At 35.2% G+C, this 72,089-nt stretch overlaps 1 protein-coding gene across 1 annotated transcript; it reads right to left on the bottom strand.

The window, feature by feature from the left end:
• Positions 1 to 36,429: 36,429 nt before the first annotated feature.
• Positions 36,430 to 43,632, bottom strand: GMNC (geminin coiled-coil domain containing). Its single transcript, XM_033134724.1, has 5 exons — positions 43,516 to 43,632; positions 41,620 to 41,794; positions 39,829 to 39,917; positions 38,772 to 38,888; positions 36,430 to 37,221 (listed from the first exon to the last, which is right to left on the bottom strand). Exons 1-5 carry the CDS (start codon positions 43,516 to 43,518, stop codon positions 36,604 to 36,606), a joined length of 1,002 nt encoding a protein of 333 aa, XP_032990615.1. The 5' UTR covers positions 43,519 to 43,632; the 3' UTR covers positions 36,430 to 36,603.
• Positions 43,633 to 72,089: the final 28,457 nt, after the last annotated feature.

Raw genomic sequence — 72,089 nt, 5'->3', positions numbered from 1 at the left:
TTGATTAGAAGACAGGAAAGAGAAGAATGGCCTAGTCCCTTAATGATGACAAATAGCAGCTTTGGTCCTTACCTGAGAGGCTGTGGTAACCTGGGCCTGCCTTTTGTGTGTGCCAATGGGTGGCAAGCAGGAATTCAGCGTGGTAGCTGGAACCTGGCTGAGCTCCAATTTGGCGTGTGTCTAACATTGTTTGGGGAACACTTTGTGCCCGCTGAGGCACACTCCTCTCCCGGGGACTAGAGCTAAGAAAACAAAAGCTCCTTGTGCCAAGGCTACCGGCCTTATCTGTAAATCACTTATTCTTTTTTCTTGTCTCCTCAAGGGTGCTTTGACCTCAGCTCAGAGCTTGAGCAGGCACACCTCATCAATTTTTTACTGACAAGTTAAGAGACCAAGTGAATTTAGCTTCCCTGATTGCTGAAACTGTGTCAGGTCTTAAATTTAAGTATATTTTTGACCTATTGGTGACAAGGACATTTGTGTGTGCGTGCACACGTTTCAACTATATGTAAATGATCATTAATCAAAATTGTGAATATGAGAATTAATTCTGCTTGCTTTTTTTAAGAAATCATAGATTATTTAATCCTTTCTATGTCTCTGCATACTAGGCTGAAGATGTTAAAACAAAGAGAAAGAGGCAATGACGTTAGTTTCTGATTTTCATTTAGTGGGGAGGCCACTAGTGAGTGTCTAGCTCTACCTGAACATTTATAGAGATGAAAAGGAAGACTACAGAGTCTTGCAACCATCTCGCAAGGCCAGGAAGCTAGTTCACTGGAGAATTTGACTATCAGGTGAATCTCCCAATTTTAATTCAGTACTCTTTACACCCACTCTCTCAAGGATGACTATCTTGGCATCCGTGAAGCCATTGGAAATTAAAATTGATGTATCTATTGTTATTAGTATAATAATTACCTGAGGAAAAATGACTGGCAGTGTTAACAAGGATTTTCTTTAAGCCACGAGCCTCTTTGGTGACTTTATTATCTTTGATGTTCTCCAAATTTTCTAAAACTTTCACTTAAATATTTATTACTTGAATGACATATTTTAACCTAGATGTTAGCCGCTGTGTTCTGAGAGTTCTGCTAGGCACTTCACACATCACGGTCATTTAATTCTCATAGTCCATCTGGATAATAGGTTCTTGCAAATGTGAGTTGAATATAATAGAATCCAAAAGAAACGGTGCCCAAGGGTTATTCTAAAAAGGCAATCTTTTTCTTCCTAGAATACTTCTTAAGATGCCTGCCTGACTTCAAACCCAAAGTTATCCTGGTAACAGTGAGTGATTCCAGATAGGGCTCAAACATTAACATTTTCCTAAGAAGCCCCGTAATAACCTGAAGAGGAAGGTTTCCATTGTGAATGAGTCTAGACTGCTCCCAGGTCACTGACCAGGGACATTTCCCCCACAGGGTCAACAAATGAATAGTTGGAGCAGAGGAATTTTGTGTTGTGTTTCGGGCCTCCTTTTATTTATGAAGATGCCCCCACCCTCCTTGGCTTGCTGTCTGACACAGGGCTCAAGGTTGCAATTTAAACAACGGAAGAAATCCATTGTGCTTTGAGGGGCCCAGAGCGTGCTGCCAGGGTTAATAACTAACTGTACCGATGGAGCATCATTCATGAAGCTCTTTGGAAGTAACTGTCTCAGTTTTGTCTGGGACGGGAAGGGCCAGGACTCCCTGTGTTCGATCCTGCTCAACCTTGGGCTTTGCAGTGGGGTCTTATGTGTCTTTCAATGGATGTGCCTTACTTGTTTCCCTTGAGTAAAATCCAGACACCCCTGCTGCATTCCTTTTCGGTATTGGATAGGATTTAAAGCGACATGCAGGAGGGATGTTTCTCTTCCAGAATTTGCAGCTCTGAGTTTCAGGTGTTCAAACCTGAATGCACATATAAGTTGTCACCTTATCTCTGAGCCTGCTGCCTGTTTCCTACGACGTTTGTGTCCAGAAAAAGATAGGAACACGATCACTGAGAAGGAATAAAGAAGCAGTCTAGAAGATATGTGAGCACCAAGTACCACACTGACTGCGTTTCCTTAAGTTGGAGTCAGGTCAATATATGTTTGCCCCCATGTACTCTTGTAAAGGGTCAGAGTGAGGCCAATGAATGAGGAAAGCTGCTGGTCAGCTCTAGAGTCTTCTCTGCACCTGCTCCCCGAGGAGCCCAGGTTCCCTCGGGATCTTGAATAGTCTTCAAAATTCAATATAATTCCAACTCTGCCCCCAAAGAATTCAAATGTAAAGTCAGATTCAGCAGACGCTGTTGTAATTAATATCTGGAGTCAGAGGCTATGAAAGCTGATCCTGGTTCAGAATCAAATTTAGATGTTCCACAGACTCTCTGATGTAGTCTGAAAAAAATAAGAGGAAAGGATTCTTCACCTCTATAAGCAACCCAAACCTCCAGCCCTTCACTGAACAGGGTGGCTAGTTTGGACTCCTGGCACCATGACTCTGGCTTTGCTGTTAACAACTAAGGGAGTTCTGTTGCCTCCCTGGGCCCGGGCCCCTGGCCACTGCCTGCCCTCATGCTTAGTCATCACCTGGGTTATCTCCTCCTTGGCCTCCGTGACACAAAACACACGTGTGGATAGACCCTGTTTTCCACATTCTTACCCTTTATTACGTGCAGCTGGGCTAATCCTCATTGGCTGCCTCTCTGCCGTGGACATCCAAGTACTCACTCTCTCTGTTTCACCGCTGATGGAACTTCTGATCCATATCTGTGATCTATATTTGCAAGCCAGACAGTAGCTATTTGGCCATCAGATGCTATATTCTTATGGTGTTAACATTCAACAACCAGAATCATTTGTGGAGTATATATCAAGAAGATTTACAACGCCAGGGTGATACCTGATACTATCAAAACAAAACAAAGCAAAGCAAACACTTGTTGGGGTTCAATATATCTGAGTCTCTGTCCAGTATCATTGTGATATCAGGAGGAAATCTTAGTTGTTTCTACTCTGGTTTTCAGTTTTCTCATCTGTAAAAGTAAATAGTCAGACTCACTGTCCTCTAGATTCTTATGCACAACTCCCTCCAAACCCTTCTTTTCAAAAAGGCAAAATGTGCATTAGCAGGTAATCTTAAATGAGAAGATGGACATCAAAGGAAAGTGTGTAAATATGGCCTAGGGGATGGGATGATGAGCAGCCCCTAACCTGTCCTGTGGGTCCTGTCTGTATGGACAACAGGTGAGGGCAGAGAACGAGGCTGTAATGACCATGAGTTTGTACGCACACATATAGTTTTTGATCACCCAGGAGGGGAAACCACCTCTTTCCAAGTAGAATAGGCTTCTTCTCTGAGTGACTGCCTAGATCTTGTTAACTGCGGCAGTCAGGGGAATGAGAATATTACTCTTGGAGGGATGGAGTATATATTTTTCCCAGAACCATAAGGAGACATATTGATAATCTTTATACTCCATCTTCGTCAACCCAACAATACATCACAGTTGTAATCCCTGCTTGAAATGGAATCAGAGCTGAGATTTAATTGTGCCCTGAAAAGTGTAATCCACTTACACTAACTCACCATGACGGCTACTGTCACTTTTATGTGTTTCGCCTTTCACTGATATTTCCATAGCCATTATCTTGCTTTATTCCCAGAGTAGCACTTGAAGGCAAGTGGGAGAGATTATCATTTAATTGATGAGGAACCAGAGATTCACAAAAGTAAATGTTACTGGCTCAAGTTCCCACAGATAAATCCAGATTTTCTGATTCCAGATGCGTGTGTTTTCTTCAGTCTCAAATATGGAGATATTTTATGTTATTCCTGATGTCACAGTACTATCAGCACCCAGTGTTTATTGACTATGTATTGCAAATCCATGTGTTGTAGTCCATAATATATTTCTAATGGCACACATAAAAGCAAGGATATCATACCGCTTCCCACTCTATAATCCAAGTCACTCAGGTATATCTCTCATAAAGGAGATGGCTTCTCACAGTGGCTTTTGCTAGTTTCCTAATACCATTATGTGAGCAAACATCTACCCATGGCTAGAGCAAAACAAGTCTTTCCACAGGAAACAAGACTCAATCTTTGGGCGAGCCCGCTATTGGTTCCCAACTATTACCAGCAGATGGCGCTGTGCATTAGCAAACAACCCGCTTGTGGACGTATTTATTACTGGGTAAAAGGTGAAGGCGGCAAACACCATATGAGAGAAGTGTTGAAAAACCGATACAGGAAAAAGGCACATCTGCGTGATTTAGGAAAAAGGGTACAAAATTGTGAGTTAACTTTTTAATAAGGCATTTGAAACAACTCCTACTTGTTTTTATCTGTTATTTTATCTATTATTTTTTATCTATTATTTATTCTATTATTTTATCTATTAGCTCCTAGTTGCTTTTATCTGTTAGAATAGTGCTGGTGAGTCAAGTCAAATAGAAATCTATTCATCCCAATGGACAGATGCAAACTAATACACGGGGATATTTGCTCCCTGTTGACATCAGCTTAGCTCTAGAAATGTTAAATTGTTGTCCAGTTATTTGCCAATATGAGAACTTGTTTCTCCTCTGCCCTCATTCTTCCCCATTCCCCATTCTTCCCCATTCTGTTTCTCAAGCTTAGAAAGCTCTCTTCTAAATCCTATATTTTTTTCTATTATGTAAGTATCAGATCTACCTCATATTTTTCTTGAAATGACCTTTGACAGGAGTGGGAGCTCAAAGGATTCTACTGTTTTATCTCAACATTCCTAGCACTTGGCTTTTGCCCAATAAATGTTTGTTTAATGTTGAATAATTGATTAATGAGTCATACTATGGCCTAGTGATAAAGTTTTCTGTGTAAATATTCCATCCTTTTTTTTTCAACATGTATTTATTGAGTATCTGTTAGGTTCATGGTCCCATAGCTGATGATCTAGGAGAGGAAATAAGAGGCACTGAAACAACTAAACTGTGATGTGGTAGGTGTATGATAGTGAGGACCAGGTGCTGTGAAAGGACAGAGTTCCTCACTTCACACTGGTGTTAGAGGCTAGGAGAGCATGCCCACAAGAAACAAGGTCTAGTTGTGTATCTGAATGACGAGTGAGGGATTACTATCTATTAAGACTATTCCATGCCGATCCATTCCAATTTCTTTGAAAAAGACCAGAGGTTAGAAAATATACCACTGGATATATGAACAACCTAAAGAAGTTCATTTTACCTGGAAAATGCAGTGTGACGGGGCGTGTCTAAAGATAAGGTGGGCAGCATATGTCCTGGTAGATCTTGAGATTTTTCTCTAGGAGAAAAAGAAAATTATTATAATAGTTCATGCATGAGATTGGCATTTTTCAGAGATCATTCTGGCTGAAGCATGGAAACTAAACTGTGTGGTGTAGGCACGGTGAAAGGAAACATGGTGCAATACTGGAAGCGGAGACCAGTTCAGAAGCTGTTGCAAAACTCCAAATATGAAATGTTGTGGTTGCGAATTAAATAATGGGCAGAACCTGGGTAAAGGGATGGGCCAGCAAGAAAGTTTTTTAAGGGATGCCAACCTAAAAGAGTAAATAAAATGTCAGAGTTCAGAAAACATTGTTGGAAATGTAAGAAAATGGAGAAATTTGTAAGTATCAAAGCTCTTCCCTTGGAGAATGCAATATGTTTTTGAAGGAGTGCTTTGATAAGCAGCTTAGAGTGAGTTTCTTAAGTGGCACTCTCAAGTGACCACAGATAAAGAGCAACATGCCATTTTAGGATGGTAACTCTTGTCATTTGCTCAGACTTAGTTTTGCTGACAAGTATGCAAGATTGGAGTCAGAGATGATAGTTCAGGAAAGTAAAAGAAAGCAGAAAACTAGCCCCAGTATTCATATTTTTCTGCTCTCCCCTTTTAAAATAATTATTGAGTAGATATATAAAGAGGTATACAAAATAATTAGTCTCCATTGAGGAAATCTCCATGCTCCACTGAGACTTATTAGTGGTATTAATAGAACGATTAGAGAGCAGATGACTTCAAAATATGTTTGCAGAGTTGAAATGATAGTTCTTTGTAATTATTTGGATTTAAGGATAAGGGAGAATAAGGAATAAATTATGATAATGTCCAAGATTCAGACCTGGGAAACAGGAGAATGCCATTCTCTGTTATAAAGAAGAGAAAGGATAGGTTTGGGGTAAACTTGGGAAAGAGTAGGTGAAGAATTAAGTTTTTGTTTTTTATAATGAAAGTTTATTGGGGTGACAATTGTTAGTAAAGTTACACAGATTTCAGGTACACGATTCTGTATTACATCATCTATAAATCCCATTGTGTGTTCACCACCCAGAGGCAGTTCTCCTTCCATCACCATATATTTGATCCCCTTTACCTTCATCTATCACCCCCTTCCCCCCTTACCCTCTGGTAACCATTAAACTATTGGTTATTGGTTATTGTCTGTGTCTATGAGTTTTTGTTTCTCATTTGTTTGTCTTGTTCTTTTGTTGTTTTCGGTTTATATACCACATATCTGTGAAATCATATGGTTCTCTATTTTTCTGTCCGACCTTTTTCGCTTAGCATTATAATCTCAAGATCCATCCATGTTGTTACAAATGGTCCTATTTCATCTTTTCTTACCACCAAATAGTATTCCATTTTGTTTATATACCACAACTTCTTTATCCATTCGTCTATCGAAGGACACTTTGGTTGTTTCCATGACTTGGCCACCGTAAACAAAGCTGCAGTGAACATTGGAGCACACGTGTCTTTATGGATAAATGTTTTCAGATTTTTTGGGTAGATACCCAGGAGAGGGATTGCTGGGTCATATGGTAATTCTATTCGTAATTTTTTGAGGAACCTCCAGACTGCCTTCCATAGCGGCTGCACCAGTCTGCATTCCCACCAACAGTGTATGAGGGTTCCTTTTTCTCCACAGCCTCTCCAACACTTGTTACTATTTGTCTTGTTGATAATAGCCATTCTGACTGGGGTGAGGTGATATCTCATTGTGGTTTTTATTTGCATTTCTCTGATGATTAGTGATGTTGAGCATTTTTTTCATATGTCTGTTTGCCATTTGTATGTCCTCTTTGGAGAAATGTCTCTTCAGGTCCTCTGCTCATTTTACAACTGGGTTGTTTGGTTTTTTGTTGTTGTATGAGTTCCTTGTATATTTTGGATATTAGCCCCTTATCGGAGGCACTGTTTGCAAAAATCTTCTCCCATTCAGTTGGTCGCCTCTTTATTTTGTCAATGGTTTATTTTGCTGTGCAGTAGAAGAATTAAGTTGCGCATTTTTAATATTTAAAGTAGTATGACATTTAAGTGGAGAGACCAAGTAAACAAGCAAGTCTGAAGTTTAATAAAGGGATTTATTTAGGTTAATATGTGTTTAGTAATCAAAAACATGGGACTGGATTGTATTACAAGGTAGAATGTGTAGAATAACATACAATAGAGGATAAGTAAGGATATAGAGAAATGCAATTATTAACATTGAATTAAGAGATATATTAAATTTTAAATCTAAGAAACAGACACATTGTGTGTGTGTGTGTGCGTGCGTGCGTGCGTGTGTGTGTGTGTGCGAATTTTGTAATGGTTAGATACTAGGTCCTAAGACATAACTTAATAAATAACCATATTAGAAATTTGGGGGGTAATATTCTCTTTGCAATAAAATAAGACTGCTTGAGGTGAGTTCAGGACTCTTCCCCCGGAAGGACTTGTGACAAAACACAAGAAGACTGCAAGATCTCAAAATTGAAAGGCTTTGAGAATTTTAGACCTTAAGACTTGTGAAACTTGAGAGCATGAGACCTCAAGGCTGAAAATCTATGAGACATGGAAACTGTTAAAACTGGAGACTATGAGACTGACAATCCATGAGACCATGGGGCTCTTAAACTGCAAGTCTTCAAGACTGCAAGATTTTGAAACTGCAAGACTGAAAGATTGCAAGATCCTTGCTACTTTCCAATGCCACTTCTAGCCTCTTTACTTAGCAAATCTCCTATGTCAGAGAATATCTTAGCAGAGAGGGTTATCGTTGCTTTGGGATCTCTTCCACAATAAATGTTGGTCTACCAGAGGACATGTTAATCAAAAGTTTGGCTGATCTCTCTTCATGTGAGAAGACTGTGCTTCTCTGGCAGATTAGCTTCCCAGCCCAACCTGCTGCTTCCAACCTGACTCCAGGGATGATAGCATCCTCTGTCTCCTGTAATCACCCTTCTTGAGTGTACTTTTATATTTCTACAACTTTGGGTTCATTGCTTTTCAATGAATTTTAAGAAAATATGTTTGTTCCTCTTGTTTATCTGGAGATTTCATACTGTTTCAGTTGGAGTAAAGGGCTTCCACATCTTGCACTTTTATAGTACAAGCAGTCTTGCAGGCTCCAAATGCTCATCAAGGCATTGCAGCCTGAAAATCTAGCAGTTTTATAATTCCATAGTGTCAAGGTGCAGACGATCCAAGGTCTTTCACTTTTCAAATCTTAACCATCTTGCATTATTTATTTACATCCCTGAGCAAGATTTCAAGACAATTAAAGACAAAACTGAAATGACTCTAAAGTTACAACGAATTAAACTCCTAATTATTTTGGCCTTATTGTAGCCCAAGTAACTGGGAGCTGGGCTAAACTTTTTCCATTTCTGGAGATCTAATTCCAAGCCCTGCTTGAAGAGTTAAAGCATTTAACTGTGTACAGCATTTCTGTACACACTTCAATTTCTGCTTGAAGTAATGAACTGGTCAGTCCCTTAGTCTAGCTACCTAAGAAAGTACATTATTTCTTGGAGAATATATATAATATATAATTTCCTTATCCCTTATCATTTCAAATATTTTGTACTAATCTGGGACCTCATACATGTTAGAACATTTCTTATTTTCCACAGTTCTTGAATAATCTCTTCTGTTGCTTGTTTAAAAAACAGAACAAAACAAAACAAAAAAACACCTCTCTCTTTGTTATTCAATTTGGGTAATTTCTACTGACATATTTTCAAGTTCATTGATTCTTTCCTCAACTGTGTCAGGTCTACTGATGAATCCATTGAAGAAACTCATTCTCTCTCTTAGTGTCCCCAATTCCCCCGCCCCAGCATTTCCATTTTATTTTCTTTTGTTTTTATTCATCTGGCGAAATCACACATCTGATCATATATCATATAAACCTTTTCTACTACACTCTTTGATAGTTTAATCATAATTATTTTAATTTCTCTGAACAGTAATTCCAACATCTGTGTCATATTTGCGTCTGGTTTTATTCTGCTTTATAGCAGTGTGTTGTACTTTCTTTCTTTCTTAAGGCTGGGCATCTTTTTCAGGTCAGTAGAAATTAAGAAAACTTGTTTTTATGCCTGGAAATGGGCATGGTTTTCCATCTTCTAGGCTTTTGGTGTGAAAGATGGAGTCAACCTAGTAAGGAGATTGCCCGGTTTGAGGTTTTGTTATTGCCATGGCTCACCTTAGTGCAACACAGACCTTAAATTCCTCTAGTGTCAAATTCCTCTGGTTGTATTTAAGTTGGAAACTGGTTTTCCAGAGGGCTTTTTTTTTTTTTTTTTTTGAATGTCTACTCTGAGCTTTATGTCTGTCTTTTGTACTACACTTCAGTGAAAGTGTCCCTTCATGCTCTTGCTTCTCTCCCGGTAGACAGCAGTTATTTGTTACCCAACTTGTGTTAGTATGCCTGGAGGGAAGTTTGGATGTATTCTTTGTTCTGAATTTGCCTCAGTCTTAGGCAGGCACTGTGTCCCTGGGTTCCAGGTATCTTCTCAGTGTTCCTTCCCCATCCCAAGTTGTAAGTCTGGGCTTAGTAAGTATTCTTGACCTTCCTTCAGGGAGAGATAGTCTTTTTTTTTCCTGTGCCCTTCTTTCAATTACAATGTGTTTTAATTATTGGCCTAAGGATATGGTACTCTTCCGCCATTGGTTTAAGGTTTTGTTTGTTTGTTTTTTAATAGGAGACAGGGGAGACATATTTAAATGGGCTTTGTGTTTTTCTTGCAACAGTTGCTGTCCCCCTCTTCCATAGTTGCACGATGTTGGATGCTTTCTGATGTCTCTTCCCCTGTTCCCCATCTTTTTGGGTGAGCACCCAGTTATGTCTATCGAGAAGAATCCGTGAGTGAGTGTGACCTTCCTTTAAAGGGTTCTATGTTCCATTGCTAGCCCATACTCAGCCTTTAGCAAATTCATGTTATCAATTTTAGCTGAATTTTTCTCACTAAGTCTGGGGTGAATTTTCTGGGTAATTTCCTTGGTGTTGTTTATCTTTTCTTAGATTTGGAGTTAGTTATTTGCCCAGAAACATCAGCTCTCTGAAAGGTTCAAGGAAATATGTAAATTTGAAACTTGTCTGGCAACATTTTACCATTTTTGTAAGGGTAGCTTTTAGCTTTCTGCAGTCTTAGCAGAAGCTGTAAATTTACATATGAGGTCTGACAATTAATGTTGTGAACTTGTTGCAACCATGTTGCTAAACTTTTTTGATATCAGAGGGATTATTCATTATAAATTTGTACCAATTAGACAAACAGTTAACCACATTTACTATTTGGAAGTGCTGAGAAGGATGCATGAAAAAGTTAGATGACCTGAACTTTTCGCCAAAAATTCATGGCTCTTGCATCACATCAATGCACCAGCTCACACGGCACTGTCTGTGAGGGAGTTTTTAGCCAGTAACAAATAACTGTATTGGAACACCCTCAATGACTTCTTTCTTTACCTGAAGATCAAGGAAATATTGAAAGGAAGACATTTTGGTGACATTCAGGACATCAAGTGTAATACAATAACAGCTATGATGGCTACTCCAGGAAAAGAGTTCCAAAATTTTTCTGAAGGATGGATTAGGCGCTGGTGTTGGTGCATAGCTTCCCAAGGGGAGTACTTCAAAAGTGACCACAGTGATATTCAACAGTGAGGGTATGTAGCACTTTTTCTAGGATGAATTCGCGAACTCAGTTGTCTGACCTCATAATATTTATTTAAGAGCACATGTAACATTCATCAAAGCAGTCTGTGTGCTGGGTCATAAAATAAGTCTCACTAAATTTGAGAAGATTGAATCATATGTTCTTTGAACATAATGGAACTAAATTATGACCTATAGTAATATATTGAGATAAGCCACCAATACTTGGAAATTAAGCAACAAACTCTAAATAACACATTATTAAAAAATAAAGCACAAAGAAATTAGAAAATATTTTAAATTAAACTATAATAAAACTTGACATACTAAAATTTATCAGATATACCTAAAGATTTTCAAAAGAAATTTATAGTATTCTTACATTAGAAAAAAATGTATTAAAGCAGTACCCTGTTTCCAACTTAAGAATCTATAAAAACAAGGGTAAGTGCAATTTAAATAAGTATATAAAAGAAAATATTACAGAAAAAGGCAGAAAATAGCAATCAATGGAGAAAAAATAAAACAAAAAGCTGATTTTTAAGAAAATATTAATAACATTAATAAATTTCTAGGTAGACTATTCAAGAAACAGAGAACAAAAAGCAAAGTACTAATAAAGAGAAGGGAGCTAAGACAGAGCTACAGATTATATAGACATAAAAAGAAAAAAGATGTCATTAACATTTTTAAGTCAATAAATTTGACAACTTGAAAGAAATGAAAAAATTTTCTGAAAAATGCAACATACCCAAACTGACCATATTAGCTTTCTATTGTATAAAAGTTACCACAAATTGAGGGTTTTTAAACAACATTTATTTATTACTGTCTGGTCTGTAGACCATCAGTCCAACTAAAGCCCAGCTAAGTTCTCTGCTCCTAGTCTCACAAAGTTGAAACTACCGTAGTTATTGGCTAGGCTTTGTTCTCATCTGATACCCAGGGTGCTCTTCCAAGTTTACTGATTGTTGGCAGAATCCACTTCTGTTAAGATTGAAGCTACTGGGTCCTAAAGATCATCTGGTATTCCCTTCCACGTGGCCATTTCTACACCATAGCTGTTTACTTTTTCAAAACCAGCAGGAGAATCTCTCCAGATAGGATTCAATCCATCTTTTAACTGCTCACATAATTAGATCAGGTTCAGTTATCTCCCTTTCCATTACTCAAAGTCAACTACTTCATTACCTAATTACAGAAGTGACATATCATCATATTCACAATTCCAACCTGGCATTCAAGGTAAGGGGATTATACAAGGCACGTACAACAGAGGGAAAGAATCTTGCAGGCTATTTTAGAATTCTGCCTAGCATACTGGCCAAGTGAGAAATCACATCTGAATATTCCTATATTTATTAAATGAATTAAATTTATAAGTTTCAAAAAATGCCATTAGGGAAACTCCAATCTTAGGCAGTTTCACTCGTAATTATACCAAACATTTAAGAAATAAAACCACTCTTACACAAAATCTTTTAGAAAGTGAGGAGGAAAAATGTCCAGACTTGTTTTACGAAGACATAATAATTTTGATACCAAACTCTAATAAGGGCATTTATAAAAAATAAAAATAAAGACCAGTATTCCCCATGAACATAAACACAGAAATCTTCAACAAATTATTAGCAAATCAAATTCAGCAACATATAAACAAAATGTATTATGACCAATTCAGTTTTATTTCAGAAATGCCAGCTTGATTTATCATTAAAATAAACCAATATGACTCATTAAAAGAACAAAACCAAAAAATAATGTAATCATCCCTATAGATGCTGAAAAGTTTTTTGGCAAAATTCAGCGCCCTTTATGATAGAAATTTTCAACAAACAAGAAATAGAAAGGACTTTTTTCAATATCTTAAAGAGCATCTACAACAAAATACAGCTAACATCATACATGTATCATACTTAAAATGCTGCAGTGTGGAATTCTTTCCCATTAAATTCAAGAAAAAATACAAGGATCTGTTCTCACCACTTCTATTTAACATTGTACTGGCATTCCTAGACAATGCAATAAGTCAATAGAAAGAAATACAAGACATAAATAAAAGTCAGAAATGAATAAAAGTGAATCTGTCATTATTTGTATGGCATAATTGTTGACAGAAAAATTAAGGAACTTAACAGAAAACTACTAGAAGTAATCAGTAACTTTAACAAGACATCAAGGTACTAGGTCAGTAAAATTCTATTCTCTATAAAAAAATTAAAATATAATAACAATCAATTATTCTTCAACATAATAAAGACACTCATTTTAAAGAAATAAACAGTATTTATACTTACTGGGTAAAACAGGAGGTACATTTCTATTAAATTAAGAATGAATACAAAAATAGCATCTATTGCTTTTGTGTTTTAAAATTGTTATGCAATATCTGACTATTACAATAAGTAACAAATGTAAGAGGTATTAATATTGGAAATAAAGAATCATAAATATTAAGTGCAGATGTTATTTGTGTAGCTCTAGAAAATAATAACCAGATAAAAGATAAGCAAATGATATTTCTTTTTATACTATTAACAAAAAAAATAAAGCTAGGAATAACATCTTGAAAGTGTGAAAAAAATAAAACACATTGCAGAATGATATCTTAAAAAGATATTATGTTCTGACCTGTAGGAAATTGCTAAATGCTGTAAAGGTGATATTAATCTTTCCAAATTAATTAAAGCTTAATGTAATTTAAATGAAAATACCAATAAAGCTTGAAAAAAATTCTATAAAAATAAACTTGCACAAATAAGTAATAATATTTAGAAAAGGAATTATAATGAAAGTGAATTTACCTTAGTAGATATTATATTTATGACTATAATAATAAATAATATAAATAATTCTAATGTTGGTAAAAGATAATAAATCTAATAGAATAAAGCAGATAATCCTAAAAAGCAATTATACAAATACAAATGCAATATATGAGGAAGAAGCAGCACAAACTACTGAACAAATGATGATTTATTCAATAAAGACTAGTAAAATCAACATAAAATAATTATTTTTACACATTTCATTTTCATACAAATATTTGTTCAAATACACTATTAATTATTTTATAATACCCCAAACTGCCTTTTATATACAGAATATGGTCTCTCAAAGTTCATCTAATAAGTTTTATAGCTACTGCATGATGGTGTTATTTTGAAAATAATAAGCTTGGTTATCTGGAAAAGAAATATAAAAAAAAATTACTTTTTAAACTTTTTTTTTTTCCATTTTATTGGGGAATATTGGGGAACAGTGTGTTTCTCCAGGGCCCATCAACTCCAAGTTGTTATCCTTCAATCTCGTTGTGGAGGGTGCAGCTCACTGGCCCATGTGGGAATTGAACCAGCAATGCTGTTGTTCAGAGCTCACGCTCTAACCAACTGAGCCATCCGGCTATCTTACTTTTTAAACTTTTGAGTGAGGTCTTCCAGTCCCCCAAATTTGAAAGTAATTTTATGTGTTGTACATCATGCATACTAAACTGAGACAGAACTCTGTTATTTTATCTAACTTTATAAGGATATTTTAACATCATATGTTTTCATTCATTCTGTATATACACATTAGCAGCATTTGTGCTTAATAGAGAAGAAGATCATTTGACATTTAAAAACACTTGTTTTCAAAAGCAACGTTGTCCAAGATGCAATTCAGAAATGAATAATCTTTTCCCCTTTTTGTACCATGGTATTTAAGAGCTTTGTGAGAAAGAAATTGAACCTTTAATTAACGGCATTCAGGCAGTCTGTGTCTGGATCCCGCTGTCCCTTGTCAGAGGATCCTGCAGGGACGTTAGCATATTAATACAACTGTGTTCAAGGGCGTGTCTTTTTCCATTTGCCCATTTGAAATGATCTTTGCAGCCAAGGTTGAAGATTTGTAAGACAGTTAGCGGGTATCAAGTTTCAGTCTGTCAGAGAGAGAAGGGAAGTAGCCATGTAGAAATTACATATGTAAACTTAAGTGTAACAGGGCTAGATGTTCACACATATAGAGGTTACCTGGATTCTCCTGAAGTTCTGGAAACACTAAAAGAAGAAGGGAAATGAAGTAGGGATGGCTATTGCACACACACGAAATAAGTAACATGGAGAGCTTTGTAATTATTATTTATGACCCCATGAAAAAGAAATAATTTTTGTCCATCTTTCTTGGAGCCTCTTTCCATGTTAGTCTCTCTCTTACTAAATAGGTTTTTGTGATAACCTCTTTAGTCTTAAATTCCTCTGGGTGGAATACAAAGAATAATCACCTAGGGTTTAGGAGACCTGGATTCTCTAATCCCCATTGCCTTTCTGTATTCCCATGTCTTTTGCCTCTCTGACCCTCCTTACCCATATATTCAGGAATTTAAGTAAATGATATCTAAAAGCACTATAACCACCAGATTCTGTAAGTAAAAGGAGGACTATAGGGCAGATGGTGTATATTGCACAGGAGGATAGATTGAAGCTATACTTCCCTGGAGTGACACATAAATTAGAAAAAAAAAAATCAATCACCCATATCAAAGCATGGGATATATATAGTTCTTCACTCCAATATTCCCCTAAATGTACCCACTTTCTCAGGTCTACAGCTCAGTCATTTCATATTTCTAAAATTCTTTCCCATGTATTCACTCACCCCACCTACCAAGTCATGTTTGCATGTTGCCAGTACAGTCTGGATGACAGCCTGTGGAGAGAAGCAGTACTAGCCAGTGTGTTTAAGAGTACAGACTCCGCAGTCAGATTTTCTGAGTTCAAATGCTGGGTCCACCCTTTCCTAGCTGTGTAAATTGCCTCTCTGGCAATTTACTTAGTCTCTCTGTGCTGACTTTCTCATCTGTAAAGGGGGATTAGTATCTACATCATCGTGTGGCTGTGAGATTGCATTCATTAATGCATGTAAATCTTTTGGGCCAGTGACTCATCTATAGTAAAGCAGTTGATAAAGGGTTGCTGTTATTAATGTTTATTTTAATTCAATTTTGAATGGCTAAAGATAGGTATTTATGTAATCTGTCTGTATTCTCCCCTTTCATTCCTCTTTCCTCCTTCCCTCCCTCCCTTTCTTCTTTTTTTCCTTTTCCCTCCCCCCACCCTCCTGTCTTTCTTTTTTTCTTTTTCTTTTTCTTCACCTCTATCTGCCCCTGCTTTTCTAGATCGATGTTTTAGGAGGCCTGTACTTACTTCCAGGGGATTGGGGGCTTGCTAAGTCTCGCTGGTGTCCAGGCCATGCTCATTGTAAGCTTCTTCGGGCTTCGATGAGTGCCAGGAACAGATTTCATTAATCCTATCATCAGTAGGTCTGAATTCATTGCAACTAATACAATACCTGTTTCTCTAACTATGCCAACATTTTCTTGACACCGTGTGTGACCTCTTGTTATTTCTCCACAAAAGCTGACAAGTACGACCCAGCAGTGAAGTAAAACAGCTCAGCAGGCCAGAGACTGCTGAGTGCATCCATGCTGAAATGAACAGCATATTCCAAAGAGATCCACAGCAGTTCAGAGGGAAAAAGAGAAAGAAAGAAAAAAAAAGAAAGAAAGAATGCAGAATCACGTAGAGCAATTGTCTAGGCCACCGAACTTCCATACGTGTCTTTCATACATTGAAAACCAGGATGACTTCCACCCTAGAATCCTTGACAATTCTGATTCTAGTGCCATGTTTTGAGATATCATTCCTAACTGTCCCATCAGACTTTATCCTCACAAAAAGGATCACATATGTCCTCCTGATGGGACAAGTCTCTGAAGTCTTTGAAGTTCCTGCCAGCAACACTGAAAGAGAAAACAGCATGCCATATGGATGAGTAGGTTCTGTTATAGCTCAGATTTGAGATGAAATCAGACAGGAAAGATATACCATACATGGTACAAGAAAATACGCAAGGATAAGTCGAGTTTGTTTAGTTTCAAAGGCTTTAACTTTCCCCCCAAGATTTGTGTGAAAAATGAGTATATTAAACCAATTTTCCTGTTCTGTATCTAAGTCTGGTGAGCATAAGGTAGAGTTTTTATTTTCTCGGCTATAAAACAGATCTTCCTTGAAGCACTTCCTAGCAGGAGGATGCGAGGAATATTAGTAGAAAAGGAGAGCATTGAGACAAGCACTTTGGATGGTCCAGACAATCATTCAACACAGTTGCTGGACAATGTATATCCCAGTTGTTGTCATAGGACCTGGCGGGGAAAAAAGAAGATTATCAGGAATTTGCCTGTCCTCAAAGACTCACACTTTAATAAGGGTGATAGACATTAAACAAATTAATTGCTATAATCTGTAGAAATTGCCATAAAAAAATGTTCAACGTACCATGGGAGAGAAAATCAGGAGAATCTAGTTTAATTTGAGAGGCATAAGAAAAGGTTTCTCTGAGGGAAAGGCTGCATCTGGTTGAAATCTGTAGAAAACATAAGAAAGTCTAAAAACTGAAACTGCCATGTGGAATTATTAATAAATTTATCAGTGATGACATCCAGTTATTTTCAAGTAAAGCTAGCTGAAAAAGAAAAGTAGTTTAATGGTATTTAGGGTTTAATCTTCCCAAGGACCAGGGACATCTCTTGCTGTTTATTGAACTAAAAAAGAGTAACTGCTACCTATTTCCTGCAAAACTCTAGACTTTAGCCAAGGTTTTATTCTAAAATCTAGTTCCTCCTCATATTCTTCACTACATTTAACATAGAATTCTACATAGAATGGGTACCAAGAAATAGCTGAGTAATTGTGAGACCCAGTTGAAAGGCTTGCACAAAGCTAGGAAATTAAATTAAAAGTAGAAACAGACATCTGTCGGCTCAGAAGGAAAAGAAATGGCCCATAGATTGACAATAGGGTTTGGAAAGGATGTTTTCTTGGCATCTAATTCTTGAATCTGACCATTCTGCATTTACCTGTACTAATGATACACTCTTTAGTCAATGAAGGAAAATCTGGCTATTTGGTCCTTGTTCCTTTCATGAGTACAAACTATTCACAGAGGTCTGTAATGGTCATTAAGTGATCTTGAGACCTTGAACGAAATGTTAAAAAATGATGTCCATAATAAAATATCCTCACTGAGGGGTAATGGAGTTAACAGTGTAAGAACATTGTACGTCATAGGGGTTCATAAGAATGATAAAGATTATAAATAATGGGATTGTTGTGATGCACATCTAGGAAACTGGATGTGTAGCCACGCACTTTGATCAAGTAGCTTCATTTCCAGAATTGCAGCTCATTCATCTCCGATTAGAAGTTATAACACTTGACTTCTTTTTATACATCATTTTTATATGCAGTCTCTCACCTAATTCTTGCGGTGACACTTATGATAGAAGTTTTATCAACCCCTTTTAGAGATGTGTAAATTAAGATTCAGGTTGTTCACTTGTTCAAAGTTATCTACACAGAAAAGAAATCCAGAAACAGAACTCAAACCTTTATCTTCTCATTCCAAATTTTATGAGTACTCCAGTACAATCATAAACTTTCTAAGTATAAAATTATATTTTGTGTATATTTGAAAGTTTTTAACAAATGAAAAAGTATTGCATACACATGATCACTATAGAATCCATCAATTAATTCATGTATTTAATCTGTCGATTTGTAACAAACACTTTATGAATGTCTATGAAATGTTTTTATCATTGTCCAAGACACTGGGGGAATATGAGGAACTACTTAGCAATCTAGAGCTAGAGATATATTTTGCATATATTTTTTGTTATATATTGGCGCCCTGATCTAGAAAACAGTCATTTGCTAGACAGTCATTTAGAACGATTACTTTTATTATGTGCTGCTGCTTAGAAGCACATTCGTAATCTCAGACACTGGGTTTTCGCCACTGAAGTCATTTAGTTATTGGCCTTAGAGGTTATCTCCTTATTTTACTGTTACGTTCAATTGCATCCGTTGGAATAAAAGTAGATCTCTGTATGCTGGTGTGCACTGACCTAGTTAAATATACAAGTAAATGACAGCTTTTTCAATAAAGTGGTTTCAAGATAAGCAGCAACTATTTATATTCCCCTAAAGTATTGTTCTAAAAGTAATGATTCATAAAAATAAGAAGGCTGAGTGAGAGGTTTTGCTTTATTATGCAGGGCTGTAAGTGACGGTAACTTCACCCTCTAATACATTTTGGAAGACTACAGCGTCTGTGGAGGGTCTCCACCTGAAGGTATTTACTTTTGTATGGAGAGGAAAGCTCTTTCATCCAATAAAATCTGAAAGTTTTTCAGTAACATGCCCATTGTTGGCTAGGTTGGCATTTTCTAATGATGATTAGTTTTACATTTGGACTAAATTCCAAAGTGTATTTAATGGTTACAAATGATATGAATTAACTGTCAATTTTGAAATTAAACAGCACTATTTTATGATCAACACAAGTATTCTCAGAAAAGAAATAATTTCGATTATATGGCACCAAATATGAAGTAACCACTTCTAGCTCTTTGCTTACGTACGCTGTTTACATTTGATTTGCTAAGCATTATCACGTATATATATATATATTTTTCCGTTAAAGTACATTACAAATGCCTATTTAGGTAGATTAAAGTATATGAAATGGGCAGTCTGAGACCATATTGGTCCTGTAGAAATGGAAATGTCAAATGGTTCAACTTGACATATGTACCTGGTGATGAGCGCTGTCTTAGTTATGACAGCCTCCCATGTCTTTCACGATTGGTTTTTCTTCCCGTGGAGCCACTTAAAATGAAATTAAAGAAGTTTGAAAAGCACTCTTCTTTTTTCTTCATTTAATGAAATGAATGGTCCTCTACTTTCAAGTGTGTCCTCAAACCTCTATAAGGACTAATTCTTCCAACCAACCCATGAAAAAAAAACGTTTTTGAAAGGAGATTTTTGCTGCTGAGGAGACAACATTTATTTCTTCACATCATAGAGATGGGAAATGGCATAGAAAGAAGACTATAACCTACATGATATAACAGAGAAAATGCCAAATTATGAAAGACAAAGACATATTTGAATACTTAGAGTTCATTAAAATACAATATTTTGGCCAGTGTCAGCAGTAATGTGAACCCCAACTTATAATCATAAACTAAAAAAGCTTAGTATTTCTCAGAAGAGATTATTAATTAGTGGTATTTGTTTTGATTTTTTTAAATACCAGTTAAAATCAAAATCACAATCAGTTTGCTGATTTCATTTTTAAAAGCTATTTTAAAATTGGCAATATTTCTTATCTCTGCGGTAATTACAGTTGTTCTCTTGTGACTGTATGACTTCATGATGCTCTAGCTTGGCCTCAGTAAATTAGGTTCCAATCTTGCATTAGCAATTTCTCTGTCTTTCTCCACCCACCTTATTTCTGACAGCATAGACTATTTCATCTTAGATAAGTCAGGGTTAATATAATGAGTAATGTTTATGAATTAAAATGGGAGGTAATGGACCAGTGCTAGAATAGGTGATTCATGACCAGATTGTTCTGATCTTTCTTAGTACTGTCTGCTTACCTTCTTGGCAAATTGAATTCACTCTTCTTATTCATGCATAACTGGGGTCACTAAACATTAAAGGGTTGGAACTCCTTTCCCTCTCATCCTTTGACCTAAGTTAAACCTGTTGTTACTCTTTGGTCCAGCATGAAGGAGGATGTGTAGGTATGTGCATACACTGTTTCCCCAAAAATAAGACCTAGCCGGACAATCAGCTCTAATGCGTGTTTTGGAGCAAAAATTAATATAAGACGCGGTATCATATATCATATCATGTCATGTCATGTTATGTCATGTCATGTCGTATCATATCATACCCAGTCTTATATTTTAGTAAAATAGTTAATTTTTGCTCCAAAAGACGCATTAGAGCTGATTGTCCAGCTAGGTCTTATTTTCGTGGAAACAAGGTATGTGAGAGAGAGAGAGAGAGAGAGAGAGAGTGTGTGTTTGAGTGTGTGTGTGTGTGTGTGTGTGTGTGTGTGTGTGTATGTGTATATGCCCAAATTTGTGTACATTAGAAGTGGTGTTCTATTGAAAAATGGGTCCATATCCTACAAAGACATATGCAAACGGGAAACATCAAGTTAACCTAGAATGCCAACAGGTATGCATTTAGTCTTTATAGATAATTATCATTTATAAACCCTCTTTCTATGCCTTGAATGTCTTGCCTCTTCTCTTAAAATATACATAAGGATATCTTGTGTATACATAGTGAAATGGATCCTAAAAGTGTTGGATAAAAGAGGGGCAGAAAATTGATAAGGTGAAGTGATACAACATTTACACTTTAGGAAGAATGCTGAAATAAGGCACTGATTTGCTGTTAAAATGGCTGTCGGAAGCTGGAAATAAATGGTGGCCCACACCCTAATTGAAATAGAAATGCCAGAAATACCAAGGCAGACAGTGAAGAAATGGTGGAAAAGTAGGCATGCTAGATTGGATTTACTAAGGGAGGCTAGAAAACACAACAGCTAATTAGGTTACAAAAGAGAGCCCCCAATGACTGTTTACCGTGGTAATTAGCAATGCACGCATGAGAAGAGCAACGAGTGTATTTCTAAAGCGCAGTGATGGCCATACTCTACATTTCAGGGCAGATGATAGAAGATGCTAAGAACTGGGCTCGTTGATAGCAATAGGAGTAATCAGATCCTAACATCAAGGAGGCCAGAGGACAGCAAGTTAGAAGTCATTGTAATGATTGCCAAGGTCAGTGTGTAGCCCAAGAGCTGTGGAAATGATTCAAAGGACACAGTGTTTCTGAGGAAAAGATAGATGGTCAGCCAAACAGCCACCCTAACAAAATATCCCAGTCTCTTTCCAAGTTTCCAGATCTTAGCCAATTCTCAAGCCCCATTAATTAATCCATTGATTAATGGAGAGGCTAAGTACCCATGTAGAATGGCTTTGAACATCATGGCATATGTATACAGTTATGATTCCCCCAATCTCCCAGCGGACTTACGACTATTTAATCAGATAACTACACTGTGAAAATGTGAATGTGCTGAAATCTTGAGGACTGTGGAACACAAAGTTCAAAGTGATATGAACACTTGAGGGCCTAAATCGTCACCATTGTCTTACTGTTAAAGTGGGTGCATATAAAGGTCTGCTAATAGGAATCTGGCCCAGTTGACACTGAGTTCACTGGGTCTTCAGACATCCCAAAATTTATCTCTCTGATCCTTGAATGCATAATTGGAATGGACATATTTGGTTGTTGAAAGAACCTCATATTGGTTTCTTGGCATGTGAGACCAGAGCTGTCCCCCAACCCCACTCCTGGAAACATGATGCACCAAAAACACCCGTGGGAGTGGACATGTAATATGAAGATCTTTTTATCATACGTTGGTACCCACCAGAGAAAATCTACCATGGGAGAGGCCCATTAACACTGCAGTGCAGCACCGTGGGCTCCCAAATGGAGCAGCCTTGATGATGGAGATGGAAGCTATGCATACTTAGACCCACCAGCATGGCCGTTTCAGCTCCAGAGCCCCCCCATGCTTTTGGCTGAGGGATTTGCTTTGACTGAAATACCACTGGTTTTCTCTTCTCCCAAACTTGCACATAGTCCCCTTAGATGTGTTGTTCCTGAGAACGTTCTGATGAAAACCTCCTGCGTGCAAATCTCTGTATAAGAATCTGCTTCCTAAAGAAACTAATTTAGGACACAAGGTCACACAGACTATAAGTGACAAGAAGTATAACTCATACTTCTAGACTTTCACTACAGTGCTCTTTCCTATATATTATATTGTTAAATCCTCCCAATATGTTTTTCATATATGCTATGATACAGTGATATGAAAAGTAACTGTTTATATATCTGTGCTACAAACTAGGATATAAGCTTCTTGAGGACAAGGGGATGTATCATAGATATATTTATTTCCTAGATTGAGCAAATTTAGTATTTCATATCAAGCACTCAACTAACATTGCACTTGTTCAATGAATAATTACAATGATAAATATTTTCCACTTTATTTGAAAATTGTGATTATAATAAATTAACACTGAAATAATTTCTTTACAGGAATTGCAGTGTATTAGAGGAGTTGTTAAGAAAGCAATGCTGTCCTTTCCGATTTCCTCTCTATTGTTACTGTCAATACAAGGATAGTCACATGACTCCTTGTTGTTCTACTTCCTCCTCATCACCCCCTACATTTATGGCTATCTGTATTTTCCTAAACTATAATTATGAGTAGATAATTCTCTTTCTTAAAAGCCTACATGAACCCTTGTTTTCTAAAGGATAAGTCTAAACCCAATATTTTTTTTCCGACTGGAAGCGTCTCTATACATACCACCTAATATCTCAGTTTTATTTACCATTACTTTACGTCATGTACCTTAAATTTCTTTCTGCATGACTTTGTTCTCACTATTTCCTTTCCTCTCAAGTGTTCCTTCAATCTCCATTAGTCAAAATTTTAATAATCCTTCACGGTCCAGATCAAATGCCACTGCCTCAGTTCTTATTCATACTCTTCTAACAACTGCCTCTCCCCAGCTAGAAGTAATGTCTTTCTATATTAAATCTACATGCTACTATTTTTAATTCTCTTCTGGAATGTGCCATTTTAAACATGTATACTATACCTATTTGTATTTGTCTTATCCCCCATGTTTCCTCCATTTTCCCTCAGCGGGTAGCCTTGTGCATGATAACTACTACGTAACATTTACTGAGTGAATGAGATACAGATAGATGTTGACAACATAATAGCTGAATGATCACATGGAACTGATTTGTCTCTTAAGGTATATGTGTCAAAAGTATTTAGTTACATTTAGATGGTAAACCATGTAAATACTGAGGCGAGACTTAGGGATAGAAAAGATTTCAATAGCAATTGAGAGAAATGCCAGGGAGAGAAAAAACTTTGATAAAGAAGTGGATCCTTGTTTCTTGACTAAATCTGGTACCTAAATTCAATAATAAAAGTAAGAAAATACAACACAATATGTTTTCATAAATTCACTGCCTTATTTAATAACGACATTAAGATTAGAATAATTCTAACATATCTTGAAAATATCTATCTGTAATTTCTGTTGTGTGTATATGTTTGTGTTATGGTCTTCTAAATGTGTCATCTAAGCTTGCTTGTTTTCCAAACATTCACTATTTTTAAATGGATTTAATCTTAATCTTCAAATATAATTTTGGTTAAAGTAGCCTGCTTTCCTTTGTGGGGAGGGTGTAATTGAGAATTATTTAGTACTTTGCTATATACTTCATTTGGATGTGATTAGAAATACAATGGAAAACAATTACCATTTTCTTATACTTCTTGACAATTGAGATAAAATTTCAGGGGCCAGTTTCAGCACCTTGGTCAGAGCAATGGTATTGTGTAAGCACATTTTTGTACATTTGTACACCTTAGATTCAACAGGGCAGTCATTGTTTCTCAAAACCAATAAATATATATATTCAAAGGTGATTGGCAAAGGGATACAGTAGCCGGCTATAATCATTCTATTAGTATCCACTAGTCTTCAGGCAGCTTTACCTTAAGAGGCATCCTTTAAAAAAACCAATCACAGAGAAGCTCAGACTGAGAAAAACGTGATGATCATGTAATCCAAAATTTCTACTACCCTTAATATATAACAAAGACTTTCATTTGAATTATTATTTAGGCATGAAAATTTACATAATGAAAAGAAAATAAATACAATAGTTTGAAATTTTTTTTGTAAAAAAATATACATTTATGTGTTTGTGTGTGGAAGAAAAGATGAGAAGTATACGGAAATGTGCATAGTGGTTTCAGAGTTATAGTTGTTCTTTTTGCTTATCTTTGTTTCCTGATATTTCTCCCATAAGTATGTGTGATTGAAAAAAAAACAATGCACATGTTTTGTAAAAATAAGTCAATTGCTTGTCCTCACAATTCTAAGGTGAAGCAAGAGACTCATCAGAGATTATAGATGTAAGGAGATAACATACCTGATGGTTCCAATAAATATTGATGGCAGCAGTGACAAAGGGATAAAGAGAGCAATGTGACAGCATAATGCGATCATGGGGAACCGTCCAAACAATTTGGTTGGACATCCTTCCCACTCAGTCTTTGACCCTATCTAAACTACCTACTTTCTGTTTGCACAGGCACTATGTATGGTTGTTCTACATGGTTTGGAAAATATCTTCCAGTTCTCATAATTTGTACTTCCAAGCTTTCATAGTCTATATTGATGCTTTTCTTTATAGATGATCACAATAGTGACAATGATACTGTGTATAATAATTAACATTTCTGTGTGCTTACTATGTGTCAGAAGCAATTCTGAATATTTCCATATAGCTCATGCAATCTCTGCCTCAAAATTTGAGTTTGGCACTATTATGTTGTCAACATTACAAATGAGGCAAAGTCCCGAAGAGGTTAAATAATGTGCCTAAAGTCAAGGTTAAATAATGTGCCTAAAGCCACAAAACTGTTAAGTGGGAAATGATAATCCATTCTAAATTGTGATGAAATAACTTTTTTGGAACTTATCAGTTGATAGTCTTAAGTTTTAATTGAATCTAGACACAGTGTGAATATTGCTTTAACTGGCTTTTGTAGAATTGGAAACTTAATGTTCCAAAAACATCCAATATGTCAGTATTCCTCAGTGTTGGTTATAATAGACTCCAGAGCCTATTGATCAGATTACAAAATCTATGGGATAGGAAATGTGAAATGAGCCCTTTCTTAGTGCTTTCATATTTAAAAAGATTAATATTATTTTATAGAGAATAATATGCTTTTTTCTTTCATATTTTACACCATCTGTCTCTGGCTTGATAGGGGTTTAGAATCGTCATGGTAGTTATGCAAAGAGAAAAAAGTGTTAAAATTCAGCTTTGACATTGAAAATAATATTGCAGAAAATATAAGATTGACAGCCACTCTTCAGGGAGAGAAAATTACTTCCTAGGCAAGGTTATAGTATTCATCAGAGACAGGCTGTAAGAGAAAGAAGGGAGGAATGTGAAGGAAAGCAGATATATTTGTTACAATATCTGACCTCTTAGACAGCAGAAGCATGTTAAAGGAATAAGATGAATGGCAGTGACATTAATAAAAAAGTTGTCTGCCCTGCTTTCCCGTTGATATTCTAGATAGAAATTGTTCCTAGGCTCCCTCCCACACAGCAAAGCAAACTTGCCCCCTTCTCCCTTCAAAACGTGTGTCTTGTATTTTTTATACACACACATACACACATGGGTTTTTGATCATTGTATATTATAGACATTGGATGCTTTTTACTTTAATCAATTACCATAATTGATATTTAAAATTTAATAACTAAATGTTTATACTCATTTTAACAGTTAAATTATTTTATTTAAAAATGATGACGAATTAGGAATGCATAATTGGATAGCTAATGGAATGATACAATTAACTAAGGTTCTGGAATGTTTACTTCCCATGGCTTAAATTCATCATCTCATATAGAAACATAATGGCTCAAGTTTTTTGCTGCCTGAATGTCTAATCTTCAGTGACTTAGCTTTCTTTCACTTTCCATTGTGCATATTTGATGATTCATCGCTTTGGGAGGATGGAAATCCACCACATGTTCATCACCATGACGTCTATTCATTATTTATGTTTATCATCTCTCCTTAGCTTCTCTGTAAATGTTTTGCTTTAGATATTAACATAAACATAAATGAGAGGAAAAAATGTCATTCAAAGTTCTCTTCCTCCACTGCTCCTCCCAAACACTTTTTATTGTTTATCTCGTTTGTTTCTTGCTTTTTTTTTAAATTAAAGTTTATTGCGGTGACAATTGTTAGTAAAGTTACATAGGTTTCAAGTGTACAATTCTGTAATACATCATCTATATATCATCTTGTGTACTCACCACCCAGAGTCAGTTCTCCTTCCATCACCATATATTTGATCTTTTATAAAATGGTTTCATGTAATGAAGTTACAATTATGTTTTTGCTTTTATCACTTAATATATATGTCATAACTCATTTCCCTTGCATATAACAAAGTATAAAGTTCATAAATGCACATGCATATATAAAAATGCAATATGTTAGTAGGGAAACTTTACAAAACTATTAACTTGAGGATGATCAGTTAATGCCAGAAAAAATAAATTTATCAATTTTTTGCATGGTAACATTTTTTGATATTTTGTATCTTTCATGAAACTATAAAAAATCTGTAATTGATGACAGAAAAAGCATTGGAGAAAAAATAAATTAATATTGCTTCATATTTCTAGATGAGGTATAGTGTTCTAATATTTCAAGCAAATAGAGAAAACATAAAGGGAAATATTAAAATATTCACATATAAACAGGGAATTGAAAACATTAATATAACAAAAATCACTGCTCTTTACACATTCTAATTTTTTGAAGGAAAAAAGAAAAAGTGGGGTTGATAAACTAATTTACTTTGTTATCCTTAATAATTGTGGATAGCCACAATATTTGAGATATAAGTCTCTTCTTTTGACAATAAATTATCTCATGAAATATGGTCTTGAAGAAAATGAGCATGGATCCCACCTACAATCAGAAAAGAATGTAGGTTATTTTCAAAATTAACAATCAGAATTCAAAATTGAAAACTCTTTTATCAATTGACAGAATCATCTGGGAGGTTTAAGGGTTTTAATGACAATTTTTAGCAAAAAAAAAATGTTATTTGTTAGTCCTATTGATTGAAGTACTTTTATTCAATTAAACTTCTAAATCAATATCTGAATTTTCCATGTCCATCAGAGTTTTCCTGGGTTCTTTAAATATACTAGAGCCATAACAAATGCACATTGACAAATATTTACTATTAGACACAAGATTTTGCAGCATGAGACAAAAAAAAAAAAAATTCTTCATGGACAGGATTCTGAAGAATTTCTTTTCGGTCCTTCAGAGAATTTCTTTCTGGCTCTTGAAGGTTTTGGGGATTTCTTAGTCATGGTGATTCCAATATAGGATAGTTCTTTATTGTTTTTGTAAATAGATCATTAAGAATAAGGCCTGGGACTTTTTGCTATTTTTGTCCAAATCTTTAAGAGTGTAAGTATTTTTATCACAGAGCAACTATAGTTCCTCAAAAAAAAAAAAAAAAAAAAAAAAAACAGGGGAACTCATTTTTTCTATGTATTTGGACATATTTGGTTTCAAGAGTCTAGGGTTATATCTATTGTCCCAATATTCCTTCCAATTTAGAATTTGCCATTCTACAAAAGTCACAGTTCATGCACTAAGTTGTATGATTGCACTCCTTGTGGAATATATTTGTGGAGTCTTCCTAGGATACAAGAACTTCTTTATAGCTTTGACTTAGTCACTTCTAACAGACCTTTTCCCTTAACTTCATATCACCAGATGTCTACCCAAGAGTCTCTCTCCTCTCATGCCCATTGCCTAGGAGATGGGCAGGGTAAAGTTCAAATGTCTCAAACCCAGCAACCTCTTCAGTGTTGGATCAACCACAGGAATCCTCTCCCCTTGAACAACATGAGGACTCCAGGTTGCTCTGCTGCCTCCTCTTTCATTGCGCTGCCAGAATGTACAATTCTGACAGGGCAACAGAATTGTACATTCCCTTTCTGGTTGTCCTTTCTAATCTTTACACTGTTCTCTTGCATACCTCCTTTTGGCTCCAAGGGGGAAATTTCCTCACCCATCTTCTTCCACTGGGAAAGCGGCTGGAGTAGGCACTGTTCTCATTGAACATTCCAAAACCATGATGACCACTACCATATACTCTCCCTGTCCTAGTGTTATATGTGCAATACATTTAAGATCTTCAAAGAAATATGAAAGTAGCATGTTTTTCAAAAACAAAAAAGTGGGATTTTGAAACCAAAGCTGGGGAATATGATCAAGGATAGCTGGTAATTTCTACTACCTACTTCCCCATACCTTTGTCTGTGAAGGGTCTGCCTGACTCAGTCTTGAGAAATTGAGAACATTTTAAAAGAAATCTATAAAAGTTGGGCTCCTTTACTAATTACTATACTAATACTGATATAAATTGGCATGAAAGGTGATGACTGAATTGTTTTATCTTAAGGATGCAAATAGCATATCTAAGTCATGATCTTTGTTCTTTTGGATCCTGTATGTGGTACTTCCCTTCCATTATTAATAGAACATTTGTAGAGGCTGTAACATGTCTCATTGTACAGAATTTATTTGCTGGATTCTAACAATAGATACTTTATTTTATAAAAATGTACTTGCAGCTATCTGGGCTATCATTTGCTGAATATTCCTCACATTTTGCCCTGTTAAGCTTCTCTTCTCCTGTTTTTTGCCTCCTACCTCTACCTCTACTGATGCAGTTCTAACTTTACAAGTAATGAATGTCTCTGACTCATGCCTTCATGCATCCTGTCCTAGTTTTCCTCCACTCACCAACTTGTAAATTCTTTTAAGATACGGGCCATAGTCCCTAGAACATAAAATTGCACTCTGAACACAATAGGAAAACAGTGAACATTGGTTGATTTGAATCAGTAGAAATATGTGTAACTGGTTTTAAAATGTTGCATTTTATGAAGCAGGAAGTTTTTCATGCAAGAGTTAAATTGAAATAGACTTTTACTCTGTATGAAGGTTTGGATAATTGACAGAATCTTAACTTGCACACGGTCCTTAACAATGATAAGGTATCCCACAAACTTATGAAATAGATAGGGCAGACATTATCTCCATTTTACAGGTGACTATATCGAGGCTGAGGAAAGTTAAACTAATTGTTGAAGTTGCACAGCTATGAGGGAAGGAACCCAATTTATTGACTAGAGTCCTTTTTTTGTCCATAATACCACTGCATTGTAGTGGTATGAATCTTTGTCTGTATTCTGATTTACCGACATGAATCAATCTTCGTAATTACCACAGATAATACACAGCCTTCTAGAAGCCCATTCCAAGATTATCAAAAGTATGTACTTACGGTCATCAGAGGGCTATTCTAGGTCTCCAGCCCTTTTTCTTCCTTTGTTGCTGACAGGACAGCGCACAGGAAATCTAATTCATCCTCTGTCATTTCAAAAGAAAGCAGCATATTAATGAACACTTTTGTAGAAATTCGCAGTGAGGACAATAGGAAGGGCTAGACTATTTATGATCCTTAAAAGAAAGCGAAGGAAAGGTGACATCTCTGGCAACATGGTGCTCTGCTCCCAAAAGAGGCTAAGATTCCCGGGGGCTCTCACAGCCCACTGATGGATGAGGCCATGGGCAGCACGTGCAGATGCCACTTCCAGGTTGTACCCACAACAGCTCCTCTGTGGGCCACTGACGGAAGAAGAATGACTCCATGGCTCCTGTGAGGTGGCAAATCTCAGGAGACTAAAATGAAAGGAGAGTGTGTTTGGGCCTTTTGTCTGATTCTAAGGAGAGGTTCTGACTTCTCACTGCACACTTAGTAAAGGGCTTCTCCTACTCTTAGCTTCAGAGCAACTGGAGTGCTCTGAGGGAACATGACCTTTAGAAAGCTTCTTATTATTGATCTGAAATCCTAGGCCTCATCCCAAAGGGGGCAGCCATTGGGTATTAAGGACCCTTAAAGGGTGAAATTACTTGAAACATCCTTTTTATGCCTTGTTATTTCAGGTTAAAAACCTGGAAAAGACATGAGGGGACAAAAAATCTGCTGTATCCCTGAAAAAGGTATCATTTAACCCCTGATTTCCAAAGTGAAAAGATAGAATGTTCCCCATGCGTTAGGAGGAGTAGGCTCAGCATTATAAATATACTTCCTCAACTATTTCACTTTCCCTAGAGCTATACTTAAAAGGATTGACAGGAAAGGGAGTAATGCCATTACTTGAACAGGTACAAAAATCTGTGTGAAGGGAGGAAGAGATTTCATGAGCACTGTTTATAAACTGCTACTTTAGGGCTTTCTTTACCAGAAGTAATTGGGGGAGAGATGTATTTCCATTTTAATTTATCTAATATGTTTTCATTTAAGAAGTATATTAATAACTTTTGACCATGAGTAATCAATCTGTCCCATCCCACTCTTTGTCCCAAATTTCTGCAATAGTTTTCAAGTCATACGAAGGTCTGACAATTAAGTTCGCGAACTTGTTGCAACCATGTTGCTAACCTTTTTTGATATCAGAGGGATTATTCATTATAAATTTGTACAAATTAGACAAACAGTTAACCACATTTACTATTTGGAAGTGCTGATAAGGATACATGAAAAAGTTAGATGAAAACGACCTGAATTTTTCACCAACGATTCATGGCTCTTGCATCATGACAATGCACCCGCTCTCATGACACTGTCTGTGAGGGAGTTTTTAACCAGCAAACAAATAACTGTATTGGAACATCCTCTCTACTCACATGACCTGGCCCCTAATGACTTCTTTCTTTACCGGAAGATAAAGGAAATATTGAAAGGAAGACATTTTGATGACATCCAGGACATCAAGGGTAATATACTAACAGCTGTGATGGCCATTCCAGAAAAAAAGCTCCAAAATTGCTTTGAAGGGTGGACGAGGCACTGGTTTCGGTGCACAGCTTCCCCTACGGGAGTACTTCAAAGGTGACCATTGTGATATTCAACAATGAGGTATGTAGCACTTTTTCTAGAATGAGTGCACGAACTTAATTGTCTTACTTCATGCACTTCTTTCTTTTTGAAATGATAGAAGATGAATTAGGTCTCTTGTGAACAATCCATTTTAGCAATGATGGGGTTAAGAGAGTTTTAGCCCCCAGAATAACCCTCTGATGAATGGAAGCAAAGATTGAAGTCCCCCTCCATACTTCTAGGCCTCAAGCTCTGAGGTCTATAACAGTATGTGACAGACAGCAGACTATTAAGTACAGATACTGGTCTCTCACATCACCATGGTATGATATAGTAGAAAGAGAACTGGACCTGAAGTCCATGCCAGGGTTACATCGAGTCTCAATTACTTATTATAATGTGATCCATATAATATTTAGAGTCAATTTTCTCATCTGTTAAGTGGGAATCAAGATGCCTACTTCATTCTGATAAGGTGTTTCCAATAACCTGTCCTGATCACACCCATATTCAAGGATCACAGAGAGTAAGCAAGGTTTAGATGTAGTTTTCTCCAAGAAATAAAAAAAAATAAAAAATAAAAAAATCAAATATCCCTGTAAGAAAACTAATAAAATTCAGATGAGTCATGACTGGTAACAGAATAATCTCCATGTAGCAAAGGGTTATTGGCCTGATATGAAAGTCTCAAACTATTTTCTCTTGATATTAATCTTCCCTTTGGGGATATGTGCCCTAGATAAGTGACCTTAGGGAAAATCGGCTCACAATTTTCCTATGCAGACACAGAAATATTTTTATAATTCCTCATGGCATAACTGAGACCAGTCTGGAACATTTAACTGAGGTTTTATTCATTTTGGGGAGGATTACAAACATGAAGGACAAGGAGGTTGTCACAAAAATAGAGAATATCTTATAGAATATAGCCTGCTGCTCTTCACACTCACATTGCCTATCCCATTCTGGTTTCTGTCATGCTTTTGTGTGGTGAGTACTATCTTAACACCATTCCAGAATTCATTCCTAATCATCAACCTTCCTTTACATCCCAAACCATATTCCTGACAATACTTCCTGAGTACCTAGATCCAACCATATCTGAAGCTCAAACTTTTCAACTTTGGGAGCTAATTATTTCCTTGTTTGGATTAAGCATATTTAAATTATGTTTCTCTTATTTATAGCCAAGTTAGTTTGAGCACATGATTCATCTTCATATAATCTGGAGAGCCTGATACGGTCTATTATCTGCTGAATGAGTGCCTCAATTATTAATCATACTTCTATTTGGAAGTTAAAATACACAGTACTCTCTATGACATAATATGTATGGCAGAAATAAATACAGAAAAATCTTTAGTCCGTCGTTCCATTCACTGGAAAATATTTTTAAAATAAGCGCCAAAAGTAGGATTCAATAAGTTTTTGTCATTTATTTATTTATTAGACATAAATTCATAACAAAATTGACTCGCATATATATGAAAATATTTTAAATCACAAAAAATCATGCTCATATAAAATATTAAGTGTTAAATTATATTTTATGTTTATAGACTATCAAATCTAAGAATTATAATTGGATGTCTGGTTATGTAATAGACAAAATTGTATCTAAAATATGACAAAGATGTTAAGAAATATATTTACAACATGTATTTGTATCTTGTAAACCAATTTTATTTGGTTTCATGAAAACTAGAGAAAAGGTACATTTAATATTTACCTTATCTGAATCTTTTGGTAAACTGAAACAAATGTAAAATTGCGTATCTTGACTTTATAGGCAAGAGGTAACCTTATAAAAAATTATCATTGGGTGAATTGATACTATACTTTCCTCTACACCTGTGATGTAGGTCATTTATTAAATTTATTTGTCATAATTTTCTAAATTTCTGTTTTCTTGAAATATCAAATAGAATAATTCTTGCCATTAATTCACATAGTTTCTTTTCTTTCAATTTTTCCCCAAAATTATAGTTTAGCATCACTGCAGTTTTAGATAATTACATTCATTAAATGTTACTCTCCGTGGTGCTCTCCAATTGCCCTTATTTTCCAGATACTTGTGAGATATGAGTATGATTTATTTTCAGATGATCAGAGAACACTGCAAATGCCATCAAACTTTAAAAATTGATACTGGATTATAATCTGTATGGGAGATTAGGTAAAAGAGTTCTGTACCCACAAAGCACCTTACTCTTTAAGCCACTTAACATCTGAAAGTCTCTTTAATGTATCCTGGATAAAAGAAAGAACCATTAAACTCTAAAAGCTGAAAATATGTGTCTGGCCATATACATTACACAAAAGAGGTGCAAATCAACAAGATTATGGTTAAAACCTAGGAGAAGAAAGTCCATTTTTAGAAAATCTTATACACAACATAAAAATATTCATCACAATCACAAAAGTATTTAGTTTTTATTTCTCACTTTATACTAGTAAAATATCAACTATGGTTTACTGGAGGAGCATGGTAAAATCATAAAAGAATATACTGAGGCAAGAGACGTTTCCAATTTCTCAAATATCAACAAAATAATTTTCTATACATAATTCAAATGAATATAAAATGTGTAGATATGATTGTTAAGATGTGGTGATTTTCTTCCATGCTACCATCCATGATATAAGCGAAAGCAAGTTATCATAATATACCACAAGCGTGCTGTAATTTCTTTAAACCAGACTGAGACCAAGTTTCTTTTAAAAGCTATTACATTTTATGTGGCTTTGACTTAGGTACCAAATGCATTGTGCTAAGCCGGGGTGTTTCCTCATGTATATAACACATTATAAGGCACATAAAAATGCAAAATAAATATTTGTTGACTGATCAGTTTTGTTTTACAACTTGATCGTTTAGATTTTCAAAATAGTCATGTTGCTTTCTTGATTACTCAGGTATTAAAGTACAATCTATTCTAATTCTTAAATTTGGTATTTTAACAAGATATAAATTTCACCCATGAGGGGCACAGATACTAGAATGTGAAAGTCACTTAAAAAAAATAGAATGTGTTCTATCTCTTTCTAAGTTATTAAAATACTCTGGAGAATAATATTAGTTAATATTTTGGCTTCCCCTTCATTAATATTAAAGAAAACTGGGTGGTAACAGAACTTGATAGATCATTTGCTCAGCAAATAGATCACCAAAATAAAGCAAAAACCAAAGAGCAACCAGAAAAAAAGGCATGTCTTAATTGCAAATAATTCCAGACAGCATACTCATGTTCTCAGGCATTCATTATACAAGTTGAATTATTGAGAGGAGAGGTGGAAAACAGAAAAATGGAAAAGGGGTTCAACATAGTGGGTCTTATCATTAATTGAAGTTTGGTCCAAAAAAAAAAAAAATAGGTGCACATCTGTATTTTGTAATTTTTTTCTGAGAAAGATAGGGAGCTTGAGGGATTGGAAAGGAGAATTAACATAAGCCCTAAGAATACTTTTTTTTTTAATTTAGAAAGAGAGAAATCTTTGATGTCAACATTTCCATTAAATTTGTGCACACTTATTTAAACATGTTTCTATTTGTTAGCTGCAAGTTAGTCACACACAGACTGAATTAACCTGCAAAATGGGCTCATACCAAAACAAAAAATATTGTGATTAGAGCAGTGGTTTCTACAGTTAATTACAAATGGGTCACATTTCTTTTTAATTATATATAAAGTTCACCCAACATACCTGCAGTGCCTATCAAAACTAAAGGGAATAATGAACTGGGGTGGCAGTGTTGGAGTAAAGCTGATAGGATCGAGCCTTAATTCATATGTTAGTGACTATCTAGTTCAACTTTTGTATTCTGCAGCTGAGAAAACTGAATCTTCACACTAGGAAAGTGGCTTTCTTGAGATCACAGCAGATATGTGGCTCAAATGAGGGTGGCCAGAGTGTCTAAGTTGATCACATTTTATCACCATCTCATAGCACAGTGTCTGATACAGGGTAGGTGTTCTATGAATATTTTGGGTAAGTCAATGAATGAAAAAGAAAGGAAGGAAGGAAGGAAGGAAGGAAGGAAGGAAGGAAGGAAGGAAGGAAGGAAGGAAGGAAGGAAAAAGAAAGGAGGTAGGGAGGGAGGGAGGGATGGAGAGAGAGAGAGAGAGAGAGAGTCTCTGAGAACGCTATCTATGTAAAACATCTCCCGATAGCTCTCGCTCTCGCCTCTTTCTTCCTCGAGCGAGCTATCTAGAACCCCCCTCCCCCCCCCCGCCTCCCCTCTCCCTCCCCCTCCCGCCAGAAAAGCAGAAAGAAGAAAGAAAGAAGAAGAAAAAGAAAGAAAGAAAAAGAAATGGCAGAGCTAAGCTGGACTATATTTTCAGGAATAGAAGTTTGTCAGCATCTAGGTAATTAGGATGATCACTTGTTCTGTTACCAAGTCCCTCAAAAATGTTCTTGTTTGAGCCATATTGATTGAAGAGACAATGCCAGGTGCTTATAGAAGCTGATGCACTATGGCACGTTTTGAAGTAATTGTAATTTTCTTCAATCTTTTATCAGTCGTATTGCTGATCAGTGGAGTTACAGCTGTTTGAAGAGACTTTGTCAATTCCACAAAGGGACACTCAACTTACTGAATTGCACTACACATAATATTACTCATATCTACACTATGTCTTCAGCAATGGTGATGGCAAAAATACTTATTCCTACCCTACCCCCAGCAATTTGAACACTCAATAATATGTACTAAGAGTGATAATAACACTCATTCAAAAGGCAGTTTTCAGAAACGAAGAGGAGCAGGAGAAGGATATAAATGAAAGGGAGAAAACTGTGAACATTTAAACTGCTTGAAGAAAGAAGAAAATCTGTTAGACTTGTTATAATTGGAACAGCATATGTAGGTCTCAAAGAAATATAGAGGCAATTGGAAAATACCTTTTCAAATATAGGGCGAAGGGAGCAAGTCAACAGCAGGTGTTGGTGTGTAAACAAGTCAAATTCAGGTGTAAGGAGAGTAGGCATGTTTCATTATGGATTCTTGGAAGCCATTCCCTGCAGATTTAAGTGGGTAATTGAGAGTGACATTTAAAGTGGCAGAAGACAGTCTGGGAAATAGCTTCTGTATTCCACATAGTCAGGTTCAAGTGCAAGAGAGGTCTTTGTAAACAGAGTTCGTGGCAGTCCTTTTGATAGACACGGTCACTAAGACTGCTTAGGAACCCAGGTAAACTTCCAGCCTCCCTCCTCATCTCGACGAACAAAGGCTTGTCCCTGGTGGAAGGAATGAGTTTTCACATTACAGTGAGGGCTCAGGGATGTGGAAAAGGCCATCTCTGTCTTATTGGGTGACACATCAGAAGTATAGTAAGGAAGGGTTTGCAGGCCTCCAGGGGGATTTGAAAGTTGAGAAAGGAAGTGAAAGTCTTCCCTTTGGCTGGCAGTGCTGTGGGAGGGGATAGTTCTGTCACCTCCATAGTCAACTGGCAGATCCTCCGAGGGGACATGTCCATAATCAACTGCATCCTCTGCAAACTGGGGAAATGTGCTGAGGATCCTTCTGGGGGAGGACAGGGCACTGTAGTTAGCTGATAAGGTGTCATCAATGGTGTTGAGGTCTTTTAACCCAAGTGTTTGAAGGACCCAGGGATCCACGGGGGGCCCAGGTTGTTCTTCACAGTTAGCAAATTCATCAGAGAGGTTTCTCTTGGCATTTTTGCGATGGGGGATCTCAGGAGGGAAATGTCTTTGTTCTTTGGGTTTCCTCTTCCCCTTTCTGAATTTTCCGCATGCTTTGGAGAACTCATCTGATGACAGCAATTTCTGGGGAAGTAACATTTGAAAATATACACAGTCATGTAATCAAGCAAGATAATTTTCTTTACTGTTGTCTAATTACACCTCCTTCAAACATTTACAAGTCACCTTAATTCCTTAGAAAACTTGATTAAAGTTATATTTTCACATACCTAACACTGATTGGATTAGCTTCTGTTTCTAAATTAAAATCTATGATAAGAAGTTACCACATAGAAACACCACTTCATGTTTTTTACTAGTCATTCAAAAATTGAAAGGACTCAGTTATGTTTTTAAAATTTCAAGTCAGGGAAGGAATTACTATTATTATAATGAAAATAATAGTAACTATCATGTATGGGATATTGGTTGTATGCACGATTTCATGTTAATCAAGTACTGTTAAAATCTCCTTCGGTGAAGAAACTGAGACGCAGGCATATTGTTGACTTGCTAAGGATCATGCAGCCTAGATTTACATGTAAGCCATCTGCATCTAGAGAGAACCACTAATTGAAACACTGTGCAATACTGCTCCCTCTTATTAACATTCATAACAATCTCATATAACATTATATTATATATTATATGAGATTGTTCTCATATATTGTTTACTCGAGATTGTTCTCGAGTATTATATTATTCTAAATCTTGCAATCGAACGAGAGAAAAAAATGCCTCATTAATATTACTTACTAATTTAATATCTGTTCTTTTCCTGGAGTTAAGAGCCCAGGCTAATAACTGTGAGGCGTGCTCTCTCTTTCTGAACAAAACTAACTGAGTTGTAAAGGAGTCAACTATATTGTGCCCTTTGCTCTCTGAACTGGTATGTCCAGTAAGAGCAAGAAGCATTATCCAGTTAGATTAAATAATATCAAATAATGTAGCTTGTCTAGAAGTAAGGTAAAGATTGGTGGTAGCCGCAACAATGATAACAGAATGGCATATACATAACCAAAAAACACAAACCCCAAAGAAATGAAGAATAAAAGAGGACGATGGGCAAACAGTCTACCCTTGAGTTAGAAATAGTTCATTTTAAAAGTGTCAGAAAAAATGTTCATTAAAAAATAGCCCAGTCAAGAAATCTGGGCTCCAGTCATATTCATAACATTTTAGAGCTGGAAAGATTCTTCAAAGATCTTTTAACTCATCCATTTACAGATGAAGGTAACTGAGGCCCTAAGTGACAGTGATTTACCGAAAGTCAAACAGATAATTGAAAGAACTGTGTGTCTCACAGATCGGATTCTTCTCCACTGTTTCATCCATCTAACTCTGTCTTTTGATTTATTTCTATTGTCTCAGCACTCCCTTGACTGGCTTTTGATTCTTAAGCAACTCCTTTTGTAATATATGACTAACATCTGCAATCTAAATATTTCCAAGAAATGATACATAAAAATTCTTGTGAAAGTGCTGTATTTTACTCGGAAAAATCCATCTATCCTATAAATGCACTTGAAGGCACGTTGTTTAGTACACTTCCTACATTTACTTAAGGAGTTTTACAGAAATGGTCTCCCTTCTCAAATCACCATTCTGTCCTTATAAAGGGGATAGTTACATACCTTGGTCTTTTCTTTAAGACATTTAACCAAAGCAGAATTCAGGTATTGTCTGAGGTGATTATTCTCTTCATGTAACCTAGCAAGTTCTTCTTCCTTCTGCACCAGAGTATCTTGGAGCTGCAAAAAAGGAGACAATGCTAAAAGCTGCTCCTCCATATTGACTTTGTAACCTTATAATAATGCCACTGATCCTTAACCTGTTTAAACCTGATTATTATGCTGTTTGTTTTAAGAGCTCAACCTCAGGGAGCCCTTGTCCTCAGAGGCCTACATTCAATCTGCACCCACCTACCACCTGATTGTTCAGTTTTGGGCTCTGAATTTTTTACTCATTGCAAAGTGTTTGAAGAGATTATATGACTTTTAAAATTGTAACCACAAGGGAAAGTATGTAGGAAAATGAACTGCGTGCAACTGTTTAAATATAGAAAAAGGTGTTTAGAAAGGTTTCGCTGGACTCTTTCCTTGCACATTCAAAAAAGAAGAAGGAGAAAGTGGTGGATTGGCTTCCCTTGGCCTCAGATTGATCTGCTTGAATGTCCGCTAGATTAAATTACTCTCAAGAACAATAACAAACAAAACGTGGAATATGAAGCAATCTTTGTAAACACTTTTATAGTCATTATCCCTTCTCCAAGTGATGAGCTATGTTTATGATTTTAAAATATTTTATATATTATTATATCATTTAATCTTTCCAACAGCTCTCTGAGGAAGGCAGCACAGATATGCCAATTTCATAGATAAGGAAAAAGAGGATTTAAGAAGTCATAAAACTGAAAGGTGCAATGCCATGGCTTGACTTCGGGTCTTCCTCCAGGGTTTTGGTTGCTGGGGGCAGTATTTTTGTTTTGTTTTGTTTTTTGTTTGTTTGGGTTTTTCTGTGACATTGTCACCTAACTTTGATCACTCTGTGGACATATATCCACTTTGGTTCTAAACTGAAAGTCAACATATGAATTTAACAAGGGAAAGGAAGCAGTATGGCATTTAGGGGACATCCGAGAGAACTGACTGCATGGAACATGGCCGGTCTCAGTGTTCTGATTGTACATACCTGCTTGTTTCTGTAGAGCTGAGATGAAAGCTGAGCCTCTTCCCAGGAACAAGAGTTAGGAAAGGGGAAATTCGAGTCACTGGATGATTCTATGTGAAAATACCAAGTGGGTAACTGAGAAAACACACTTGCATTTCTTGTGTAATAAAAAATTCACCAAAAGATTTCATAAAGTTTGATAGGTTCAGTTACCTTTCTAAAAATAGCTATTACCTCCACACAGGAAAACAAAATATTTAAAGCTTTTAGAAGGGGCACGCATAGTATGAAAAGACAAATATTTATAGACTATATGCCAAAGTGACTACAGAGGTGAATTTTTAAGAGCTAAGAAGTCACATTTCTCCCTAATACAAGTATTCCTGCTGGCTAAATGTATAGACTGTCTCATCTGCATTATTAATTCATTCAAAGACTTATTGCCTCCGCCTCCCCTCACATTAGGCATAACATTGCAATTCCACTATATTTTCCAAATTTTTATCACATTTTCTAAGCTTTTGTGCTTGATCATATAGTGTTTGGTTCTAGAATCAAATTCTATTTTTGATGCTAACATTTTTGCGCAGGTGATGAAATCTCTGCCTGTCTGCCAGTCAGTTAAATCTGATGGAGAATATTTATTCAAAATTCTATGTGGTAGCACTTTCCACTTTAAAATAATTTGGACCTTGCTTCTCTGAAGATCTGATGAAAATTTCAAAACTGTAACTCAAACTCATATATTTCAAATGTTATCCTCTATGTTTTTTAATGCATTTTCCAAGAGGTTTTTTTTTTTTTTCTTTTTTTCATATTTAACAGCAAGCTATACCTACCAAACATAAAACAAGAAAACCTATGCTTGGGCCTGCTAAATTGGTTTACTTTCTTTTCCTCACCCAGCACAGTTCTGACTCTTGCTTTCCTCTACTTAAACTGAAATATTACTGAAATATTTTTGATTGAAGTAGAATTATGAGTAAGGAGACAAGAATAAAATTATATACATTGGTTTCATATTCTTGGGCATTCTGTTTCTCTGTCACTTGTAGTAGAAAGCTGGAATTGAAAAACTTCCTGATATATAAGTGTGTTTTCAATAGTTTGGGGCTTTTTGTGTCTTTTCTTCTCAAATTTAAAAAAAAAAAAAAAATCACATGACAGAACCAACAGTGCAGATATTTAATTCTGAAGTGTCTGAGAGTTTTTCCAAGAACTTGAGTTTTAATAGAAAACTTCCTTTGACATTTATAAATACTGTTTACTAAGCCTCAGGTCAAAATTACAATGTAATTTTTGATCAATGTTATACTTCCCTCCAAAGTTGAAGTCTTCTTTGGGCAAAAAGGAATCATTTTTTCCACTTACATGACACTGTTCATAGAATCTCCTCTATGAAATAAGAGATTAAATTAGTGCTTTTTGCTTCTCTCTCATACCCAGGGGAAGTTTTCTGAATTCCAAAAGAAATGTTCCAACTGATATCTTGACTCCAAAATCATCCCATTAGTATTTTTTATAAAACTTTGACCCAAATCCAACTCCCTCGGGGAGTTAGAAATCTCCAAAAACTGTAAAGTGTAGGGAGAAATACATATTGTCCAGCAGGTAAGGGAAAGAATCTCATTTTCACTATTTGGCAAGTACAAAAGAACAGATTTAGATTGTAAAAATTCAGGAGTCTTTGGGCTTTCTTAAACTTTCCATATCATCCCTTCTTCTACAGATTTCCAGCCCATGATGCTTTGCAACTATGGGTGTTAGAAAAGGGCTTCAGATATACCAGGAAAGCAGAAGCACCAAACTTACCCTGTGCCTGTAGTGCTTGTTGCGGCTCTCTGTTGTCCAGGAGACCAGCAGCCCAGAAAGAGACCCAAGTCTCCGTGGAAACGTCAACACTAGATTCTGACGTTGTAGTAGAATACGGACAATTATAGCTCTGGCCTCCTACAAAGTACTCATCTTGGCAAGGCAGAACGGTGTTCTGTGAAATTCAGTATAAGGGGTAGTGGGGTTCCCAGGAGATGGGGTGATGGGGATTTGGAAGGGGGAAAAAGGGGGAGAAAGATATGGAAATTACATCCAAAACAATAAAATCCAATTAAACCAAAACAATAAAAGTGCTAAGTATAGATCCCAGATTAATTCTGAGTTGTCAAAATATAATTACTGGAAGGGAATCAGCTCCTTGGTTTACCCAGTACTTTTTTCCTTAGGCCCTCTCAGCAAAGATGGACCAAATTTGTAAATATCCAGGCGTATTCTCTGTGGCCATGTCTGAGTCATCTGACAGGCTATACCCAGAATCTAAGTAAAAGGAATTTTACTTAATGATTCGAAGACATAAGAACTATTTGACTCTTTCTAGCAAATATCTTAATTATATTGCCAACAGCCTTGAAAGACAAAGAGCCAGAATACCAAGGCTGAAGTAAGCAGAACATGACATCTAACCTCCTTATTTTAGTTTCTTATTTTCTGAACTATTAAACTTGCCTTATTTGCCTCTTTCTCCTTCCCCTGGCTTTAAATGCTGCTGGATTCTGTGCTGATCTGAATGGTTTGAGATAGATACATAGATGCATTCCAGAGATAACTAATAAATATTGTTCCTAACTCTAAGCATGGGGTCATCAAGTCACTCCAAGTAAACATATAATCAAAGCTGAAATAAGTTAGTCAGCAGAAACAGCAAGCTCCAGGTCTCTCCATCACCAGGTCTCAATGCCCTTCCAAAGTTATCTTGCCACTCTAACTGCCTGGCAAGTATTCTCCACTGTGTTCTGAGCCAGTGAACACGCTCCCGCCCCTGACTCCTCAAACCTCAAACACAGTCTTTCCAAATGTCCAGGCAGGGACAGGTATGCAGCAGTCTTCTTGGGTTAATTTGTACAACAACCCAATCCTAATTATTTGTCAATGTTTAATCAGGTAAAAGCCATTCATTTCAGCAGAGCCCAGCTATGGACAAACTTTTTACCACTATAAGTCTTTTGTGGCTTTGAGGACTTTCTTGGGCATAACATAAACAGAGAGAATACAAATAAGAAGAGAAGAAAACGTTAAGTAAAAAGAGTCACGCTTTGTTAATGTTCCTGGTAAATTAAGTTTTGAAAAAGGCGCATTTTGAAGCAAGTCCAACTCAGGCAATGCAGACCAAAGAAATTCAGCCAAAAGTTTATCAAGTGCTATTTTCTTTTCTTCTAAAAGCATGTTTGCAGGCTCTTTCCCTGAGGTTATTACTGGAATTAGAGCTGAGCTGTTATGCAAGTGACACCTGAGAAGAAAACAAACCCCAAAATGCCTGTAGACTAGTTCAAGTCCAAGTGTTTGCAAATATGTGCATAATCTAGAGGAAGAGGTGGAATGAAAAATGAGTGCAGGTGCACAGGGAGAGAATGTTGGGAGAAAGTACAGAGGGTAGAAATAACAGAGAGGATAAAGGATGAGAGAGAGATGGGAGGGAGGGAGAGAGAGAGACAGAGACAGAGACAGAGACAGACAGGGAGAGAAAGAGACAGAGAGAGATCAGGAGAAGAAGATAGAGGAGAATAAAAAGGGGTTGGCATCAAAGAGGACCTGTCTTAATTGTCAGGTAGAGAAATCTTGCTTCCAAGTTGGAAGAAATTCTAATTGCAAAGCTTACTAGCTCTCTGAGCCTCCAGGTTTCGCCAGCGGACTAGCTAACGCCAGCTTCTCACTTACCATCTTGCAGTGGAAGAAGGCGGTGCAGAAACTGAGCCCACTCAATTTTTCGGTAAAGCTGGTGGGAGCTTTAAATGGATCTGAGGGGAGGAGCTAGGAGAGGCGAGTTCTAATCTGGGGGAGCTGCGGGTGACGGCGGGGGCTCCCGGAGAGCGCCGCCCTCTGATTTGGTGCAAAGCTGTCAAACTGGTGACGTGAGTCAGGAGACATCCAGCCAAAGCCAAAATCATTGGCACTCTCGGCGACCGCCGTGTTGGGACCTGAAACCTGCGGGGTCGGTTGCGCAGCGCAGCTTCAAAACCCGCGCCTGTGCGGACTCGCCGCTGGTCCGCGAGGCTTCAGGGGTGGCGGTGGCCCCGCACAGGCTCCCGCCCGCGCGAGTCGCCGCGGTCCCGCCGGGTGGGGCAGAGTAGTGGCGGATGCCAGGGCGTAGGGTCAGCCCAAATCCGCATCTCAGGGATCAAGGCAGCACCTGGGGAAGCCCATCCAACAGGCCCCAGAGGTGACACTGCCCCTGTGTATTTTCTGGCCAGTGATCAATATCAACGTGCTTTATGACGCTGTGAATTGGTGGTTTCTTTCCCCGCTCCTATGTGGTATGTCTCATTTCCCCCCAATCTTTAAAGTGTGTGTGAAATGTAAAGGCGATGTAGGTCCATTCTAGAATGTAAGCTTCAGGAGAATAGTGATTTCTGTCTGTTTTGGTCACTGCTGTCTCTAAAGTGCCTAGAACAATTTTTAACATACAGTGGGGCGCCCTGTAAAGAAGGAATTAGCCTACAAACATAAGATTCTAAAGTGCCTGTCTCTATGTTGGTCCTATCTTCACAACTACTATTATATAGAATAAATTATTGCAATTAAGAAGAATTAGTGTCTTAATACTTCTCCGTTAAAGTGTTTGATTTCCGCCATCTTTCCTCATGCATTTTATTCTCATGATTCCTGGGATGTTAAATCCCGAGGAGAAAGAAGAGTAATATCATCTTTAAATCCATTTATCTAGCACTAATAGCCAGCTCTCATTTCAACTGACAGTAATCTAGGAGGTAGATGTTCTTATCGTCCCTGTCTTAAAGGATGGTGAATGGTGCACTGGTGATAAGATATTTAACCAATGTTGACACAATTTGGTAGTGGCAAACTAGGGACTTGAACCTCTAGCTCTAACTTCCATGCTTCTAACTACCATAATTACTTTTTTGTGACTCTCTTTTACTTCTTTACTGCGTGTTATAGCCATTTATGTAATGGGCATTTTTCTGGACTGAATTGTGCTCCCCCAAAATTTATATGTTGGCTCTCTGACCCTCAGTGAGACTGTATGTGGAGACAGGACTTCTAAAGAGGTAATCGAAGTTAAGAGGTTACCAGGGTGGTGCTCTAATCTAACTACACCAGTGTCTTTGTAAGAAGAGAAACAGCACAGCCAGAAGACAGTCATTTGCAAGTCAAGGAGCGAGGCCTTCGAAGATATTGATAACTTTGATAACACTTTGATCTTGGACTCTCAGCCTCCAGAATTGTGAGAAAATAAATGTGTTGTTTAAGACACCCAGTCTGTAATTCTTGTTATGAAAACCCAAGCAAACTAATACAGACGTGCTGTAGGAATTGAGAAAACTTCTGATTCTGGCTTCTATAGTCCTTTCCGTAAACCAGTTTTGACCTTTATTTATTCTGCCTTGCATGGAATTTATCATCCATAGAACGTGTCAGTGACTAGCACACAACAGATGCTCATTAAGTGCTGTGTCCAAAATTAATAAAGGATTCGAAGAGGAAGAGGAGGAAGGTGACAGACAGGGTAGAGACCTTTTCTCCAGTTCCAATACTGTTTATTCACAAGCATTTTTAAGTGAATGGAGGTGACTGCCTGAAAGATACTGCCTGGGTTACAGGATGTGACTCATTCAGTGAGTGGCATAAGAGAGTGGTACCCTCTCTGCTTTCATTGCACAAGGGCAAGGATGCCCAGGCAATATGACCCTGAGATGATGGGGAAAACAGATGAAAATCCACTTAGGTGGTAAGAATTAATGACCTTGTTCAGGGCAAAGAAAACACTAATTAGTTTTGTGAAGAGCAACAGGGGCAGAAAAAGGAGGATGAAGTTTTCTTTTTGAAAACTGTCATAAATGAGACATGTGAGCCTCTGGAAGATATGATTTCTTGATTCTAAAAATTACTTAAAATGGGCTATTGTGAAAACATTGTATGAAAGTATAGGTCATAGACTTTGGATCCAAATATACCTGAGTTGAAATTACTGCTCTACTCTCTGAGACTGAATCACCTGGAGATATATTATCATGTTCTCCAAATCCTCAGTTAGCTTTTCTAGTAAATTAAGAAAGAAATTCCTATTTGAAAGATTAAGAAAACTGATCACTAATGCTTGAAAAGTCCCATTTCAATGCCTCCATCATGAATAGTAGCTGTTATTATTTTAGGTGTAGAAGACTTTGTCTTTGGACATATATGCTGCCATGCCTTGCTTGTTAGAAATAATTGAAAAAGAAAGCTACATTTGTAAAACAGTTTTTTTAAGAGCTAAAAATATTATTTAAAAGCCTTTTATGGTTTTTGAACAAACAAAAGTTTCATAAATCATTAACTACTTTAGCTTGGTAGAAGTGGGAGTGTATATGCTAGCAGAGAATCCCTAAAGTTAACCAGTGAAAAGCTATTGACAATTAAACATAAATCAGAAGATAAAACTTTCCTGAAATCATAAACTGATGGAAAATTTTCCAAATTCGTACTGTCTGATTTAAGCCCATCTTTTTATTTACAATATACTGCTTGTGTATAAGCCTTATTTTTGTTTGATGATTTTTTTAAAAAAATGAGTCAAGTAAACGATCATGTGAAATCCTTTGTCCATTTTTTATTCATATTTTTGAAAGACAGAGGTATGACCTCCTTAGTGATTATAACCCATGTAGATGTGTTTTTTTTTTTTTTTTATCTACGAACAATAAGATCAGTTAAAATCTGCCTTTTGTACTGTGGCTGAAGCGATGGTGTTAAAGGGGAGGTGGCTAATAACAGCCCAATTGTTGAGTCCGGGCACTGCCTCCTGCCAGGGCAAAGATAGAACAAAATAGCAGGTAATCTGACCTGCACACAAACCAAGCTTGCAGACAGAAAAGGGTAGAGTGTGATCAGAGGTGGGCCAAGGAGATAAATAGATTGGCATATGGAATGTTCTTTGATTTCACCCCTGGAGGACACTTTATTTGATTACCTCATTAGTGAATTCAGTAGCCTATATAATAAAAGAACAATTTTAAATTCTCTGTACAAGCGTATCTTTTCCCATAGCTTCAAGAACTGAATCTCCAGGCAATAAAAAGATAGTCTTTCTGCTTTCACATGTAGCTAAAGAAAAACATAGCCCTTAGAGAAAATTCAGTGCAGCAATGATTTACATTGGGAGCTTCAACATTTGCATATTTTATTTCAGCATATCTGGAGGACCATGACACATTTAGTTTGCTGAGGCATAGTTTTGAGTTTCACCTCTCCAGAATGATGTGCAGGAATCAATCATGTTGATATGGACAGAGTCTTGCCTACCTACCATCTACACATCAGCATAGCTTCTAGTAACTATCACATATGTACTAACTTATGCTGTAATGAAAAACCAATTCTACATAAACAAAATAAATACAAAAAAAAAAGTTTGAGAAAATTGTATCAGTTTATTAACCAGACAGAAAGAGAGGCCTTAGATAAATTAAAGAGAGATATGTTTGATTCCAGCCTGACTCAGATTAGTACTACTATATAGAAGTGTTTTGGGAGGAGGAAGGAGAATGGAGATTTGTGACAATATTTTATTGGATGTTTGAGCCAGAATCTATTTCAATAGTTTTATAACCAGCTTTAGCCCTTTATTTATTGGCTCATTAAGTGATTGCCTAATTTTTCATTTCTATTTGATTGCATTATGTTACAGAAAATAATATACCGTGTTTCCCCGAAAATAAGACCTAGCCGGACCATCAGTTCTAATGTGTCGTTTGGAACAAAAATTAAAATAAGACCGGATCTTATATAATATAATATAAGACCGGGTATAGTATAATATAATATAATAAAATATAACATAACATAACATATCAGACCAGCTCTTATATTAATTTTTGCTCCAAAAGATGCATTAGAGCTGATGGTCCAGCTAGGTCAATTTTTGGGGAAGCACGGTATGATTGCGTCATTCACAAATTTGAAGATTCTCAGGTCTAAGAGTATAGCTTTCAAATAGCAATGATCTACTTCATAGTGAGGAATAACTAGCAAATGGATATGGATCTACACTCATTGTGAAAAGTGAAGCAAACCTGTTTCGCACTCTGTAGCAATGCTTTTCTGGCTTTTCTCATAATATAGCACTTAAAAATAATGTCTGGACAAGCTGGGATAAATAGTTGCAGCTTATCTTGGCTGTGGACAGGCATCTGAGCTCCCATTTCTCCCAGGCCCTATCAGGCCACCATTGGGACAGGGGTTTCAGGGCTGCAACTCACTGTCATCTGGTGCTCTAGTTGAGAACATCTGCTCTGTGATAACCTATCTGGCCAAATTGAAATAAAGTAATCTTAATACTGCTATACAAATACACACAAAACAGTGAAATTAACTTTACATTACCACAAAGGTTAGAGATATGCAATCCTAAACAAAACAAAATAAATACAACTCCACTCCCTGTTACTTTACTCCAACCATATTAGAAAATAATTAAAACAGTGAGTGAATATGCTAACCGTAAACCAGAGATATGCTAGCTCAACTAAAATTTGGAACAAAATGAATTTCTGCTTCAAGAGCACCAGTGTGTTCATAAAGTGGGCTTTAGTAATTTCCTTGCTCCTGAAATCGCCCTTAAGGATTTTTGATCTAGAGATTAGTGGATGGATTGCTGACTAGGCATTAAAGAGCTGAAAAGTGAATTGTCACTGAACATGGTATCCAATTTTATCCTGAACAGAATAGAAATAAGGACTTCACTGCATGGTTTCTTCAAAAAGCTTAATTTAGAGTAACAGCAAAACAGGAGAAATGGGACTTGATTCCTGTTAGCCCTGGAATTATCAGAGAATCTGAAATAATGTGACCTCTTTCATGAAAGGAAGACAAAGAAATATATTTAGATACAAATATCTAAATTAAGCTATGGTGATATTATCATTCCATATTTTTGTAATCTATAAAATTTATAAGATGTTGACTGAATTCTTATTTACCCAGTAATTTGTGGCAAAATCTCCTTACTTACAATCAAATCAAAGAAACTTAATTAAAATGTATATCAATAAAATTGGATATTTCTAGTCAAACTCTGTTTTCTACATTTTTTTCTACAATTTTTCTACATTTTTTCTACAGTCAAATTCTGTTTTCTACATATGCTTAAAATAAAAGCATAATGCTAACTTCTAGCCAGCAAAAGCATTTATACGTTCAAAAACAATCTGAGAAAAATACATAGAATTATAATTTCTATGAAATTAATAATACTAAATGACATTTGAATGAATATTCAAAAGCATTAGAATTTGAATAAAGTACTACGCCAGTAGTAAATTCCAAAATCTTCTATGAATGTAGAAAAAGAGGGCTATGGTGAAGACAGATCATATAAGGTTTTTTTTTTGTAATCCAACCACAGGCCTTCCTGTTACCCCCTCTGGAGAAGCAGTATTAGCACTATGTGACCAAATCACAGCCAATAATATTAAACACAAAAACAAATTTCAATAGCGTCATTTATAGGTGAGAAGGCACCAAAAAAACAAGCAAGCAAATTGACTAAACTCTTTAAGAAATGGTTTATTATCCTAAAACAAAATTGATAAAAACTCAAATAGCATATTGCAGAACTCACATATTTTAAAAAAAATTATTAGCAATTATTCTTTGCATATTCTTTAGTATTCATCAATCTAGATGTGTATAAATGCACATATATACACATGCATGTATTTGGAGGAATTCATGAAGCCCACTGCATTGAAATACTTACAGACAGAAATGTAAAGACGTTGGGAAACAAACTCTCCACTCCTCATTTTTCTATAAAGCGCAGCAAATAGCCATGAGAACAGATTTTTTTGATTGGTAAGATTGGAAGAAGAAATAAAAACATGTTCCCCATGTTAATGTCAGCATCTACATGACACATACTTTCTCTGCTTCCCCTGAGAACGGCTTTCAGGGAAGGCTATGTCCCAATTAGAGTTGTGTGTGGCTATCTAGTGTGACCTGTGATAGGCCAAGTAAATGGCCTATCTATATTCTTCAGCAATGCATAGCAAGAGACAAAGAAGGACCCAGTAATCTCATTTCCTGGTACTTATCCAAAGAAACCCAAAATGCTACTTTGAGGGGACATGTACATTCATTTGTTCATTATAGCATTGTTTACAATGGTCAACATAGAGAGGCAGCCTGGGTTGTCTGTCAGTGGATGAGTGGATAAAGAAGAGGCAGTACGTATGTATATACAATGGAATATTGCTTGGTCATGGAAGGGAATGGGTTCTTGCCATCTGTAGTGTCACAGATGGACCTGGAGGGTGTTGTGCTGAGTGGAGTATGTCAGACAGAGAAAGACAGATGCAATGTGATTTAGCTTATATGTGGAATGTAAAGAACAAAATAAACAAACAAAACAGAAACAAACTCATAGATACAGAGAACATTTTGATGGTTGCCAGATGGAGTGTGTTTACAGGATGGGTGAAAAAGGGGAAGGGATTAAAAAATACAAATTGGTTGTTACAAATTAGTCATGGGGATGTATGATATATAGTAGCATAAGGATTATAATCAATAACATTGTAATAACTGTGTATGGTATCAGATGGGTACTAGATTCAGGGAGATAGATGGGAAGGGAGTTGAGGGACAGGATGAAAAATGTGAGGGATTAAGAAGTATAAATTGGTAGTTACAAAATAGTCATGGGGATGTAAAATAAAGCATAGGGAATGTAGTCAATGATATGGTAATACCTATGTATAGTGCCAGGTGGGTACCAGATTAGTCAGGGGATCATTTCTTAAATTATGTAAATGTCTAACCACTATGCTGTACACCTGAAATTAATATAAAATAATATTGAGTGTCAACTGTAATTGAAAAATTAAAAAGGGAGGGAAATGCGAAGGGCAATAAGTAATTCAAATTTCCAGATATAAAGCAGGTAAGTCATGGAGGTGTAATGTACAGCATAGGGAACATAGTCGATAATATTGTGACAGCTTGGTATAGTGTCAGATGGTTGCTGGACATGGTGATCACTTCTTCAGGTGTATAAATGTGGGACAACTATGGTGTATACCTGGAACTGATATAATGTCATATGTTAGCTATATTTTTAAATATAAATCTTTAAAAAACAAAAAAAAGATCAATTCTATCAACCAGTTTGAGCTACTTAAAGTGGTGGGCTACAAACATTTTTTTTTCTTTTTTCTTTTTTCTTTTCTTTTTTTTTTTTTTTTTTTGCCTGTAGAGTGTTTTGCCTCTGAAATAATGCAGAGATGGATAGCAACATTTTTATCCAAAAATCATTTTATTTCAAGCTGCTATTCAGATTTTCACTGGTACAAGGTGTCAGAGAAAATCCCACATTAAATCCTATGCCATTGTACTGGCAAATCGGATTGTCATCAGTTTTTATTTTCATTTTTGTGTTGGTGTTTCTATTGTGGATGTTTCTATCGTGGATGTTAGGAGTATTTTTAAAAGTATATTTGCTGGTTCTTTCTGCTTAACATTTTACAAATACATTATCTGTGTTTTTATAAAGAGCAAAAATCTACTTTGTGATTTTCTAGTCTTAGTTGCCTACAAAGTAAATAAATATATGTTACTTTTATAATGAGAAGCAATAGATGTTATATTTTTATTTTTTAAAAAATACATGACTGTACATATAAGTCATGTTTGATACTTAAGCCTCTTTTTTTCAAGTGATAAAGGTAACTTTGTTTCCATGTACCTGTCTTTGGATCTATTGCTTATTTCTTTCTTAGCTCAGGAGAGAAAGCAGTGTTCTTTATTGCCGTGTGTGTGTGTGTGTGTGTGTGTAAAAATAATTGTATGTTTTGTATTAAAACATAAGTAATCACGAAAAAATATATATGAAATTCAGCTATATACAAATATATTTCAAGAAGTTTAAAACATCCATATCCTTTGAGTCAGCAAAAACAAAAGTAATCAATTTATAAAAATAGTAAATTCAAGAGAAATGATGTACAGCTTTGTCATATCAGTTTAACCAACATTTGTAAAACTTTCTAAATGTCCAACAATAAGAGACTCTTTCAATAAATTACAGTATGTCTATAGTATGGATTGTATATTCATAGAAAATTTTCTTAGAAAAAGTTAAAGACATGGGTAAACAACATTATGTTAACTATATTAAAATTCATAAAAGTATATTCACAGAAGTGTAAAAACAAGAGGAAAATATACTAACATGTTAATGGTTTTGTAATTATGTGTCTATTTTCATTTTCCTGTATATTCCCAAAATTTTACAGGGAACATGTCTTGCTTTTAAAAACCAGAAAAAGTTATCAAAATATATATGAACTCATACATATGATTATAGTGACATATTTTATGGAATTGAAAATTACATATTTAAAATTAAAACAACTTGAACAGTAGTGATAGATGTCTGTGTGTATATTGAATAAAACAAATATTTCATATGTTTCTACTTTGATCCAAATTTTTAGGGTAAAGGGTGAGGTGGGGGAAGAAAAATGATTTATTTCTTTCCTCCCCACAAATTCAAAACTGTTTTAAAAATTGTACAAATATACAGAAAGGAATAAAAATACTTTACAACAAAATAGACACTTTATTTAAATACTCCATTGCTCCAAAAACTCCATAACTACAAAGACTTATTGGAGCTTTGACACCAAGATAAAAAGATTATACTATACGGAAAGATTTGGGTCTATTTTATGTAGTAGAAGTAAATTAAATAATTTATCATTATAATCTTCAAGGTAAAACAAAAGTATTGAAGAGATTAAATAGAACTACTGCCAGTAGGTAGAATTAACAAATTGCCAGATTTCAATTTAAAAAAAGAAAAACATTTCTAACACTCAGTGCTATGTAAAGATAGAACTTGATACTCTGTGAATAGTGAGCTTTTGATCGCTAGAGAAATTCACAAAGAGACTGGATTACCAGTAATCTCAGATATTTTATATTTCATTCATATGCTGATACTACGAAGATATGCTCCTTAAAATTATTTCCAATGATAGGAAATCACAATTCACCGTGAGTTTGAGATAGAAGTCTGCCTTTGTAATTAATTTCCATCTGAGTCTTTAAAGGGACAGAGAACAATTTGCCCTTTCTTACAAGGGGATACTTTTGCTGAGATTTAGTAGAACTTCCATTGGGATGAAGGGTCATCTGGAAGACTAGAAAGGGCATCAGTGGATGAGAACATTGTTGGTAAAGTAGGATGGCTGCTATCACCATTCCTATAGCATCTTTTCCAACATTTCACAGTCACTAGGTCCTTACAACTAGTCATGGTAAATAGCAAAAGCACGTTTAGCAAAAGGGTATATTTAGGCCCACCCAGGTCTACAGGGCTTAAGCTTTAAGGGAAAAAAAGAGAACTTGGCTGCAGGACCTTCATGAGTCATCTTACTCGTATATTAAGCCAGAACTTATCAGGGTTCAAGGGAAAGTTAAAAGTCACCAAGTTGAACTTTCCTCTCATATTGGTGCTTTGATTATTCAGATCGTGAGTAGACCGGGATTTCTAGAAAATTCAAAAATACACAACTAAAGTGGATAAATCTTGCATAAATGTAAAATTTAATAAATAAATAAATAAATAAATAAATAAATAAATAAATAAATAATAAATAAATAGAATAGAATATAAAGAGAAAAATGGGCCAAAAATTAGGCAAGCAGAAGAGAAGAAGAATGTGAAAACTGGTTCACTGAATCCTTTGCCTTTTTGAGGCTAATCAAGTACTAGTTGAGTATTTTACTTTTGCTCTTTGTGGAACAAAGTTTGGCCCCTCATCTTTTGCTCTCCCTCAATTAGCCATTGCCCTGCAGGCACCAGCTGGCACTATTCCTTTTGCACTAGACATGTGCCTATGTTCTAGTTGAAAAGGTCTCTATGAAACAGAGAAAGTCCTCTGTTTGATGACCCTCCAGAATCACACATTTTATGTAAAGTCAGAGGCCAAAACAGAAAATGAGGTAGAAATTACAGGGATACAGATTTATGTTCAGTAGTTGAAGGTACTTTTAATAGAGTTGTCAAAAAAGAAATGATTTTCCTTAAGCAATAGTGGGTTCTCCATCCCTGGAGATATTCTATCAAAGGCCAGAAAGCAGAAAGGTTGTTTAGTGAAGGCAGGCAGGCATTCATTCAAAAAGCGCGCTCCAATTCTTGCTGCATTATATAAGCACTGGGGCTAAAACACTGAACAAAACAGACATAATCTCCATCTTAATGGTGTTTATACTCTAGGGGAGAAATATTGTACACATACTTATGTAAACTCAAACTGTGATAAGTGCAGTAAAAGAGGAATTACAGAGTGCTGTGGGAATGTTGAATCCATGTTCTTAACCCATTTGAACCAGGAGAAGAAAGCTAGGAGTAGACCAAGGTGTCAAAGTATATTTTCTGGAGGAAATGACATTTTAGCAAAGACTTGAAGGAAGAGTCAGAGTTGAACAGGTGGAGAAGAAATGGGAAATATACAAAAGGGAAGGCCCTGCAACACACACCAGAAACGGGAAGAGTGGTGAGTAATTGGGCTGGAGAGAGAGGTTGAAACCAGGTCGTGCAGACATCATGCTCTATCCTAAGGGCAATAGGAAGTTATTGGAGGGTTTTACTACATGAGTGAAGTCAGTTTTGTTTCCAAAGCATTATATACTAGGTAATATAATGGCATTCCAAATTTGACAGCCTACAAAATTGAGCTACTTCCTCCAACCAGTTATGACTTGGGCAATACAGGCACTCATATCCTTGTGCAGAACTAGCTCCTATTTAAAAGCAAAACAAAAATATCCTTTGTTGTTGATCCTGTGTCATTTCCAAGGTTTTAGATCTGTGGATTCATAATTTTTAGAATAGAAAGGACTTTAGATATCATCCCATCTGATCTCTTCTCATCTCCTAAGACACAATAAGGAGGTTTACTGAGTTGCCCTAGATCATCTGTTGTTAAGTGCAAAGCTAGAACCAGGAACTGGATCTCCAAACCCCACCCAGTCAATGTTGTTCTTTTATGAAAGATTAGAAATTACACTAATTCTGCAGTGTTTATTAGGCAGTTGCATTTTAAATATGAGTTATTGAGCTACTGTGTTTTTATTTTACAATAATTTAGAACTGTTAAAAAGTTATTCTAATGTCCTCTTTGGTTATTCTAAATATCATGGGAAAAACTTATTAAAAACACTGAAATTAAATTAGCTATATTAGCCATATCGTGCCACTTGCTTAAGCATCATTTTTTAGGCTAAGATATTTATAATATAAAAAGTACAATATTCTTAATATAAACTCTGCCTGAAGAAGGATTTTCTAAATGTATTTTAAAAGGGGGGATTCAAAATAGTTTTTAGTACAACTGCATTTAAAAAGTCTTATGTCCAAAGGGAAAGCCATGAAATATATGCGAAGGTTTAGTTTCTGTATATTAAGAGCTTCTGTTAATCTTGTCATGTCATTGAAATCGTTGTACTTCATTAAATATTGCATTTTTTTATTATTCTCCAACTGTCCCCTGACCAATTCTGTTATTTATATTAAAAGTAATACGTACATTGAGAATTTGGTCCAGGTTTCCCTCTTTCCATTGGCTGTGTAAGTGTAGAGCCTGATCTGTCTGTAGAAAGGTACAGGTATATATGGTACTAATTTTTCCTCTCATTCTGGTCTTGTTTGATGCTCTTGCATTTCTTTAATTTCTTCTGTCTCTCCTATTTTTTTAATGCCAACTTCTTATATTTTTTTATCCCTTTAAAAAGTCTTAAATGTTTTCTGGAAGGAGGTGGAGGCTAGTAAATAATAAAAGAACATGTTCAAATAAATAAGAAAACTAAAATTATAATAGAAAAATGTGCAGTAAACACAAATGTTTACAGAAGAAAATAACAAATGGTTACCAACATGTAAAATTCTTAACCTTGCCAAGAATTCTAAAATATCCACATGCATTTATAATTTCTGAAGTAATTTTTTTAATGTATCTTTAATTTTGCTAGCATGGCACATTACATTTTTCAAAAATGGACAGAGCAGTATTGCCAAACCCACTTGTGCTTTTAGAACCTGGCCACTCCCATGGGGGTTGGAGTCTATTTTCCTTCCTCTTGAAACTACATGGGACTTTGAGACAGTCTCAACCAAATGAACATCACAAGGTGATATGGCTTCTTTCTCTGTGTCTCTTTCAGCTCAGCCTTGAAACTCGGCCACACTGTTATGAGGAAGACCAGGCCACACATAGAAACTATTATTTATTTATACATAATTATATTTAATATATAAAAATATATAATTATATATAATATATAAAAATATATGTGTACATTTATATGTATGTATATATAAAATGGATATTCAGATTGTTTCCATATTTTTGTTTCTACAAACATTATATAATATACCTTTTCCATGCATATATCCATATGTAGTGGTGATTTATTCCTTAGGGTTAAGTTTCCAGGAGAATATTTGCTAGGCAAAGGTTTTATAATTTCAATAGATGTTAGATTGCTTCTTTCTAATTGACAGTAATACTTCACATTTTAACTGGCAACATACAACTTCTTTCATTTCTTCAGAATATTTTATGCCTCTATAAGATTTTATATAATATATATATATACACACACACATATATATACATTTATGTATTTATATATTCATATATATGTATATATATTTATTCCTATTTATTTCAAATTATATATATACACATATATATGTATATATATAATATATATATACACATATATGTGTATATATGTGTATATATATATATAATATATATATACACATATATGTGTGTATATATATATATATATAAAATATAGGACCTATTCCTTCTGTTAATTTCCAAGTATTTTTAGTTTTGTGTGTTTGTGCATGTGTGTGTATTTGCAGTTATGAATTTTTTTCTCTTTCCATTTCTACATCTTTCAGAGATAAAAAGAAAGGTACTGCTCTTTTTTTATGTATGCCTTATATACAGACTCCTTACAAGCTCTCATATTAATTTTCGTAGATTTTTCTAGAATCTCCTGGGGTGGATACAATCAGATCAACAGCAGAAAGAAGGGAAACTCTTTCTTTTCTCATATTAATACTAGTTTGATTTCTTTCGCTCTTGCTTTCAATAAACCTCCATCCAATATTGAAAACAATGTCAGAAGAAGGCTTCCCTATCCAGTCTGTGACCTTAAATAAAATAACTTTAAAACTGTGCTTTTATAACAATATTTGTTGTTTAATTTGTATAGTCAAGTATTAAATTTAAATAGTTTTTTTTTCCATTCTGATTTTATTTGGAAAATAAAACAGCAAATTCCTTTTCATTATCTCTATCTATAGATGTCCGGATATCTTCTTTATTACTTCAATACACCTGAAGTACCTGTAATTTAAATTCTTAATAGAAATCACCTGTGAACCTATCCATTTCTTCATTTCAAATATCTACTTACTTTTCATTCAATGTGATAACTATATATTTTGCCCAAAAATTATCCATTTATTTAGGTTTTCAAATGTATTGCCCTAGAATTACATATTATAATATTGTATTATTCTTTTATACCCTCTGTAGTTGTCTTATCATCTCTAACCTTGTATATTTTACTCCTGTTGTTTTGTCTTTAATCAGGCTTATAAGGGATTTATCATTTTTATTGGACTTCTAAAAAAATAAACAAACAAAATTCCTTTTATTTATCTTTTGTACTTTTCCTGAATTGCAAATACATAAGTGTGTCCGCTTCACAAGGTTATTGTGGTGGATTTAAATAATGTTCACAAAGTGCTTAGATTTACTCAAATTTCAAAAGAAACATAGTAAAGGTTCATATTGTAATTATATGCGCATATCCATTAAGTTGACAGTATTCTAATATGTAGTTCTTTATATATTTGGCTATTGTATTTTGTCATACAAAGGTCTATGACTACATATCTTCTCACAAACTGTGCCTTTTATTAATACGTCAGCCCACTTTATATCCTGTTTAGTGCCCTCAATTCTAAAGTGCACCTTCTGACATAATAGTGCCATTCTCTGTCTCTGTCTCTGTCCCTGTCTCTCTCTTCATTGCATTTACTTTCATATGTCCATTACTTTGTTTTTATTCTGATTCTCGTAAACAGGATAGAGCTGGATTTTTTTTGTAATCCAGTTGAAGAACATAAGTTTTTTTATGAGAGATTATACAGTCCATCCCCAGTTTATATAATGATTGCTAAAACATTTTAGCTTTTATTTTGTTTTGTTTTTATTTGGTTTGCTACTTTTTCACATTTTTGCAGAATAATTTTCATTGTACTTTCATACTAATGCACATGTATCTTTCCAAAATCCAGAAAAATCAGAAGAATTAGACTTTCATTTACTCAACATCTGTATTTTTAATCCATAAGGCATAAATAATATCTACCTTTGCTTACTCCTTGGGATTATTGGGATTATGAAAATATATATATATAGTTTATATATACGTTATATAATTTTTAATGTGTCACTAATACCTTAAGGAAATATTCCTATAAAAGTAATTAACATATTAAAAACTAACAGGTTTATTCTATTGTTGACAGTTGACAAAAATTACTTGTTACTAAATAATTTATATCATACAGCAAATAATTTATATATTATTTTTTAATTACTAGGCTTTATTAATATTAATAGTTTTAGCTTTATGGAAAAATTGAGCAGAAAATACAGAGTTCTCTCCTCTCCTCCCCAAATTTCAGCTATTACTAATATTTTTAACGTCTTGCATTAAAGTGACACATTTACTACTGTTTGATGAGCCAATATTGATACATTATTATTAACCAAGTCCCATACTTTACATTAGGGTTAACTCTTTGTATTATACATTCTATGAGTTTTGACAAATATATAATGATGTATACCCACCAATACAGTATTATATAGAATAGTTTTACTGCTCTAAAAATCTCTTGCTCCACATTTTATATATTTTATTTTATTTAAAGTTTTTATTTGGTTTACTATTTTTAACTTTGCTATCTTTTCTTTTTGTTCCTTATTTTTGTTTGTTTGATTAAGTTGGCGTTCATTCCATTTGTCACCTGTTAATTTGGAAAAATATCTAACTAATGAGTAATTGAGGCACTTATCTAATAATTGGATGGAACTAGGATTTTTGAAACCAGGTAGACAGAGTCTAGCCAAAGCTTTGAAACTCTAAATTATGTACTGATCCTCACTGACTCAATTTTTTACTTCAGGAAAGCGTTCTATTTTCTCATTCATTCTTTCTACTCCAATATGGTTTTTTAAAAAATACTTACCTTTACTCTCCTCTGCTCCTCTCAGGAGACATTTGCAATGCCTTTACACTAGTCCTAGATTTTTCTGAAATAATTTAAAAGTTTTAGTTCTGGACTATTACTCTTACTAAGGCTGTTTTACATAACAAATTAAAATGAGATATTATTTTTCTTAGTAAAAAATAAAATTAAGTGTATAATTCAATGTTGTCAAAACTAGTCACACAAGCATAAATTGGTACATTTCTGTAAAACAATTTGATAGATATAAATAATGTTTACATGTTAATACCTAATTACCTATTAATTCCACTTTAAGAAATATTCAGAAATTAATACATAAATTAAATTGAAAATGTTTACAACAGCATTAATCATGAAAATATAAAATTTACTTGAAATTCAATCAAGAGCTGATTAGTTTAAATTAACATGTATCCTCATAAAGGAATTTTGCTCATCCATTAAAAATAACATATGAAGAATTAATTCACACTAGAAAATTCTTAAACTATGACATTAAGAAAACATGAATACAGAACTACATAGTCTGATAGCAATTATGTAGTAAACATAATAGCAAAATAGTTCTGTCTGAACTTGGGGAAAATCAGTAATTTAAAAATTATTTTTACTTTAGGATATGCTGAAGATTGTTCAATGATTATATATTATTTTATACTTAGAGGCCTTCTGCCTGTAGCCCTTTTATTCTTTTAAAGTTATATTCTTTACAACAAACTAGAATTTAACACTGAGTCAGCTAAAACCATACTGCCCTCTATAGGATTTTGGCTGATCCACAATTTTATTTATTTTTTAACAGCAGCCCAGAAGGAGATTTGCACAGTTGCATTCATTTACATAAGAGAATCGTATGTGTAAAGTGGATATGTGAAAGGAGAATATGTTAAAATGGCCGACAGTCACATGGAGTACTGAATCAGTGTCATTTCCTAATAATATAGAACTCTCTACAATCTAATATAGAACGCATGCTTGGTAGAAGTGAAACCTGAAGTTTACAGGGGAAAAAAAAGGCATTGTGATTTAAATAAATTCAATTGTTTAAAACATTGATTGAAAAATAAATGGAAAAAAATGCATTAGTTGAAGGCAAATTTGGTATTCACTTTGCAAAGGCCATGTGTGTTCTTTGTCCTGTATATAGCCCTTAGTAGATACAAAGAGATTCATTTAGAACCAGAGATGGAGAAAACCTTTGAGACCTTCTGGTTCATTTCTCTCATTTTATAGACGGAGAAACTAAGTAGCAGAAAGATCATAGAACTTTTCAGATTAATACATAAATCTCTAGCAGAACTCTTTCTTGGATACATTTCTCTAGATTTCTGTACAATCTTTCCATTACAAAGTAATACCTCACTTCTGTTCTGTTCTAATATGTCTGCCTATGTATTTCCATGTCTCCTAACATGGGACTTTTTTCTGGATATCCGCTCCTTTTTTTTTTGTGCTTTTTTTTTTCCTCTGAAGTGTTCCTTTCCTCTTTTGCTTTCCCTTCATCATTTCCTCAAACTCTCTTACTTGTTAGATTATTCAAATTCAAGAACTCACCGAATGGTCTATGGTATAAAAATGCAGAGTAGATCACATAAAATATGCATGCATCTAGATATTGAATTAAGTCAACCAAGACAGATTATAGGTAGAATTTGGATTTTTGCACTCATACTGTGGCTTAAATCACAGCCCTGACTCCTACTAGAAATGAGATTGTGAACAAATTACTAAATCCCTCTGAGCCTCAATTTCTTTATAAATACGTTACCACATACTTTGCATCGTCATGGTGAAGAATAAATGAAATAATGTAATTAAAGATCCCAGTACATAGTCCCTGGCATTTAATAGGCACTCAATATATAGTTTCCAAAATAATCAAATATTTAATGAGAATACAAAATTTATATATTCATTAATCCTATCAAAAGTGTATTGAGTATTTACATCATAATAAACAAAAACGTCTTTACTTACTCTGTGAATTGCCTTTGTACTCCTATTCGTATTTTTTGGTGTCCTAAAATTCTGATTTTTAAAACAGTTCAATCAGTATTTCCTTTATGGTAATTCTTTTGTTTCCTATTTTTAAAATCTTTGAACACCCCAAGTTCATAAAGATAATCTTCTATTTGTTCTTCTGAAGGTCTTATTGTTTCACCTTGTACATTTGTATCTTCAGTCTATCTGAAGTATGTTTGTATCATGTGAGATAGAGGTAAAGATTTATCTTTCTCCACATAGATATCCAACTGATGCAGCATATTTTTTAAAACAGTTGTTCCTTCTCTCCACTGCACTGCAGTGTCATCATTGTCATATATCATAAATCAAGTGATTATATAATTGAGTCTATTTTTTTTCACTCCAGTACCACATTGTCTTTATTACTAAAAATTAATCTTAAAATCTTATAGCTTTGTTCTTCTTAAAAAACTGTCTGGGCTATTAACCTTTTGCATCTTCAATGTCAGTTTGTCAATTTTCACCGAAGTCTACTGGAGTTTGGGTTGGCATTATCTCGAATCAATGTACCATTTTTGGAAGAATTAGTATACTAATAACACTGAGTCATATAATCATGAACACAGTGTATCCAAATGTAAAATTATTAATAAAATAAGTACCCTTAAAGACAAAAAGGATATAGGATTCAACATCCAGAGAAAGACTAAGGATTAGAATTTCAGTAGGAAAAGGGAGTAAGTAATTGGTGATAAAAAGGTGTGGAAGAAGATTGATGTGACACACCTTTTGATAGAAAATTGAGGAGTACCTACTTATAATTTCTATTTTCTCTGTAAAGGAGATAATAAAGCCATTGAGAGATAGAAAGAGAGAGACTCATGGAATGCTGTGAAGGTTGAAAATTGCAACAAAAGGGAGAGAAGGAGGGAACAGATGAAAAGACCATGTATGTGTAGTAACTAAGTTATATAATAAGCAACACAGGGGTAGAGAACAAATAAAATATATGTTTGGATTGATCTGCATTTGAGGATTTGTTGAAAATGTTTATAGGAACTTCAATGTAGTGGCAGATTTGAAGGCTTTGGTAAAGGAGTGATAGAAGTATTCCATCATAAAGGAAAAATGTCTCAAGAGGGTGAAAAAAATTACAGAAAGGAACAGTCCTGAAACTAGATACCTTACTGATATCAGAGGGCAGACATAGGAAGAAAATCAGTGAGCAAAGGACTGGAAAGATAGTGAATTATTGGCGGATAATGAGACAAGGTGGAGTTATGAAAGATGTCCTACAGCTACTTGAATGTATTTTGATTTCTTCTTGAATACAGTGTAGGACTTATTTTAGCCATCCTTTTGGAGTACTCATTTGTAGAATCATTTGCTGAACTCGGGTCCCTTTCATGAATAATGAATGCTCCTGGATAGAATGGTGAATAAAGCGTTCACAATGTGCCTTAAAGCTCAGCTGGTTACACCACTGTGTTTTTAAAAAGAGGAAAATGAAATCTTGAATGAAATGTTATTTGCCATAGAATTATAATTGGAACTTAGATCTTCTATGTCTCCTCTTCTATCAGGGTACACCCTTCATGTTGTCCATATAGTGCGCTAGTAGGCATTCTATTTCTTGAAGCAGATAGAGTTCTTCACTGGTTGGAAAATTTTACAACATTTTAGGTTGAATGGAATTCCCATTAGATTTATAAAACTTTCCTATGTATAGCTCTATGAGATTCACTTAAATGTTTCACATAAAAAAAAAACAAAAGGAATCATACAATAGTATCTATACCATCTTAAACACAGCAACTTACTGAAAGATAGGATGGAGAAGCATTGCTGAGAATGCTCGGATGCGATGCCTATTTCTCTTACAGTGGTGCTCCAATAAGACTGCCCCATCAATGAAAGCTTTTTTTTTTTGTAAAAATAAAATGAGGCAATGCTTGTAAAAGTACTAAGAACAGTGCACATTTGTCTCTAAATATATTTTAGCTTATTAGGTATTTACCTTCATTTATGATACTGATGAAGCAAATAGATGATGTGGAAGAGAATGAGATTCCTATGAAGCCTTTTTTATTTTTAAAAGGGACTTCACAGTAATTTGATGCAAACAATGAGAGTGGCTATAAATAGATTCAGTAAAAGCAACCACATTTTACTTATCTCCAAGTCCCTGCCATTCTTTGCTAGCACAGAGCAGCTGAATTAATGAGTAAACAAACCAGTCTTGAGTTTTGTTAGTCCATCCCATGATATATATCATAGAGACTCAGAAATTCTCATCCACTTACATGCTATCTATTCCCCAAGTATATCTAACACTCTTTTTTTTTTTCCTAACACTTTCTTAATTTGATGTCCATACTATTTATTCCATGTGGAAGCTTCTATTTTGTTTGTCTGTCATGTTCCCACTCAAGCCGTATCTTCTTTGTTCACTGACCTTCTCCACTGATATTATGGGTGAGGAGGAACTCATGTCTGTACTATGTATCCTTAGTATCTGGCAGTGTGTATGGGGAATACACTTCCAGAGTGCTCAGCATCATATTCCATAAATTGCTAAGCCATAGAAAATGCTGAGAACTGAAAGGTACTAGATACAATATATTCGCATCTTAAAGCCTCTGTACTTTTGTGTCTTCTCCACCAGCCTGGGAGCTCCCTGATGCATATCTCTACCCCTATAGCACACGCTCACATTCATTGCTCACTAAAAAGATGTGGTTGAATACTCTTCACAAACTAATTTTTAGCAATAGTATCCAGTCAAAAGTCATACACTTAAGAATAAAGTAACTAGGCTGTTTCAAATCGATGTCTTTAAAGGTAGTTCTTATACTATTTCTCCAGGAACCATTATGCAGTCTGGGGAAAGGGAGGAGAGACCAAAAGTTGGGCATTTTAGTTAAAGATAATACATCATGACTGTTTAAAACTAACAAATGCACTGCCAGTCCACTATCATGAACTGGAGTAGGCAGAAAATCAAGGCTAATTGCCTTAAGACATTTTCTTATTCTGCATTCCAGTAAACTCTATTGAGACAGGTGGCAAAAATAAGAGAATAATTGCTAAATGACAAATTTTAATAGTAAGTGGGAAATTAATAGCAAAAACCATTAGTGATCTTATCTTCAGAACCACAAATAAAACCCATATATTTGCATATTTTCATTTTATGAATATTTAAAAACACTTATCAATAAACTCTCAAGTATTGTAAATCTTAACCCCTCATCCTGAGTTCCCTATTTCTGGGTTCTGGTTCTTTGGAGAGCTATGGTTCCATAGCCCTTTTTTTCTAACCTTCTTGTTTTCTTTTTATCCCAATGACCCTTCGTCTCTATCTCTCTTCCATTCAAAATCCCTCATCCCCCAAATTTCTTGCTTTTATTCTACTCTGGGTCTTCTCAGCCCAAATCCAAGTCCATCAGGTGGAATAGATTGTTCTGTGAACTAGGAGTCAGGAGAGACTTGAGTTCTGCCACATGATATACCATTGACTTTCAATGTGACCTTAGACAGGCCATTTTCTCGCTGGACCCTTGTTTTTCCTATTTGTAAACAGAACGGGAACTGAAGTTGATGATCATCATGGTTCCTACGAGCGAGCAGAGCCACTTTAGAGGAGACACTGAGTTATTCACTCTGCCTCTCTCAAATCCTTTTCCAGTGAGCTGTTGCATCCTTCAGACACTAGAGGGGGCTTCCTGAAGACTTTTCTAATAATACACACAGATTTAAGGAATGATTGTCTCTTAGTGACAATCCACGTTCTGACTGAGAAATGTGATTCCAATTTTTTACTTTGAAGTAAATTAAAAAAAATACATTGCACAATTATGACATTTTGTATTAATATGACTTTCTAGCATGGGGCTACTTTAATTTGCCTTACATGACAACCGCGTCTAGAATTTTCTATTCTCTTCAAATTTATGAAAACAAGGGTTGCACTTTTAGAAATCAATGGAAGAAAATTACAGTTATGAGAGTAGGATTCTGAAAACTATTATTCTCAACTAAGATACTTTTTGGTTGATGATATTGTAAAAGGAAAGTCGTGATGGCCCTGTGTGCTTTTTAAAGAGCATGTTGTAGAAAATAAAGAAATGCAATTTGATAAAGATCCATTTAAAGATAAAAGCATTATGAGCTCATTTTTTAAATTCCAAAGAAGTAGGTTTGGGAAGTTTGTGAAGAACAAATAAAGATCTTTCTATTTTCCTAAGTATAACATAGGTTGAGATGAGAAGAATTATTTTAAATTAAGAAACAGTCCAAAATATCTTTTTTATCAAGAAGTGCTGGCATTAATCTGATTCTTTGCTTCTTTAGTAGATTATTTTCTTATTCTCTTGGAATCTGTTAGACTTTATCTTCTATATTCTTATATTTTAGTATGTCTTCAGGTGCTGGGATTTTCCTCTCTTTAAGTCTTGAAACTCTACGAAGCTTTTCAGTCTTTGATCTTACAGCCTCATTATGAGGAGGTCTCAGTTATTCTTTTCATTTATTGCTTCCTTTGTGTTATTTTCCTTCATTTCTGATATTCCTCCTGTGGGAGTATTAATAAGTCTCTGTCTTACCTCCATTTATTAGGCTGACTCCATTCTCTTACCCAATGTTAGTTTTCTCTGTTCCATTAGGTGTCTTCTCTACTATCAGGTATCCCATTCATTATCTCCCAGAATATTTATAGTCCTCAGAAATCTCAAGGATTTTTACTGTGAACTCATCATCATTCACATGAAACTCTCAGTTGCCTTTTGTGACTATAATATTTCAAGGTTGGAATAGCTATAGTTTTGTTCCATTTACTAACTGTGATTCTGCATTTGATCTCTTTCTCTGTCTTTTCTGATCTATCACATTTTTGATGTGGGAAAATAGCCAGTGCCCCACATTTGGATAATGCTTATATAAAAATGACAAGCCAACCCACTTAATTTATAAAATCTTATTTCCTATTTAGATTTGGAAATTATTTTGACATTCAGTGTTTTCTCTCTTCCTCTATCACTCTTGCTCCCACTGCCAAAATGGTGTTCATCTAGTTTGGAGCACCATTTTTTTTTTCTTTCTGAAATACATAAAGCCCATATATTACTGGGTGTTAGTAAAATGGATACGATGTATTTAATGGAGTTATTGATAAATTCAAATATGGCAAAGATTTTACATATGAAAAAATGCTATGTACATTTTGATCAATCAAATTTAACTAATTACTGTACATAATATCTATGTGAAAAAATATAGATTGGGTACAAGAATATTAAAAGTAAACTGAAAAGATCTGGATTTAAATCCTGGGTCTGCTTTTTATTGTCCGACTATGGTTAAATTCCAAGACCTCTGGACTTTGGTTTTTAATTTATAATATATGAATAATAATTCATTTCTTCTTCTCTGAGTTTACTTGCTAAGGGAGTGTATATACTGCGGTGCCAAAAAAATGTACACAAGTAGACACTTTGGTCAACGTTGCTCAAGCAGTAATTTGCCGTAATCAGAAGTGTCTGGATATTGATGGTAACCACTCTGAGTACCTCTTGTAATTGCAGAAGTCAAATGTGACTTGTATTCATCTTTTGTTATCAGTATACATTGAGTATTACAATTTTAATACAGTTTTCCTTTGTTAAAATGTACATATAGTTTTCTCGATATATACATAGATATATATAGATATAGATATATACGTGCCAATGAGGAGAGAGAGAGGGGGAGAGAGAGAGAGTTAATTGATTGTTCACCTGATAATCCCTAATGCAGGTTTCCTCTGGTAGAATATGCTGGAAGAATTCACTTAGGCCTGGATGTCTAAGTGAGATTCTTTCGAATCTAGAATGGCCAGTTTTGTGGCACAGTTCCATTTACTCAACTAGTCACATAAATGTTTATAGCTGTTCTACTTTATCTTGTAGCATAGACAGAACAGAGAGAACGAATGTAGGGCCTGCATTGCAAGAGTAGATTGTAAAAGCTGTGTGATTAGTGTGCTTTACACATGGAAGCAGGAAGCAGGAAGATTGTGGCACCTGAGTTCAAGAAGTAAAAGAAAGCAGGAGGGTATTTGTCCACTTACAGAAAAGAGACCTTGCCTACCAACAAAATATGAGCTGGTCACTGACACGTGTCCAGAACAGTCAATGACCAACCCCTCATCTGATGGGCCTAAATGAGAAAGGGAGTGAAGAAAGAAGTTAGAATTGTAAACAGAAGTGTCCTTCTCTTTGGGTAAGGTAGATATATGAGAGAAGAGACTTTTTTTTTCCTTCCATAACAGTGACGATTAAGTGAAACAATGTGAAAAGTGTTTGGCAAACTATGAATCATAAAACAAAATTGAGGGATTTACTGATATCTTTATTAAAGGAGGCACTTAGTTTAAACCACTTTGTGCTCCAGATGGAAACTGCAACATTTGTGAGGTTGCTTTGTATAAGGTGTTCATAGTTTTGTTGGAGCATGGTAGGAACTCACTACTTTGCAGTTTGTTATTAGAATTTTTACTAAACTTAGTGATCTGACAGCTCCTATGGATACAATATGTACATTTCATAGGGCTTCCTGAGCTATTAAAATCTCTATTATTAGTAGTATCATTAGTAACAATACTAATAGGGACTTCAGTTTGGAAATCATGGGTTTATAATTGAATTTTCTATAATAAATGCTAAGTATCAATACAGTTTTCAATCATTCTTCTTAACTTTTTTGTTAATGATATCTATTTGCTCATAATTCTCCCTTTCTCAAAATACTCCATTCTCTTATTTATCATGATACCATAGTCCTCTTACCTCTCTATCTGTGACTTTAGAATCCCCCTTGCCAACTCCTCCTCTTCTAGCAGACCATTGGAATTGCTTAGGCTTGCACTCTTTCCCCTTATTCTATTAATTTTTCCTGAGCAACGTTATATACTGCCATGGTTTTAATGACTTTCTGTAACTTGATGACTTCAGAAGTTATGTATTTAGCATAAAGTTTTCTCTTGGCCTCAAGGTATGTGTATTTATTACATTCTTGTTATCTCCTACTGGATATTTCACAGGCTTAAAACACAATTTGTCCAAAACTGAACACAATCTTTGCTATCATTCTCAACATTTTCCATCTCAGTAAATGGTGACACCATCCATTCTGTCGCTCAAACCAGCATCCATTATGGAAGTTGTACTTCCTCCCTCACCCTCACCTTCTCCAGTTAGTCAGTTATGATGTTTCAATTCTAAATGCCTTTCCTAAAATTCTAATTATTTGCATTCCCACACCACCACCATGGTCCAAGCTTCTATTTTTCTTTTTCTTTCTTCCTTCCTTCCTTCCTTCCTTCCTTCCTTCCTTCCGTCCTTCCTTCCTTCTTTTCTTTCTTTCTTTCTTTCTTTTTTTTTGTCTTGAACTATTATGATAGTAAATATCAACACTTTAGTTTTGCTGAACTCAGAGATTAGTGAGTAATCTCTGGTAATTTACCCACTCCTTAATAAAATTAGAAATCAATAACCAAATCCAACACAGCAAGAAATTAAAATCCCATGTCTAAATAATTAATAAAGAAAAATCACAGTGAATATCATAAAATGTTTAGAACTACATATAATAAAGTAATTTTGTATAAAAATTTGTGAGAAGTAAAAACTTGGAAGATGAGTTATAAGCTTAAATAAAAATGCTAGGGAAAAAGAAAAGTCAAATATAAACTTTTTAATCTAACAAATTAGAAAAAAAGAAAATCAAAAAGTAGACGAAAGGAAACATTAAAGAAAAAGAAAAATTGCAGCAAAGAACTAAAAAATAAATTGAATTAATCAATGACTGCAATAGCAAGTTTTTAAAAGAAACTAATCCAGTAGACATACATGTGTCCTGATTATGAAAAGAGAGATTTAAATATTAGAAATTAGAAGGGAGTTATAACTTTAGATATAGGTGAGGATTTTTTTTCTTTTAAATCATAACATACCGTAAGTTTACTAATGCAAATAATGTTAGAAACTTAGAAGAAATGCTTCATCTTTTAGAAATATTAATTTAACAAAATGATTCAAGAGAAAATAATTCAAATTACTGTTAAATCTAAAAGCACAGTCAAAAATCTCCCTGCAAAATATACAAGGTGTGATCAAATAATATGGTAAATGTTTAAATAAAACAAAAATTATTACAGTAAAAGACACATTGCCATTAATTCCCCTCAGAATATTCCCCCTCACTTCTAACACACTGATCCCATTGTTCTTGCCACTTTCTGAAGCAATTCTGGAAGTCCTCTTTCGTGAGTGCCTTTAGTTGCACTGTCATGGCGGCCTCTATGTCCTGAATCATTTTGACTTTTGGGGAGGAGCCAGAAGTCACACGGTGCCAGATCCGGTGAATACGGTGGATGAGGACACACCATAATGTTTTAATTTGACAGAAATTGCAGAATGCCAGCAGCAATGTGTGACACAGAGCATTGTCATAATGGAGGATGATTTATAGCACACTTTAAAACATATCTTCTCTCAACCATAGCTCACACCCAACTGACTGTACTGAACAAGTTGAAACTTGTCAAACACTGTTACTAAGGTTCATCACACCACTTCCCTTATTGAAGATCCCTGCCTTTCCATTGGATGGGACTAGGCAGCAGCATTCACCATATTTTGTGATCACAACGGAAAGGCGTCATGTCCACCATTGCTTCTGGTACAGCAATTTCTGTCAAATAAAAACATTATGGTGTATCCTCATCCACATTATTCACCAGATCTGGCCCCATGCAACTTCTGGGTCTTCCCCAGAGTCAAAATGACCATGAAAGGTAAATGTTTTAAATCTATTCAGGACACCGAGGCAGCCACAACAGCGCAACTAAAGACACTCACAAAAGAGGACTTCCAGAACTGCTTCAGAAAGTGACAAGAATGAGGTGATAAATGTGTTCGAAGCGGGAGGGGAAGGAGCATTTTGAGGGAGATTAATGGCAATGTGTCTTTTACTATAATAATTTTTTTTTTAGCTAAACATTCCCTGTATATTTTGTTCACATCTCATACATTAGGCTCATATAGTTTTATAAGTGAATTTTTAATAAAACTTTCAGTCAAACTGATAATCTCCATTTATTGCAAAGAGTTGCAGGGAAGAGAAAACATACCCCAATTCACTTATGAAGCTAGTATAACCTCCATATCAAAATCTGGACAAGAACAGAGTAAGAAAGGAGAATTATTGACCAATCCCTCTTATAAGCATAGTTGTAAACTACTAACTAATACATTATAAAATGTAGTTTCTATTGGTTTACCACTGCTTCCACATTACATTTGAGGAGTGACATGCACTAATAGGACAATCTATAATATACCTCATATTGTTTGAGCACTCTGGCTCCCATGCTTTAGGAATGAAAAGTGAAAGATGTCAGTGATGGTTAATAGGGTTTAACTGAATTTTTAGCCATTTTCTTTATATTTGACCTTTATGCTCCACAAGATGTTTTTACCTTTTCTTGCTTTTTAGAATTTCATTAAGTCTAATAGTTCCTGGTACCTGATTCTTTTCTTAACATTCTTCCTGTATTCTCATTCCTGACTTCTTTCCCTTCCTCCCCTTTACTCTGGGAGTTAACATTTAAGGTCTAACCTACGGCTTCTCTTAATTTATATCCACTCTCTTGCAGCACACACCCATTTGTATGTGTCTAGTAATTTTCATCATATTGATAACTCTCAACCTGAAATGTTCCCCATCTGCTTATCAGAACCTTAGACCTGTCAGAGAGTACTGTTATGCATATCACTCGTCAACTTTTTTTGACTAAAATTAAACTTAGCATTTTCTGTCAAAAAACTGACTTTTAATCTCCCCATTTTTCACATAACTTTTGCCACTGTCATATTTTTTGCTACCTAAGCTTGCCCCAATTTGGCATTATCATCTTGGATTTCTCCTTCTTTTATTAGCTGTAGCCATCTGATTCAGTATTTAACATATCTCATATTTGCCTCTTTCTATCCAGTCTCATTTTCACTGTCCTTGGTCAAGTGCTTGTCACTAATATTGAACATAGCATCTTCAATAAGCCTGTTGTTCTCCTCCAATTTTCACTGTTCACCACTACTCAGTTTTTGCTAAACATCCTGTTCATCATATTAGATCGCCATTTTCTGTTCTTCAGGGTTAATTTTTCTTATTGCAACAGGGCTGCAAGATTTCAAGATTCCTCAAAATCAGTTGTTAAAATCTAATCAACATTATTTCCCATTTCTAGTCTACTTATATTCATGTTCCATAATATAATGCTCATTATAAATTAAATCTCATAAAATAGTCACATTGAAAGCTAAAAGAAACACTTCTTACTATAGAATTGTAAACAGTAGGTTGGTGCAAAAGTAATTGTGGTTTAAAAAGTTAAAAAGAATTGCAAAAACTGCAATTACCTTTGCACTAACCTAATAATATCCTTGGCTATGAAATCAATATTATATTTTTAGTTGAATCATGCTTTATTTTATTTAAGACACGTCAAAGTTGAAAATTTGGCGAGAATAATCTAATAAAAAGTGTTTATTAATCTATGGGCAATTTTTAGCAGGTTATTTTATTGCCTTTTTTTAAGAGAAAGTGTTACTTAATGACAATTAAATTGTAAAAAAATATTTTTTATGATGGCAACTTGTGTTTGAAAGCAAACATTTGGCTCTGATTGTTAATTGGTTGGTTCCATAGAGGGTAGGGAAGATGCTTGATGTCTTGTCTGACATTATTGTAAACAGGTTTATTAAGAAAATTGGCTGTAACTTCTGCCAATCTGTGGTTTATGCATTTTCCCTTTGGCTTATGTTTTCTAATTCCCTTGTCTCAAACCACATCATTTGTTTCTTAATTCACTTTAAGCCGCGTATAATCATGGCAATGTCTGTTACTCAAGACCTCTGAGTCCCTTGCCAATCTCAGTGGTTAT

This window comes from Rhinolophus ferrumequinum, chromosome 2 (genome assembly GCF_004115265.2).
Source record: "Rhinolophus ferrumequinum isolate MPI-CBG mRhiFer1 chromosome 2, mRhiFer1_v1.p, whole genome shotgun sequence".
NCBI classification, from domain to species: Eukaryota; Metazoa; Chordata; class Mammalia; order Chiroptera; family Rhinolophidae; genus Rhinolophus; species Rhinolophus ferrumequinum.
This window is presented reverse-complemented; position numbering and strand designations above follow the sequence as displayed.

Excerpts from the sequence above, each read along its gene's own strand:
- GMNC (XM_033134724.1), bottom strand. Across the intron at positions 38,889-39,828 it reads AGCTCTACAGAAACAAGCAG|CTCCAAGATACTCTGGTGCA; the intron begins GTATGTACAATC and ends CCTTTTTTGCAG. Across the intron at positions 37,222-38,771 it reads GTCTTAAAGAAAAGACCAAG|AAATTGCTGTCATCAGATGA; the intron begins GTATGTAACTAT and ends TTACTTCCCCAG.